The 72,089-nt window shown below is 45.0% G+C and overlaps 1 protein-coding gene across 1 annotated transcript; it reads right to left on the bottom strand.

Moving 5' to 3' along the window:
- Positions 1 to 12,837: 12,837 nt before the first annotated feature.
- NCOA6 (nuclear receptor coactivator 6) lies at positions 12,838 to 67,883 on the bottom strand. Its single transcript, XM_082271432.1, has 13 exons — positions 67,660 to 67,883; positions 63,890 to 64,045; positions 58,416 to 58,538; positions 58,195 to 58,332; positions 53,751 to 54,551; positions 52,171 to 52,317; positions 43,566 to 44,625; positions 38,993 to 39,102; positions 29,739 to 32,438; positions 22,162 to 22,230; positions 22,030 to 22,057; positions 18,296 to 18,432; positions 12,838 to 13,505 (listed from the first exon to the last, which is right to left on the bottom strand). The coding sequence occupies exons 1-13, from the start codon at positions 67,865 to 67,867 to the stop codon at positions 13,459 to 13,461; spliced, it is 5,724 nt and encodes a 1,907-aa protein (XP_082127558.1). The 5' UTR covers positions 67,868 to 67,883; the 3' UTR covers positions 12,838 to 13,458.
- Between the last annotated feature and the right edge of the window lie 4,206 nt (positions 67,884 to 72,089).

Raw genomic sequence — 72,089 nt, 5'->3', positions numbered from 1 at the left:
TCTATCTCTCAGCACCTGGCTTTCAACAGCAAGGCCGTCAAAGCCAGTGACTGTAAAGCAGGATGGAAGATTGGCCCTTGAGACAGCAGATTCTCCCTAAGAAGCAGTCTCACAGGATGTCAGTGACCAGCCGCACCAGGTCGTGGTACCAAGACCGGCAAGGCCAGTCTGGGGCCACTAGAATGACTGGAATCCCCTCTGCCTTGATTCTGGGCTAGAGTTGTGACAGAAGCTTGAGAGGAGGGAAGGCATAGATCAAATGATACTAGCCCCACAGGGCCACCAGGGCATCTGTGGCATCTGCCAGAGGATCCTGTGACCTTGCCACAAACTTTGTTACCTTTCTGTTGGGCCGGAACGCCAACAGATCCATCTCGGGAGTGCCCTACCGGAGACATGATGAAACACGTCTGGATGAAAGAACCACTCCCCTTGGTCCAACACCTGAGATAGTCCACCTGCCAGTTTTTCACTCCTGGAATGTGTAGGGTGGAGAGGACCACAACAAATTCTGCCCACCAGAGAATGCCAGGCTACTTCCAGGTCTGCCAAAACACTCTTTGTTCCGCCCTGGTGATTGACATATGCCACCGCCATGGCATTGTCCGACTGAATCCGCACCAGAAGCCCTCAGAGTCTATCCATCCAGTGATCCAGGCACGGACCGACCGGTGTTCCAAAACATTAATTGGCAGTCTGGACTCTTCCAGTGTCCAAAAACTCTGAGTGAGCTCAGACCCAGGACACCTCCACAGCCGGACAGACTGGCATCTGTGGTGACCACTGTCCAAAACAAGGGGAGAAAGGATTTGCCCTGCCGAAGAGCCAGAGGAGGACCCGCAAGAGAAGGTCATCTAGATAGCCCAGTACTGCAATCCCCCGCTGAAGTAACGTCAGAACCAGAGCCAACACTTTTCTGAAGACCTGAGGAGCGGAAGCGAGACCAAAGGGTAACACCACGAACTGAAAACGCGCTTTTCCTTCCACAAACCAGAGGAAGCGCTGGTGTCGGGCACATATTGGAATGTGCAGGTAAGCATCCTTGATGTCAAAGAGGCAAGAAAACCCCCCCTGATGTAGGGATATCACCACCGTGAAATTGGACTTCATTCTGAACTTCTGTACCCGCACATAACAGTTCAGGGCCTTGAGGTCCAGAATTGGACGTACCTTGCCCTCTTTCTTTGGGACCGTGAACAGGTTTGACTAAAAACCCTGAAACTGTTCCGAGAGCGGAAACGGGAAAATCACACCCTGAAGCAGCAGGTCTTGTACCACCCCAAAGAGAGCTTGCAATCGGTCCGGGGACAGACGCACATTGAAAGAGAAGAACCTTTCCGGAGGTTAAGAACTAAATTCTATCTTGTACCCAGACAGTATCACTTCGTGGACCCATTTGTCGTTTACTGGTTTCCAGGCCCGTGGACCTCTTTGGTAAAGATGTCCCCCCCATCCAAGGCATGGGTGAGGGTGCACCTTCATGCTGAAGGAGCCTTGACTGCGGGTCTAGAGAATTCCGCTCTAGGCTTGCCGAACCAGGGCCACTTGAGACCTCCTGAGGAGGACTTGAAAGGTTTCGAGCCCTTGTCAGTGGACCCTGAGGGACGAAAAACTTCTTGTGAGCCGAGAAAGAGGGGCCACATCTGGGACAAGGTTCTTTACCCTTTCCAGACTGTGAGACTCTTGATGAGGTCATCCAGGGTAGCTCCAAACAGGCGATCTCCCTGAAAAGGTAAATAATCAGTCAGAGCTTTTTTTTAGAAGTCTGGTCCGCAGACCAGCTCTTGAGCCATAAGCAACACTGCCAAAACAGCCTACAAATCAGTGGAGCCGCATCCAAAGAGGCATCACAGATAAACTGCACCCCCTGGACCAACTGGTCTGCCAATTCAGCAAAGGCATGGGGAAGCTGCTCACCCTCTAGGTCACGACGCAAAAGTGTAGCCCACTCGGTCAGTTTGCAACACCAGGGCAATTGTGAAGACTGGCTTATGCGCCGAACCAGCAACACTAAACATATTGTGGGCCACAGCCTCTGTTTTTTTGTCAGCAGGATCTTTAAAAGTCGGCGATTCCTTAACCGTAATCATGGTTGCCCTGTTCAACCTGGAAACCGGGGGGGTCCACCACGGGTGGAACAGTCCACTTCTTGAGGAGGGACTCCTCAAAGGCGTTTAGGAACCACAAAGGAACGTTTTGGACGCTTCCACTCTTTTGCAACAAATCTGTCAAAATAGAAGGGAGGAAATACTTTTGCCATGCGAGACGGCTTTTAAATGCCAAAGAGGACAGCCACCTCCACCACAGCTTCAGCTGCATCCTCCATTTTTACGCACAGATACAATAAGTGCGTCCACCAGCGCCTTCTCGTGCACAGCCACAGGTGTGGAGGAATCATCCTCACCATCTGATAATTACGGGAGCGTGGCCGCAGACTCCGCAGGGTGGGCCACGTCCGCAGTGGCTGAGTAAGATTCAGGATCTGCTAAGACCGAAGAGGCAGGGGATGCTTTTTGCTAGCCCACCATCCATCTCCACCCAGGACACAAAAGGCTCCAGGACCGCCATCAGTACATCAACGGATGGCTTGGACTCTTGAGGGACCTGCAGCCTCTGAGAGGGGGTCAGGTGGGGAAACATGCTCCAGGGACTCCATCAGTAAAAAAGGGGACCCCCAAAAAAAGTGTTTAGCACTGCAAAGGGACACCCCCACGGTTCTGGTAGTACCACTAGGTCGCTAGCAAACCGAGAACCCCACAACCTGCAGCAGAGAGAGGGAGGGACCCCGCTAGACTCACAACCCCACCAGAGTAGCACCGTCTGCACTAGGATGCACTTGCTCCATGTGCAGCATCCAAGGGAAAGAGGAAAAACCCAGGAGTCAGCACTAGGGGAAATTGAGGAGCTCCCACAGCCGAAATCGCCGGCAAGAAGCTCCCCTGTCATGGCCGCCGCTCTAGCGCTTTATTAGTATGATGGACCAATAAAAAATGGCTGCCGAACAACACAGGCTACAACAAAATTGCCGCCACATGTGGCTCCCAGACTGTAACTACAAGGAAAGGGGGGACCTGGCACAGGATCCCCAAGGCAAGCAGCACCCCCCCAGCCGATATTCCAGGAGCCGACCGCACATTCCCCCTGCCCCCACCACCAGTACAGTACACCAGCCCCAGACACTATGCCAAATGACCACGCTACCCCAGATGTGGGGGGGGGGGGGGTCAGATGGGACCATAACATACAGGGTTGTCCGATGGGAACCCACAGGTTCAACTGTTCCAGGGAGGGGCCCGTATCCACCCCAAAACACTCCAGGGGAGAGGGGGGGACAGCTGCTCACCACACCAGGAACCAGGCGGGCACCGCTCCAGACAGAACCTCCTCACCATCTAAATGGAGGGGATATCGTCCAGGAGGAACGCTGCCACTCAGGCCAAGACACGGTCGTATGCGACCTCGTGAGGCGTTTTTTACTCGCAAGCCGTCCAGTGGGGCTGACCTATTGCGAGGCTGTGGTCTGCGTGCGCTCACTGGCCAGACTGGGGTGACCACTGGATCTAGATTATCCAGCCTGTTGCCCAGTCCGACAGTTGATTGTAGATCTCGCAGGAAAAATGCTATATAGAAAAAAAAAAAGCCATTTAAAAAGGAATAAATGACCAGAGATCCAGGCAGGGAACTAGGTCCTTACTCCTGACTAGGCAGAAAAAGAAAACTGAAGACCTATAGCAGAGAGGGGGAGGATACCACATAGGACTGCCCATAGGCATAGCCAAGTTCTTTTTTTCTGCCTAGTGCCCTACTCCTGTAGAGGGCAATATAACCCAATGGTTCAGAATACTGGAGAGCTGTGTCCATCAATAATCAAAAGAGAAAAACAGCTATTAGAATCACACCATACACCTAAAGCTTAAATGGTCTTTGGTATACACTTACATGCTGTAAAAGAAGAAGCAATGTACATACCTTTCTGAAAGCCCCTTGTACAGTATTGAAATGCCTCGGCTTGGTCGCTCCTCTGCCACTGCAAGTATTGGGTGGGTAAAATACCGGTTACCCCTGCCATACACAATGGTTTCTCCCAATGGCTCACATGTCTAATAGTAATATATGAGCCAGCAGGAAGAACGGCAGTTCGGAAGCAGCAGCGATTTAACAAAGGTCAACAAAAACCAAGTATTTTGGCATCTTCTTTTACGGTAATTTAATTGTGTACAAGTGACTCTGTGCTGATGGCAAAAAGCAAAATATATGGTTGAAATACTGAATGGTCTTAACTGCTAAAAGATTTGCGACTGTCCAGTTAACCTAATGATCCATTCAGCCCAGATGGCATAGCCAGGTCAGTAACTGTGTTGCGTTTGACATAAATAGATAAATATATTTACATGATTTTCCCCTGACTTGCTTTAAAAATAATCTGTTTAGACTTAGAAACAGACTTCAAGTTTGTTTGAGGGGTACTTCTCAAAAATATGCCTTGGTAACAATTACACGGGCTGTGCTCAAACAAAGGGATTTTTGATCCAACTGTCAACTGAAATGCAACAATGGTATCTGCCTATTGTTCTGTAACTACGGTAAACAAGTTTGTACTTGGGGAAAACAATAGCTTGGCTTTTTTTGACATATATAACCTATGGCATGTATGACACCATAGTGCCATCCTGAGGTCGAATTGGAGAATGTTTCTCTAATTTAAACAAGTATTGTGAAAAGGGACCACACCCATGTGGGAATGGTAAATTTTCCTAAAAAAAAAAGTTGTTAGGCATAAATGGACAAGGAGGACTCTATAATGACTTAACACCAAGGAAGGTCTGTACCAGCTATACCTGAAAATGCTTTCGTCTGATCTCCAGCAACTGCCAATAGATTAAGCCTGGATCCTCGTTGTCGACGGAGATCGTGAACACACTGTAACCTGTGTTAATACCATCCTCAATATGAGCTCCCCCATTCTTTTTATAAACGGAGCTGAAGAATGTATGTAATCAATTTGCCTTCTCTTTGTCCTCAGTCCCAGTCCAAAGTCTCCAGATTATTTTGTAAAGGGCCTACATGCTCAGACCTGACCTTTTTACTATTAATATATTTTAAGAATTTTTTGGGGGTTTGTCCTACTATCTTTTGGAAACTGTCGTTCATTTTAAATTTTTGCGTCCTTGATTTTCTTTTTAAATATTCTGTTAAATTCTTTATAACAATTAAACAATGATAGTGTTCCTTCATTTAAAATTTTTTTAAAAGCGCTTTTCTTATTATTTATAGCTTTTTTAACTCTGGCCGTGAGGCACATAGGTTTTATTTTTATCCTTTTAAACTTATTGCCCATGGGAATATACTTTGCAGTGAGTTTGCATACAGTCTTTTGGAAGAATTCCCATTTCTGTTCTGTGTTTATCGATGCCAATATTCCCTCCCAGTCTAAGTCTTGGAGAGCAGCCCCCCATCCTTGGAAAATTTGCGCTCTTAAAAGTTAAGTGTTTTTATATTTCCTGCCTGCGTTTGTTGCTTACAGCGAACATTAAATTAAATCAAATTATGGTCACTGCTACCCAGATGTTCTTGTACATGAAAATTATTAATAAGCTTTGCATTTCTAGTCGGGGCCTCAATAAACTGTACCATAAAATTGTCTTGTAAGAGGTTTTTTAATTTTTGTCCTTTAACTGTTCCAGCAGTGCCATTACACCTAGCAATGTCTGGGTAGTTAAAATCCCCCATTATTATCACTGTCCCAGCCCTTTCTATCTGTGCAAGGAACCAAGTCTCCACCTCCTCATTAATACTGGGAGGTCTATAACCAACCCCAATTATAATCTTTGTATTATGCACACCCATGTATATTTCCACCCATACTGCTTCAGACTCAGCACACTCTCCATCCACTAGGTCCTCTTTCACCCTCACTTTGAGATCACTTCTCACATCGAGACAGACACCACCACCGCCACCCTTCCATTTTACCTGATCCTTCCGAAAGGGAGCATGGCCAGGAATAAATATAGCCCAGTCATGTGAAGAATGAAGCCAAGATTCAGCAACACCAATTAAATCATAGTTTTCCTCGTGCCTCAGAGCTTCCAACTCACCTATTTTGCTTGGCAGACTTCTGGCATTGGTGAACAAACACTTTAATTCATTGACACATTTTGCATATTTATTTATTTTGGTACAAATAGAACTATTTCCAATGGTTATTTATCCTCTGCCACAACTCTCCCCCCATTCCACCCACCAAGAGGGGCTGACCCCTGTCTGACCTGTCTGCCCATTATAATCGAATTCACCCTCTGACCTCAATCCTAGTTTAAATAGTCCTCCAGCCTTCCCATAAACCTCTTTCCCAGCACAACAGACCCCTTTCCATTTTGGTGCAAACCATCTTTAGCATATAGGTTGCACCCCAATAAAAAGTGAGCACAGTGCTCTAAAAACCCAAATCCCTCCTTCTTACACCAGGTCTTTAGCCATGCATTCAGTTCTTGAATATCCCAGTCTTTCCTGTGTTGCGCATGGCACAGCCAATATTTCAGAGAATATCACCTTGGAGGTCATTCCCTTCAACTTGCAGCTTAGTTCATTAAATTGGTTCTGAAAGAGCCTCCATATGATCTGTCATTGGTTCCAAAGTGGACCAAGACAGCTAGGTCATGCCCAACCCCTCACAGTAATTTATCAACCTGGTCCACCAAATGCCGAACCCTGGCACCAGGGAGACAGAAAACCATTCGGTTGAGGTGATCTCGGCGACAAATTATTATTATTATTATCAGTCCTTCTGATTTTAGAATCCCCAATTACCACCAACTGTCAAGGCCTACCTGCACTCCCCTCACCACCCCTAATAGACAGGTTACTCTCCCGGCTGTTAGGCATATCAGTGACATCCTTATGGTACACTGATACTCACCTGGAAGCACTTATATAGTCACACTTGAGTGTCTACCAATATAGTCCAATATCTGCAGACCTGTTCATATGTTTTGTTGACAAAATAGGACTGTGTACACCCACTGCTGACCAGACATATGTGAGAATTTTTTGTCTATTGTTTTATATTATCAGATAAAAATATTTTGTTGGTGACCACTGTGTTTTATATGTTGTCTGTCATTACTTTTATTAGTTTACACAAGCTATGCCCAGAATTAGAAATCTTCTGAAGAAGCTATATTCATATAGCGAAACATGTTGAGAAATACTGGAATATTTGCTTGAACAACATGTAAAGAAATTCCTTTATATATGTTTTTTTAACAATTGTATAAATAAATTTTTTTTTTTTTTATAGTGTTTTGTGTCCATAGCACCTTAACCACTTTACCACTAGAGCATTTTGCTGTCTTACGTCTGGGCCACTTTTTGCGATTCGGCGCTGTGCAACTTTAACTGACAATTGCGCGGTCGTGCGACACCGTACCCAAACGAAATTGACGTCCTTTTTTTCCCACAAACAGAGCTTTCTTTTGGCGGTATTTGATTACCTGTGCGATTTTTACTTTTTGCGCTATAAACAAAAAAAGAGCGTTTATTTTGAAAAAATAACAATATTTTTCACATTTTTTTATATAAAATTCCCCCCAAAAAAGATGTAAAAACCAATTTTTTTTTTAAATTTTTGGCCAATTTGTTTTCTGCTACCCATGTTTGGTAAAAAAAAATCGCAATAAGCGTATTTTGATTGGTTTGCGCAAAAGTTATTGCGTTTACTAACAAAGGGAAAGATTTATGTCATTTTTGGTGTTTTTTTTTTTTTAACGAGTAATGGCGGCGATCTGCGATTTTTTTTGCGGGACTGCGACATTGTGGCGGACAGATCGGACCCTTGACTGACATTTTTGACACTTTTGGGGGTACCAGTGACATTACTGCAGTAATCAGTGCTATAAATATGCACTGTTACTGCAAAAATGACACTGGCAGGGAAGGGGTTAATTTTATTGGAGAGGGAGGGGTTAATGTATGCCTGGTGCTTACTGACTTGTGGGGGGGGGGGGGAGGTGACTGTGTGAGACAGGGACAGATCGGATGTCCAGCTATGCTGAACACTCCGATCTGTCACTCCCTGTCACTGAGGAGATCCGCCCGCTTGTGTTTACACAGGCGGGCGGATCTCCACACTAGATCACTGACGATCGGGGCAGAGCAGCGGCGATCGCCGCTGCTCCTCCCCTGGCCCGACTCCCGCTGTGAATGAAAACAGCGGGAGCGCGCCTCCGGCGGCGCACGAGCGCCGCCTACAGGGGAGGAGTCTGGCGACGTAGGTCTACGTCGTCAGACGGGAACGAGCCACTTTGCTGCGGTACTATTCCAGTACTTAGCGGTAAAGTGGTTAAAAAACCCTATAATTTTGTATTTCTGTTTTTTGATTAATCTTCTCAGGGTGCGGTGCGTTGTAACTATTTGTACACTCATTTATATATATATTCTTTAATCTATATATATATATATTCTTTAATCTCCAATGTGAGCTTCCAGAAGGGCAACCCGCTCACATCTGTCGTAGCGGTATCCATCCTGGTGCAGTCTCTCCGTTATTGTATACATGCGGCACACTGTGCACTGCACAAAACCTTCAATCTTGCTAGCACACATTTCCCGGTTACAACAATAATACAACTGATAGAGAAATTTCAGATGTTACTTACTGGACTGAAGACTTTGGTTATAATCTCCTGTTTTAAACTCTGGTTTTTAACTCACCACTTGGTCAGAGATCCAGTAAACAAGAAGGTGGCAAGCTCAAGGAAGAGCAAGCTCAGAAAGGAATCCTACAGAAAGTTATATAGGACCTGAAGCACCTGTGACCAATTAACAACTCCCCTTAATTAGTAGTCTGAAGGAAGGAAAGAAAGAAAAAAAAAAAAAGTGTTTTTCTGTGTTTAAAAACAAAATAAAAAGGCTGTGAATGGCTGCGCCAGAAAATATCTGTTACATTCTACTGACACCCAATTTTTGTGGAAGCCCCCAGTGGGACCCACTGCCAATTAGGCAGCCACTGACGGAAGTTCCTTTCTTCATTAATAAATACAATAGAACAATTTGCTTTCGATTTTCTATTTGATTCAAATGCAACAAACACCTGCAGATGAAGAATATGAATATATATATATATATATATATATATATATATATATATATATATATATATATATATATATATATATATATAGACACACGCACACACACACACACACACACACACACACACACAAGAAAACATGTTGAAAAAAGTTGAGTTGTTTCAGTAGGAAAAAAAAAACATTTAATTTTAAAACATCAACATATTTGTTACAAACATTGTTTCAACTGGTCCAATTCTACAACAAATTAACCATTGTTAAAATTATTTACAACATTTCAGTCTCCTAGCTGATGCTTTAATAAACTCTGCTATATAAATACAGTACTTTGACAAGACAAAATAAGGGGTGTTTGCATTATTTAATAATAAATCTATTACAAAAACCAAAGAGGGTACAGGAGACACAACCATTAAAGTTCTGCTATTCTCTGGTCTCGTTTAAGGAAATCACCGGAAGTCTTTATACTGCTGAATATATTCTACAATATGTACATGTTCTGTTGAAGTGTTCCCATTACCCCATGCAGTACAAGACCGCCATTTTGTGATTTAGACTACTTGGTTTCCACTAAAACAGCCAAGGATGGATTCTCATATAGGTTCAGTCTACAAATGGCGACCTGCATTGTCTTTTGGCAATGAGAACACATAAGCAGATGATTTACAACAAATGCAGCTACTATAACTAATATATGCAACAATGAATACATATGAGCCAGGATCCTGCAGGCCATCCAGTTTGACTCTAACCTTTCCTGAATGACTGCCCTTCAGCTAAGGTGTGCAGTGTATCCAGTTACCCAATATGTTAAAAAAAATGAGTCCATTCTGTCCCAGAATGCTTTGTACCGCTAACCTATGCGTCCTGATATTGAGGCTCTCTGCATCCCTATGTGCCTGGCCAATCTGAGCTATAGTTCAAGAGAGAAAACAGTGTAACCTCAACACCTAATGTACGCTTTCACAACACAATTACTGTAAGTGCGTGAAGAAAGAAGGTTTCGTCAGATGGTCTGCATTGCACCACAGCAACCAACCACACCTCGCCTTGCAGCAAAGATCTGATCGGTAAATGTGTTGGTAAGGTATATAATTACTTCCCTGTTTCTTGTTTTTTTTTTCCACTTCACTCTCCTATCATTAGCAGTGCTGACAAGCATGTAGTGAGCTTTTGGCCGAAATGTCATATATATATATATATACATACATATATATATATCTATACACACACACACACACACACACAACTCTGCAAAAGTACATTAGGCATTCAATAGATTTCCCACAGAAGATGATGATAGTATACAATTGGGTGCATGCTGCCTTAACAAGGGTGGGCTGTGCCTCAGTGAAACGCTGATGTAATAAAGCATCTACATGGTCTTCATCCTCCTCTGATGGAAGTCCTTTGAGTGCCTAATATACCTTTCGCTGTAATATTCCCTTTAGCTATAGTACCAAAGCCGAGACGAAGTGCTGATACTGCTTCTTGAGTTAACCATATATAAAATGAACATTTTGGCCAAAAGCTAACCTACTATACATTTTTAGATTAATAGTTAGGAAGACATCTGGTAGTTTTTGATAGTGCTGAAGCCCATGGCTATGTGCCTTGAAGTTTACCTGATTGACAAAAAGGGGTGCATGTGAGGTTAATACTGCTCTATAAATGTGAAGCAGATGGCTCAGTCCTGTCACACAATGGTTTTCTTTGTGCTTCCAGCCTTCGTAAAATTTAAGTCACCTTAGGTTGGCCCTATAAGCCCTGATGGTTGTCAAAAAGATGCACAAGGCTAGCAGAATGGGGAATGGCCACCTTATCAGGACATGCCTGAGCATTGTACAACCTAATAATTATATTCCCTCTTGATATCTAGTCTGCTTTAAAGGAGTTGTAAAGGCAGAAGGTTTTTATCGTAATGCATTCTATGCATCCCCCCCAACCTCCATAGTTTATGCTGTCCCCTTAGGTTGGCCCTATAAGCCCTGATCCTTGTCGAAAAGATGCACAAGGCTACCAGAATGGGGAATGGCCACCCTATCAGGACATGCCTGAGCATTGTACAACCCAATTATATTCCCTCTTCATATCTAGTCTGCTTTAAAGAAGTTGTAAAGGCAGAAGGTTTTTATCGTAATGCATTCTATGCATCCCCCAAAACCTCCATAGTTTATGCTGGGTTCCTCCCACAGCACTGCTCTCTGCCCAGGCTGTGCACAGTGCAGAGCTTACTGCTATTTTTACAAGGTAACATCTGGGTTTCTAAATGCATTTGGTACACACATACTGGTTTTATATTTTTGTGGCTATAGAGGAATACATTAAACCAAAATGTTTGTGCCTTGAGTTCACCTTTCAAACCTGAACACTGTTGAGGTAATGCAGACCATGTGAAGAAATCCTTCCCCCAGACATCTTAATTAATAAGGCCAACAAGCTCAGACCGATGACCACTGAACAAAGACAAGTGATGTCGTAACCAAATACCTTGTTGTGTTCTCCCAGTGGATGGTGAAAAACTAAAGATGGAACCTGTCTGGTTACTATTGTGGCCTGTTTGCTAAAATGATACAAACTGAAAAAAACAAATTAGTCTTCTAAACAGATCTTTCTATTAATGCCAAAGGGGTATAACTGGCTGGTGATGATTTACAGTTGTTTGAAAGAAGACATCCCAAAGCAGCCAATTTTAAACATCTAAGAGGAAATGAGACATGGAATCTAACAGCTTCATTCTGAGACTTTCTACTGGCCAGCCTCAGAACTAAAATAAAAACTATTTTTCCTTCTTGCAATCTGGCCATATGATACCTCTAACAAAACAAATAATTTTTTTCCCATCGATTTAACAGTTTAAGAAAACTGTTACATTCCCGACATGTGCCAGGAATGTAACTGTCACATTGGTTGTTCTCTCAACCAAACCATCAAATGGCTGTCATAACTGACCACATGTACAGCATCATGGCAGTTGAAGATCAAACCGAGGCCAAGATGGCAGCTTCCTTAGCTAAAAACATTAGGAGGGTTTAGTTCCACTTTAAACTCAAATATATGAGGATATTAAAGCGGAGTTCCAGCCTAACCGCACACTCACCTGTCCCACGGGCCAGCGATGCGCCGTCTTCTCCCTCTCTGCTCTGCGGCGCCAGCATCACTGATGTGGGCGCACCCGGCTTTGACAGTTTGCGGCTTCACAGCTGGGTACGCACTCCGCATGCGCGAGTTGCGCTATGCGTCATGATTGGCCGGCAATCTTCTGGGACCTCTGACATGTCCCAGAAGATTGCAGGGAGGGAGGGAGAGAGGAGAACTTCCGCTCAGAGCGCCGCGCCACTCCGAGCGGAAGTGGGAGCGGGTACCTGTCAAAACTAGGTACCCGCTCCCCCCCCCAAAAAAAAATGACATGCCAAATGCGGCATGTCAGGGGGTTAGGACTATTTAAAGCGGAAGTTCCACTTTTGGGTGGAACTCCGCTTTAAATTCCACAATAGGTTTAAAATTTGTGTTTGTGCTCTAACAGGGGTATTCTAAAAATGCATCTGAAGGTGGCTTCTATTCAATAAACAGTGCAAGGAGTAATGTGCCAAAACCCACAGTAACCAATCAGAGTTCAGCTTACTGAAGTTTTTGAAAATGTATTCTGACTGGTTGCTCTGGGCACAGCACTTTGTGTTGGTTACTGCATTGCTCCTTGCACGGCTATAGTCAATGAACCCAAATTGTTCAAACAGACTAACTGCTCAAACATTGGCTTTCTTTTTTAAATCTCTTTACAAGCAATTAGAACTGAAAATGATTTAGTAGGGCAACGAAGGGAGCAATTATGACTGCATAACTATAGCAACCACATTTTATTAGATTACGTCAGATCCAGATTCTACTGACCTATTGCTCTGAGTTAATGACCTTTGCTTCAAGGTGCCGAAGTTGTAACTACCTCATTTCCTGTCTACATATGTTAAAGTAAGCCATTAGCTTAACTAGTAAAAAAAACTGTGACCATTTTTTTTAAATATACGCTACTGTGATTTTAAATAATAAAAAAAAAAAGCAAAGACAATTTTATATTCCCTAGCATTCTTATTAAGTATTTTCCCAGTATTAAATGGGCTGCAAAGGACAAGACTTTAAGTAAAATGGGGGCGGGTAGGTAGTTTAAAATCTCAGTTCATTAAAATAAGAAAGAAAAACTAAGTTTCCCCAAAAGACATAGGAAAACGACAGACAATAAAAACTATGAGAACTGTACAAACATATTCACCTCCAGTTGATAAAAAAATAGAGATATATCACAGCTCACGAACATATACAGATCTGTCAGCAGATGTGCCAATAAAAAAAGAAAAAAAAAAAAAAAAGTCTACTTGGACTTCCTCCGTTTGGATTGGTTGGGGTTGGCTCCAGATTCTGCAAGGAAAAAACAGTGGTTGGTTAACCTCTTCACTGCCAACAGGGAACAGAGCACTGGCACTGGCTGCCCCTCCGGCAGTCAAGGGGTTGACGTTGTAATCATTAGTAGCTTTGTAGCTCACATTGGGGACACTTTGACTGTTGGGGATCTTTTCTGAGGGTGCAGAGACTGTTTTAACATCCCAATGACAATTTATTGTATCCTTGCGCAAATAAACCAGACAGTATGCACTCAATAGGGTCTGCTCTACAAAGGGTAGGTACAGCACAATAATGCACCACGGTCACATTAGCTATCTGCAAGCCATTAGCAACATGAGCAAAGCAAAGCAATTTAATATAATTATTAATTCTATGAAACACACACGAAAGCATTACGCATACTGAAGTAGATAGCACATGAGCTGTGACCCATAGCAACCAAACCAATCACATTTCATTAGTCAATGTGTTGAATGGAGCTTTCTCTATACTATACCCCTACCAACACATAGGGCTTGTAGGAGGGGGGGGGGGGGTGGATGGGACAGAAGTGTGTTGGGGGCATCCCCTTCTATATATGCATGAACAAAATAGGAATGTGCCTTTTTAGTATATATGCCATGTACAATATATAAAAGGTCAAAAGTTTGTGGATACCCAACAATAAAACCTACCATACGGCCAAAAGTATGTGAATAACCCTTTAAATCAGTGGTCCTCAACCCTGGCCTACAGGGCCCACTAACAGGCCAGATTTGCAAGATAACTGAAATACATCCCAGGTGATATCATTTGCTGCTCAGTGATTGCAGTACTCTATAGTCTGCACCTCCCCAAGGTTAATACCTAAAATTTGGCCTGTTAGTGGGCCCTGTAGGCCAGGGTTGAGGACCACTGCTTTAAATGATCAAGTTTGGGGGTGTCTAGCAAAGGGTAATGCTTCAGCATGCCAAGATATATCACGGCCTGTTCTCACAACCTTGCCCAAGGCATTGCCAATGCAAGAAAAGGCAAAAAGTTTTGTTTCCTATGAGGCTGGTTCACACCACCATGCACCAAAAAGTAAAGATAGTGTGATGAGGGGGGATTGGTCACTGGCACCACTGCAACGCACTGCACACCAGAAGCTGTGAATAGGCCTGCCTTTCTCAACCAGGGTTCTGTGGAACCCAAAGGTTCCTCCAGAGGTTTCTGTGGGTTCCTTGAAAAGTGAACAATTTCTGTCTTTCAGATCGGTAACTAATAATCTTTTTATCTATCTGTAAGAGGGGAATTCTTCCCGCTGACCATAAATGTAAGGAGCATGCTTCCCAGTAACCATCATGCTAATGTACCATAGGCTGTAGATATAGTAATTAAAAGCAGGGGTTCCATGACACCAGGAAGTAATTTTTAGGTGTTCCTACATGGTATTCGGTTTGGGGAAGCCTGGAATAGGCCCTACAAACATGCGTTTCTAACCTTGTGTCAACAGTTTGGGAAAGGCGCTTTCTGGTTTTGGCAGAACTTTGCCCTTGTGTACAAAGCCAGTTTTATAAAAACATGCTTTGATGAGTTTGGCTTGGAAGAACTTTAATGGTCTGCACAGTCTTGAAAATAAACATCTTTTGGATAATTTGGAACACCAATTTGAACAAGGTCCTCCCATCCGACATTGATATCTGATCACAATACTCTTTATGCCAAATGGCCATAAATTTCCACATACAAACTCTTGTGGAAATCTTCCCACAAGAATAGAGGTTGTTTGTGATAGTCACATAGGGCAGTGGTCCTCAACTCCGGTCCTCAGGGCCCACTAACAGGCCAGATTTTAAGTATTACCTTGGGGAGATGCAGACTAGAGTACTGCAATCACTGAGCAGCAAATGATATCACCTGGGATGTATTTCAGTTATCTTGCAAACCTGGCCTGTTAGTGGGCCCTGTAGGCCAGGGTTGAGGACCACTGACATAGGGGATTGAGGTGGGGGGGGTACAGAGCAGATATAAATGCATGCTAATGATTTTGAATTAGGATGACCACAAAGGGGAGGAGGCAAATCCAAACAAATGCCCATGATTTTGGAATAAGATGTCCAACAAGCTCATATAAGGTCTGATGGTCAGGTCAACAAACTTTTGCAGAATAGTTTATACAGTATATGTTTTTGAGCACAGGACAGAGGCCAGAATAAAATTACAGGATAAGTTAACTTTTTAGAAAATAATAAATGTACATTTTTTTTGCAGGTTTTTGCAATCAGCAGGTCACTGTGCCATGCAGGTCTCCTGCAGATCTGTCAGTGTGCCTGTACATCCCGTACGGGCAAGCAGATACAATCTGACAGGAAGAATCAAATTAGTCATTGAGAACAACAAGCTGACAGCTGCAGAGGATGTTGGGGCTTGTAGTTTATTCACACACAGAGCTGAGTGAATGAATGACGTGGCCTTGTGGCGGTGCTGATTTCAAGAAGTGACAACTAGTCCCCGTACTGCTGTCACAGGGAGGGGGGAAATTGGGCAGCGGCTGCAGCATTGAGACCATGTTATATGCTCAACCCTAAAAATGGGTGAAATATGTAACATATTCCCAAAAGGTGAACTTATCCTTTAAAAGCACTATCCACTGAATTTTATTATTTTTTTTTTTTTTAACTCCCCCGAAACCTCCTCCTGGCAGCAGCATTTTGGCAAAAAAAAAAAACGCCTGATGCTTGTAAAAGTATTTACCGCGTTTGCCCATGTCAAGCATCTGTGAGTTAATTAATTTAATTGGCCAGATTAAAAAATGTATTCTGTCTATTGAAATAAATGAACGTTCACGTGCTTACAGTGCATAGAAGCTTCAAGCGTTTTTTCTGCCAAAAAGCTGATGCTCCAGGATGCATTGGCAGTGGGTTTTTTTCCCTGCCACTAAACTCTACTGCCTGAAAATGCTGCTAAAAGTCTAAGTGTGCATGGACACATAAGATAACATGCAGGGGAGTTTAGAGGCAGGGAAAAAAGAATGCCTGACAGCCTCCGGAAGAAGCTTCAAAATGGCCCAGTGTGCATGAGACCTTAATGTTTTACTGAATCATAAAAACTTCAATAAAGCCAACGTGCAGCCAAAAATCACAAACAGAAAAATCAGCTCAAGGAACATAGCTTACAGTCAGTAGGATGTGTTCCTTGTGCTGATTTCTTTTCGGTTAGTGAAAATCTTCCTCTGTCTTGTCAACGCTCACCCACCTGCTCACGGAATCTTCTGGCAAGGTGGGGGTTAATACAACTAACAGGCTTTCACAGGTTCTCATCCAGAAAGCCTAACTATGCCTGCCCAGCCATTCCATTCATAGAAGCAGTACTAAAGTTTCTTTGAATGAAAACAGGATCTATGAATGAAGGGGGTGGAGCTAGCAATCAACCCATCCTCCATTCATAGATTGTGTTTCATTCACAGAAGCTGTAGTGTGGCTTCTATGAATGAAACAGCTGGGCAGAAATCACAGTCATATTCAGGCTGTATAATGACAGCCCTGTTAGTTGTATTACCCCCCGTTGCACCAGAAGAATGCCGAGGAGGGGAGGCAGGACGAAGGAAGATTTTTACTAACAGAAGAGGAATTGGTACAAGGGACACATCCTACTAACTGTAAATGATGTCCCTTGTATCGATTTGTCTGTTTGTGATTTTGGCTGTACCTATGCATCAAAGCAAAATGAAGATCATAGTTTTGGACCACTTCATAAAAATACTGACCCAGTGGTGGTGGCTTGGGAAGCTGACACCAACACCATCAGCGTCATTGAAGACTTTGCTGCTAGTGTCTAGAATGCAGAGCTGGTGTGGGTCAAGTGACCCATCATATGTGCTTAAAGTCACATGATCCAGAAGTGCTGACAGAAGAGTGCTTACAATTAAGGAACCCCCACTCTGCATTCCTAATTTCTCAGCATTTTTCCAAAGCAGAAATAAACTCTAGGTGCCCGTCTGCTTTATATACCAATATGTTTAAGACATCACAGCAAGTCCAGTTGTTTACTGCAGGTAACAAACATGACGTTCTATGCCAGTGCAACCCCACAAGATCCCATTAAAAAAAACATTCAGGCTGTGTCCTCATCAGTCAGATTTGGTCCCATGCTGGCTCTCCAATACCCTATTAAAACCAAGCATTGCATCAGTGCCATCATTTTCAACACACAACTTTTAAAGTGGATTAGTCACCAGTGTACATATGCAGTCAAAGCCAGAGGAGGCGCATACAGGGTCTTCTTCTGCTTCATACTAGCCCACAAAGTAGAAAAGTTTCAACATGGGCAATCAATGGGAAGGTAAAGGGGCGAAGTATTGGTGGCCTAGACATGAGTGGGGGGCTGAGCCAGGCACTCCATCCACTGTCGGATCGTTTAAGTAGAGGAACTAGACCCCAATCAGGAAGCTGAGCTGCTCCAAAGGCATCCTGGTAAGGTCATGGTGGTGGTGATGTCACGGGAAGCTATTGGGTCGGCCAGATATGGCAATGTGAAAATCAGCCAAAAAGGGAAGTCCCCAGCGAGCGCCTGTCAGAGACACATATTAGCCAGGTGGCAAATTAACACTGGCCTCAAATATTCTCTTTAAACAGACCCTCAGAATTTATATTTGTGGAAACGTGACACTTGTAAGCCACAGATTGTGACGAGACCACTTAAAAGTTCTCCTCTCTCACAGTCTCTGGTAGATCTCCAGCAGATTCTCCACAACCATCCATCATCCTAAACATGTTGACCTTGCAACAACCCGCTAAAATACATCTTGTATATCTACTGCATATCAGTTGGCTGGTTTCCTTCACCTTTCGCGGAAATGGATGTAGAGCTGGGACGGGCCGCACGCTTTCGTTGTCCAGTCTCCAAGATGTCTTGTGGGATGGGAAATTCCTCCACTCTGGAATTTCTACGACTTGGGGGCCTGGACCTTTCTTCTGGCTCACTAAATGGAATGAAATAATATCAGTGAGAAAAGAACACCTCTGTACAACAGGTCTGGTTTACGGTTTTCTTAATGTGTGTTTTATATCAGCGTTTCTCAACCTTTTTTCAGTCAAGACACCTTTTAAAACTCTGTACAATCTTGAAGTACCCCAAAATGTAAGAAGTGAACCTACACATTGCAGAAGCATCTACACATGTAGGCTAACCAACATTGGAGGTAATTTATACTTGCAAAGCAAATACACCTTTACCGCTGATACCGACTAGTGTTCCAAGGTTTCTCTTCTGTCTCAGTTTCATTCCCTCACTCAGCTAACATGACACCAGTGCAAATGGAGAGGGGCAAAAAAGGTTCTTGTGCTAGAGCTCCTCCTTATCAATCGATGACATCATCGGATACTGGCAGCTAGCCCACGCAGTGCCTAAGGTTGTATTGCTGCACAATAAAGACCTGTGGCCTTTTGTAGCAAAAAAGCAGACTTTATTCACCTATTGGCTTGTTGATCATTTTTGGGCAATTTTTTGGCATTTTGCCATGGCGCCCTGGTTGAAAAAGGCTGTTTGAGATGTACTTTGTTGCACTTTTGCAGAAAGCTCAGATCCCAAAAAAACAATGCAGGCCTTGCATGCACATGCAAGGAACCCTGATTTTGTAGCTCTGCTCCATCTAAAAGCAGCAAATCTAATCTTAAACAAAAAAAAAAAAAAAAAAAAAAAAAAGCACGATCAGTCCACAGGCGGTGTTTTTAAATGGGGGGCTACTAAAAGCTGGCTTCCCTAAAGAAAAGCAAAAGAAAATGCAGAAATGAAGGTAAACGTCTGTTTATGTTTGCTCTGATAATTATTTACCTGCGATGTCAAAGACAAACTGCAACATGCAGCATTACTTTAGAGTTGAACTCTGGGAGCCCTGCGGCATTGGTAGTTTTAATTTCTCCCTATAGTTCAGCTTTAAAGAAATGCTGCATGTTAGCTTTAAATTCATTTTTTACTGAGCTCATCTCCTCCCTCTGGGTTGTGGACAGTCCCTCAAAATCCTCACTTACAATGCAGGACTGCTAATCTTGCATTGTACATGATAGCATCAGAGTGCAACCACCTGTCGGAAAGCTGAATAGAAATAGCAGAGAGGGGGGGAAAGCCTGCTAGTGTGAAGATTAAAGTGGTTCTAAATGCATTAAGGTAAAAAAAAAAAAAAAACTTCCAATAACAGCTCACCCAAGTATCCCCCTTAAACACTTACCTGAGTCCTGTATCAATCCAGCGCTGTACCCCCTCTGCAGTTCTTCTCTCTCCTCTTACTGTATTCACAGGACACACAGGCAGCAACGGGAGCCATTAGTTCCTGCTGCTGTCAATCAAATCATGAGAAGAGGAAGTGGGGGGGCATGGCCGAGCCAAGATGTGTCTATGCTATGTGGGCACTCACAGTACAGGAGAAGGGGACAGTGCTGGGGGAATCCAGAAAAGGAGATAAGCCCCTGCTCTGTGCAATACCATTGCATTTACTTCTGCAATGTGGGAGGAGCCCTGTTGCATAGGTCTATTTAATTGTTCCCCGAAGTTGAGTTTTAATAAACTGAATGCTTAAAGTATTACTAAACCCCGGAACCTGCATTTACTATAGTTAGACTCCCACAGTGCACAGAACATGGAAATGCAATTATTTTAGTAAATATAAACTGCTAAATACCTTTTCTCATCAGCAGTATATAGCAGTCTTTGTGTCTAGTTAAAACTTGTTGGAGGAGTTTTCATTCTCCTCTGAATGTCTTATGAGAATGGAGGACCCCTGACCCTCTGTCTGGACAATGCTGATTGGCCCTGTGCTGATCACATGCACTCTCCCAAGAAAAAAAAAATGTCTCTAGCAATACACACCAAAATGAGCATGTGCCTCTTGTCCCCTAGCTCTGTAAATATCAGGAGATATATTGGAGACAGTGGAAGAAGGAGGATCAGGGAAGTCAGGATGAAAAAGCCTTTTTACACAAAGCAGAGGATGAACCCCTTAAGTTTCACAGTGAGTATAACAAGCATGCTTTACTGCATATACAGACTGATTTTACAGTTGTGGGTATAGTAGCACTTTAAAGTACCACTAAAGGCTCCTTGTACTTGGTACTTGTCCTGTAAATAAGTACCAAATACAGTTACGATATGCACAAAAACAAAAAAAAACTCTCTTTACCTTTCCCAGGTAAATTTCTCCCTGTGTGTCTTACACACTCCCCCTCCTAGACATTGAAACTCACAGTAGGAGGATTCCAGCAACATAGGCAGTGCTGTCAATCCAGAAAGCAGCGGGCAGGACTAGCTGCAGCTACAGGCTTGTGAATCAAATGTGACAATGCAGATTACACTGCCCTTTGCAACACCTCATCCCACTGTATTGCAGTCAGGCACAGCCTATATGAGAGTGGCAACTCTGCTCTGAATTCAGGAGCAGTGCAGCATTGTTGCCACACCATCATAGGATGCTGAATTAGGTGGATTTCACTGGCAGGTTCAACATATATTTATGGACTGCAGGGGATCAAAGAGAAAACTAACTTAATATGAAGTGCTGCAGCTCCCTTTTGTATGCAAAGTCACAGGTCTACATTAAAGGAGTTGTAAAGTCAGAAGGATTTTTTAACTTAATGCATTCTATGCATTAATATAAAAAGCCTTCTATGTGCAGCAGCACCCCCTAATACTTACCTAAGCCCCATCTCTCTCCAGCGATGTCCACAAGTCCCTCGGCTGTTTGGGACTCACCCTCCTGATTGGCTGAGACACAGCCACGAAGCCATTGGCTCCACCGGCTGTCAAAGTCAATTAGCCAATCAGGAGAGAGAGGGGGCACGGGGCCGACCGGCAGCTCTAGGTCTGAATGGACACACGGAGCTGAAGCTCGGCTCGGTTGCCCCCATAGCAAGCTGCTTGCTGTGGGGGCACTCGACAGGAGAAGGGGGGCCAGAATAGCCCAAGAGCAACCCGAGAAGAGGAGGATCCGGGCTGTTCTGTGCAAAACCAACTGCACAGAGCAAGTAAGTAAACATATTATTTAAAAAAAAAAAAATGGACTTTACAATCACTTTAAATTGACCCTGTTGCCAAGTGAGGAAATCCAACAGTCCTCTGTACAAGAAGGTTGTTTAAACATAATCCTCCCGTGGACAGTATCACTACAGGACACAGTAGCATTGCTGTGTCAAAATTCGCTTTCTGGGTGGCCCTGTCAACACCCGGACTTCTTTCAAAAAATGTTCAATTGAAAAACAAACAGCCGAACAGCAGCTGCTTTCAATGAGATGAAACTGTTGCTCGGGTATTCTGCAATAGCTGGCAGTGCAGATTAGTCGATCTGAGCTGTAAAGCGCGTGTAGAGGAATCTAAGATTTGTTTTTCATTCAGCCAGCAAAAAATCTATCAGTGTATGGCCAGTTTAACAGCTATCTAGACAGTGATCATGTACCCCTCCCATTAGGGGTCCTGTGGGATGGTAAGTACCCTACTATATTACTATCCATTACTATCCATTGTTATAGGATTCTTTTTTGGAAACCCCCATTTAAATTCAACAAAGCACACAAAAAAATAACAAACTCACCACTCCATATTCTCTGGCATATCAGCATCTGAAAAGAAAAAAAAAAGATCATGAGATGACGCATATAATATTGCAGGAAGAAAAAATTTATTTCTGCTTCAGGAAAAAAAAAATATCCCCCTACAATTTTACCTTTTTTCTCTGACATATTCTGATTGTCACTGCTGGTCCCTTCCTCCGGCCCGTGATTCTGAGGAAAAACTAATCAAGAAAAGAGGGGTAAGGGGAACGTGGAAAACAACTGTTCGTAGAACATTGGCTGATAGATTTTATGGTAAGTGCAAAAAATCCTTTTTCTTTAAGTGCACTATGGGACATGGGAATTCAGAAACAGTTGGGTTATGCTTCACCTTCAGGGGGATTAGACACTGGCAAATAGAAAATGTCTAAGCCAGCCTAAGTATAACCCCTCTTCTACACAGGGCCATAAAACAGAGGGGTGGGAGCGGTGTCCCTTAATGGACTTGAAGAAAAAGATTTCACTCTTCGTACAAAAATCTTATTTTCTCCATCATACATTAAGGGACACAGGAATTCAGAAACAGTCAGGGTGTCCAAAAGCAGTCCAACTGAGAGCTGAGCGACAGCCATTGCCGGAACTAAGACAGAATCAGGAACCACTGCTACAGAGGACAAACAAAACTAAATCAGAAGTGGTGAAGTCCCCTACAGCAGGGGTCCTCAACCCTCGGGCTGCGGACCAATCCTGGTCCATGGCCTGTTGGTTGCCACTACTCCCTTCTCTTTCTGTGGTGACCTTACAGACTGAGAGGAAGGGGGAGAAGAAGAAGAAGAGGGTTTGGACAAGCACTCCCACTGTTTGGCTTCCGTAGCAACCCTTGTGACTGTCTGCCTCAAAAAGCAGATTTAGCAGAACGGTGTTTGCAAATGTGATTGCTGTAAAAAAAAAAAAAAAAAAAGCCTGGAACCGCAGGCTGATCCTCCAGATGCAAGGGGATATGCACTGCTTCACTAAGGTTTGAAACAAGCCACTGTATATCTAGAGACTATGGTGACCTAAAAAACAGTCTCCCCCAATGTAGACTGTTGGGACTCTGAATCAGAGACAATGGCAGGGACTGCAGGCCCAGAATTATTTATGAGCTCAAGAGGGTCAAGGACAGGCTCTGCAGAGGATTGTGTTGGAGCATGCTTAAAGCTTGTGTTGGCAGAATGCTCTAGTACCCCGTGTACAAACAGTTAATACCAATGGGCAGAGAAAAGGCCAGGGCCCAGTCTAACAGAGCTAAATTATACTCTGCAGACAGAAACCTTATAACAATAGGGGTTTCCGATTACTAGTGTCAGTCCCATTTGGTGATTATGAGACCATGACCACAGGACTGTCCTCGGTTTGTCTTCAGGAAGATATGTCATGCCACGTCATGGTATGTAACTAGGCCCAATGTTAGACAAAGCCTCAAGTACTCACAAATCCAGACAGCTGGTGCTGATGAGGGCTTCACGTGGCCTGAGGTGACCAACTCAGATTAAGTATCAGTGAAATCAAACATGAGACTGGAGATCCAAGTAGTGTTTCTGGAGCAAAAACAGTGTGGCATAGTGCCTCCTCTAGGATCAATAGCTGAAAGGCCAGCACTTTACAAAGTAATGTCAGCACTTAATTCCTTAGCCTTATCACATAATGTGGTAAAACCAGCAATGGACGGAATTTGAAAATGTACCTAGTGACGCAAACAAAGAGGTAGCTCCTGGTGTTTCAGCCCGACCAGCCTTACTCACCAAGTGAGTTGTCAGACATGTCATCAGAGGCAGTGCCATGGCTCTACAACCATAAAGCACTCCACTGCTACCACAGATCACATTGCAGTGTTCAGAGGCCTACTCAGAGTGAGTCTTTGGAGAAAGTGTCATACCTGAGGCTGTGCCATGGCTCTGGAGCCAGAAAGTGATCTGTGGCTGACTTAACCATTGCAGCCAGGTCTGAAAAAATGTCACAATGCAGAAAGAAGTGCCTGATGGTTGCATTCCAGGTTATCCCTGCAATCATCCAGTCCAGCAAGGTGTGGGTATTGCCTTCAAAGCTATTGCTGAGGAAACGCAGAGCATAATATTTTCATATGAAGACCAGCCCAAGCGGCTACTTGAGGTCATTTTGATTGCAGAACAAAATGGTTAGGAAAGGAGGTCAGACTTTTCTCAGCAGAGAAAAAACATCCACCCTTCTGGAAACGAACAGAAAAACATGCTAGGTAGAGAAGGGGGTTATACTGGGGCTGGCTTACAAACTTCTGTGTCCAACCATCCTGAATGATGCAGCATAACCTGACTGTATTCAATGGACAATGGAGAAATACATTTTTTTTAACAATGAAATGTAAAAATCTGACCTTACGATTGCTTTAAGAACTTTAATCTACAGATAAAGCTTTATTAAGGCTTACCTGAAGGTACAGTAAAGATCTCCTAAACTTGCGCCATTTAGGAGATATTTACAATAGCAGGAGCCGATCACATCACTGTGCTTGCACAGCGCGCTCTGCATTCAGGACACACAGTGTGCCATCAATGCACAGAGCGCTGTGCTGCGATCATGACTTCTGCGTGCATGCGCGGGAGTGACATCATGGCGGCCTGCCTATTCAAGCCAGTTTTCTCTATCGTTCATTGACAGACACAGCTCCATATTCTTCTTAACCATTGGGACGTCCCAAAGCAGTATTTGCATGAGGGTCAGGAAAACAACGCAAAGTAAGAATTAATTCCCCAAAGGCTAAACTTAGCCAACCAGGTAACACGGAGCTCACTTAGAAACAACATACACCCTCAAAGAGAAAACATTGCTATTTTAAACAGCAGCCTGCAAAACCTTCCGAGCAAAAGAAGCATCCGAGGATGACAACACATATACTTTGTAGAATGTAGCGAACATGTGCACAGATGACCAAGTTGCCGCCTTGCAAACTTGTATTACTGACGCCTGATGGCGAAAAGCCCAAGAGGCACTCGGCGTCCTAGCCGAATGCGCCTTCACAGGGAAAGGTGGAGCCTGACCCTTAAGTGAATATGCGTCTACCACCGTCTGCCTGATCCATCAGGATATGGCTGCAGCAGACACAGCCAATCCCTTTCGAGGTCCTTCCGTGAGGACAAAAGGAGAGTCTGATTTCCTGAAAGACTCAGTAACCGCCAGGCAAACCCTAATTGCCCGAACCACAGCCAAATAATGCAAGGCAATTTCCTTGGGATGCTTGGGCTTGGGACAGAGTGAAGGCAGCACAATGTCTTCATTCAATGGAAATCAGAAACCACCTTAGGAAGAAACGACTGATTAGGTCGAAGTACCACTTAAGCTCTGTCGACCACGAGAGAAGGAGAACGGCAGGACAGCGCCGCCAATTCAGCCACTCTGAGGGCAGAGGCAATAGCCACCAAAAAGGCTACCTTCTGCGACATTGTAAGCAGAGGAATCTCCATAAGGGAGATTTTTGAAAAACTGACAGTACCGTTAAAATCCCACGGAGGTAACAGGGACCGTATCGGAGGAGCCACATGATGAACTCCCTGGATAAAAGTGCAAATCAAAAAATGCGTAGCTAAAGGGCGTTGAAAAAACACCGCTAAAGCCGACACCTGACCTTTAACAGTACCCAAGGCCAACCGCTGCTCAACCCCTCTTTGGAGGAAAGCCAATATCCTAGCCACTGAAAAGGGGTGTGGATGCACCTTAATCGATTCACACCATGAGATGTACGATTTTCACGTACGATGATAAATCTTCTTGGAGGTAGATTTTCTAGCATTCAACAGTGTAGGAATCACGGAGTCAGAAAGACTCTTACCCTTCAATACCTGGCTTTCAACAGCCACGCTGTTAAAGCCAGTGACTGTAAAGCAGGATGGAAGATCGGTCCTTGAGACAACAGATCTTCCCTAAGAGGAAGCCTCCAAGGAGCATCGGCGACTAACCTTACCAGATCTGCATACCAAGACTGGCGAGGCCAGTCTGGGGCCACCAGAATGACTGGAATCCCTTCCACTTCTATTCAGCGCAGAAGCCTCAGCAGAAGTGTCAGCGGAGAAAACGTATAGATCAGTCAATACTGAACCCAAGGAGTCACCAGTGCATCTGTGGCATCAGCCAGAGGATCCCAAGACCTGGCTACAAACCTCTGTACCTTCTCGTTGAGCCAAGAAACTAAAAGGTCTACATCGGGTATCCCCCACCGGACACACAACAGGTGAAATACCTCTGGGTGCAGGGACCATTCCCCCTGATCGAACACCTAACAACTCAAGTAATCCGCCTGCTAGTTCTCCACTCCGGGTATATGCACGACAGAGAGGGCTGGAACAAAAGTTTCTGCCCATATTAAGATCTGGGCCTACTCTTGGGCCACCAGGACACTCTTGGTGCCCCCTTGATGATTGACTTTAACCACGGCCGTGGCATTGTCTGATTGGATCCGAACTGGACAACCCCGCAGACGATTTGTCCAGTGACTCAAGCAAAGCTTTATCGCTCTGAGCTCCAGAATATTGATCGGAAGTCTGGACTCTTTCAGAGACAGCTTTCCAAGTACTCTCTTCCCCCCACCCCCAGCCGGACAGGCTGGCATCCGTGGGTACCACGGTCCAATACAATGGAAGGAAGGGCCAAGGAACGGAGCCACCAATGAAGAGCACTTCTTGCGTTTTGTCTCAACTGAATCAGATTGTCCAAAGATTTTGGATCCTTGTTCCACTTGACAAGAATACCCCTTTTCAGAGGTCTCGTGTGGAACTGAGCAAACAGAACCACCCCGAAGGTAGACACCATCAGGCCTAGAGCTCGCATGCAAGACTGCAATGAGGACAGAGTGCTGGATAACAGCAACCGAATCGCCCTCTGCAACTTTTGCAGCTTTACCGGGGGAAACACCCCCTGCAGAGGCCAGAGTCAGTCCCTGATAAACCATTTAGGAGGCTGGGATCAGAGCAGATTTTCTAAAATTGATGGTCCAACCAAACTTGCAGAGTCCATACAGTGATTGACACCACCAGAACTGAGTGGGAGTCTGCTCCTAGAAGGAGATCGTCCAGGTACCCTAGTACCGCAATGCCCTGCTGTCACAGTAATGCCAATACCGGAAACAACACGTTGGTGAAGACCCTGGGGGCAGAGGCGAGACCAAAGGGTAAGGCCACAAATTGATAATGTTCCTCTCCTACAGCAAAGCGAAGAAAACGCTGGTGTCCAGCGTAAATAGGGATCTGCAGATATGCTTCCTTGATATCGATAGAGGCCAAAAAGTCCCCTATGTGTAGGAATGCCACTACCATGCAAATGGACTCCATTTGAAACCTCTGTACCCGCACAAAGCGATTCAGAGCCTTGAGGTCCAGAATTGGACGCACTTTCCCTTCTTTCCTGGTTTGAATAAAATCCTTGAAAGTGTTCCCAAGAGGGAACTGGCACAATCACCCTTTGCAGCAGCAGATCTTATATCGCCTCTCGTAGATCTCTTAAGCGATATGAAGATAGGAGTAGATTGGACGGGAAGAATCTGTCCGACAGTCGGGACCTGAAATCGATCTTGTAACCCGATCGGAGCAGCTCGTGGGCCCATTTGTCCTGAATCAAGGAGGTCCCTGACACCCGGAAAGAAAGGGGCCTGTTCTCGACTTACCTGACCACGTCTTCTTTGAACCCCCAGATGACCTAAATGGCTTAGGTCCTTTCTCCTACGTGCCCGAAGGGGCCATCTGTGTGCTGAAAAATAAGGGCCCTGTCTATTACGCGGTGACTTGCCCTTAGCGGATAGAGGAAGAAGAGTACTCAAAGGACACCTGTGAGTCCTTTGATCAGTTCATCCAACAAAGACCCAAATAGGCAGTGCCTTTATTGCCCCCATAAAGGGGAGATCTGATCGATCCTTTTTAGAAGCCTGGTCCCCAGACCAGCTTTTTAGCCACACCATGCGTGGTTACCATTATTGCGTTTAGAACAACTCCACTGACTCGCGACAATTTTGTCACAGTAGGCAGGAAAAGGGAGTAACAAGACCCCTATTAGACCTAAGGGTCGCCCACCATAAATGACATAAAAGGACATAGCCCCCTATAAAGGGGACCCGTCGTGACGCAAACACGCAGGCAGAGTAACCCCACACAACAATGCCCCCACGGCACCCCCCCCCCCCCCCCGGTTCCGGGGTGGAGGGCAGACGCACATCTGCTGCTCTATCACCCCTGTCAGCAACTCAAACAGCCTCGTCTGCAGCTCAGTCAGCAGCTTGGAAAGCCAGCCTTGGCTTAAATTTGGGGTCCGATCCAGTCGCGAGTCAACTCTGTCAGCTTGATCAGCAGCTCGGACCGCCTGACCAGTCGCCCAGACAGCTTGGTCAGTCACTCAGACAGCCAGCTCTGTCAGCCACAAGTAGGCAGCAAGCCGCGGCCTCAATTTTTGGCCCGATCCGGCTGCGTGAGGTATCTGCCGGTCAGCTTGGTCAGGCACCTCATCTCGGCCAGCTCCCCGGACAGCAGCGAGAAGGCTGCAGACTAAATTTTCGGCCCGACCCAGACACGTGAGGTGCAGACCTGCGGATGAAGAAACATCTGCTCCCATCAAGACCATTACCACCACAGGGAGCCCAAAGGACAACCCTGCCCCAGTCACTAACCCCCAGGGGACCGGGAACTTGCTCAAAGACCCCCGTGTGCGATCCGGGGCAGCCCGGTCAGGCTGTTAGAGGGGCTGAGGGAAATGGAAAGGAACCCAGGGGTCCATCCATCCCAAGGTGGGGCCCACGTCCACCCAAAGACCGCAAGAGCTATGGGCGGACACTACTCACCATACCAACGACAATCGTGTGGGCGCCACTCCGACTTGGGGTGGGGGTGCTGACGGCCAAGGGGCACGCTGCGACTCAGGCCAAACCAGGTCGTATGCGTCCCGGGGAAGTGTTTCACTCACGGGCCGGTCCCCGTCAATTGGGGCTCTGTCTTGTCAAGACCTAGCATGGGGCTATAACCTGCACACGGTCGCTGGCCTGGGCTGGGAGACCTTAAGGATCTAGGATATCCAGTCCGAAACCCAGTCCGGCTGTTGATTGCAGTTCTCTCAGGAACATAGCTAGCTACAAAATTAAAATTTTAAAGGTTTCCTTTAAAATAAAAAAACAAGCTAAGACCAAAGTCTCAGCTGGGTACTAGGTCCTACTTCTAAACTAGGCAGAGAGAAACTAAATCCTATAGCAGAGTGAGTGGGTGTATGCCTTCAGGGACTGCCACATAGGCGTGGTAAAGTTTTTCCTGCCTAGTGTCCTACTCCTTTAGGGGGCAGCATAACCCAATGGTTAAGAAGAAGATGGAGCTGTGTCTGTCAATGAACGATAGAGAAATTATATTTTTGATGCAGGGGATGCCAAAAATCGGACATTTGTCTTAGTGCAGACTTCTGAAAAAATCAGAAAGCCAATCACACCAACAGAAAATTGGATTTTCAAGACGTGTTCCGAACACCATCTGTGTACAGAACGCCTGTAGGTAGCCATATAGCATTTGACAGAAAATGACAGAGCTGCAAATTGAAAAGGAAAGGTAATTTTAAATAACAATCAATTACAATAGGACTTGTGTCGCAATTGTATATGCTACATTATTATTTTTTCAATTTGCTATTTTTGACAGTGGAGTTACCCTTTAACTTTACATACTATATCGAAATGTAAATTTTGTTACTTTAAATTATAAAACAGATCACATACCGGTTTCTAAAATTTGTTCTGGAACCGTGTCATCAAAAGTAGTGCTAATTTGCTCTGTTAATGTGCTCTCGTTACTTTTTTCAGCCAATAGCATCATTGGTGGATTTGGAGACGGAAATGGTAGAAGGTCAATGGGATTGCTGGATGCATGGACCATTGGATCCATGGACAGTGTAGAAGTGCTGCTACTCTCTGTATTGGTCTGACTGGTTAGGGATGGTGACCTTCCTGGTCCACCCACACTAGAGCAGCCGGCTTCAGAGCTTTCCATATGGTCTTGATTGGCAACTTTGCCTTGACCCATAGAAGGCGTTGTTAGGAACTTGCTGCCAGGGGGGTCCATATTACTTCCAACTGTTGGTGACAAAGTGGGCTTCATACTAACAGGTGAAGATAAGTCAGAAGCAGAGCCAAGTTGAGTGCTGAGGTCATCTGAACCGTACTGCATTTTGGCTGGGGGTTGTGGAAGTGGGGAAAGAGACTGAGATGGTGCCCGTTGGGCAGTCATTTGTACCGGGCTTGTGAGGGCTGGTCGGGTTGTAGGTAAACTATTGGTGCTACTGGAAGGAACGGTAGATGTTGATGGTCCAGGGTACTGAATATTTTGGGGAATATGCAAAGGTCCAACAACCGCAACAGACTGAGGCATTAGGTTAGTGTTGGGAGATGGCATGTTATTTTGCTGTGATCCTTTCATTACTTGGATAATAGAAGAGGAATTGAAAAAGACTGGAGTGATAAATTGTGGGCGTGTACTAGACTGTACAGGAGGCTGTCCTTCAGACACTATTACTTTGTTTCCAACACTGGCCATAGTGACTACAGTTGGTACCATATTGGGCTGCAACTGAGAAGCCATCGAGGCTGACACGCTGGATGAAGGGGTTATAGGATTTGATGTTACAAAAACAGTTATTTGATTTGGGGTCATGGAACTGGAGGAAGCAGCTGGACCACCAGGCCTTTTTAAACTGTTACCTGGTAGGCTCATTGGCATATTAGTGTTATTCTCCACCGTATCAATCTTTGGCTGGACATTGGATGCCTCTGCATAAGGATGAGTATTAGGCACACAAGCTGTATCCTTTAGAGTGTCCCCTGGCAAAGAAGTAACATCCATTGTTTTTGAATCTTCTGTTGGTGGCAACATATTCGATGTTTCAGGAAGTGGACCCGGTGGCTTGATATTAACATTGGGAGCACCAGAGTGGTCCAGTAGTTGGCTCAGGGATGTTGGGGCATCTCTCATGGCTGGTGAAATGGCAGACAGATCTTCGGGACGTGGAAGTTTTGGTGCTTCTAGGAACAGTGCTTCATTCTTAGCTAGCTCTTCTGGGGACACCATCTTCATTTCTTGGTGAACATCGGTTTTATGTTCTGCTACGGAGTGCTCTTTGCGGATCATATGCATGGTTTGGTTCTCATTTTCTTGAATCAAGCTTGAACGTTCTTTGATCTCCTCAGAGGTAGCAGCTGCACTTTGTGCTGGGTATTGTCCTATTAAGGGTGCTGTTTGCGGTGGTGGTAAAGATGGTTGGCCTGCCAACATGTTTCTCTGCATCTCCATATTATGTAATATTCCAGGTGTCTGCTGTCCTCCAAGTACCATCTTAGGAGTCTTAGAATTCTGCCTACCGGGACTTGGTGTTGTTTTGCGACTTGATGCGGGACTTGAGCGCCTACTATTGCTTGGACTTGCGCGTTTGCTGGCGCCACCAGGTGGCTTTCCAGCTCCATTATCCATCTTATTTATATGTGAGGCAAAATTAGACTGGTTGTTCACAGTCAACCCTGGAGGAGCTTGTCCAATGGCTTTTAGAGTAGTTGGATTCAGCCCCTGCTGATCAAAACCTCGATTGAGGGTGGGCCGAGGAGGTAATGGAATATTTATCTGAGGAGGAAAAAGACCAGCAATGGAGGCATTAAGTCTTTCTGGAGAAAGGCTAATTTCTGAAGGCTCAGTACTAGGCGGGCGATTATTGGGCGTCTGAGGGTAGTAAGGTCTCGGACTTGCTCTGTTGGGCGTCTTTGGCCTTGAAGATTGAGATGGAGTCTGAACATTTTGGTAATGGTGCCCATGGGATCCACCCATAGTATTGGAGTGCTGCTGTTGAGGGCTTGTGCCTTGTGCAAGTGAAAGAGAGGAGGCAGTACCTGGTTTGGACCCAGCCATCATAATCGGATTTTGAGGCATAAGCATATGTGGGGCCATATTGTTTTGAGATCCAGGAGCTGGGGGAAGCTCAGGAATGTCACCAAGTGAAGCAGCTGAGGATCCATCTCCAAGAGGTGACCCTGTTGGATTTTGCCCACTATCTGGAAAGCCCATCTTTCTACCATTGCCTCCTAATGATGCACTGGATATCATTGCCATTCTCTGCTTGTCAGGTGAAGGTGGTATGGAACTTTGCAAATTCAACATAGCTGGCATGCTGCCTCCTTGCTGCATGGGCATTCTCTGAGCATCTGTGTTCATAGCAGCCCGGGGGTTAAAGATGTTCTGTTGCAAAGGAAGCCGCACAGTTTTCTGTTCCTGCTGCTGCTGCTGCTGCTGTTGTTGTTGCATCATCAGCATCATCATCATCTGCTGGGGAGGGGTAGGCTGCTGATTCTGCCCGCTTTGACCTTGTTGCTGCCCAAGCTGCATTAACTGAGGAATCTGTTGAAGTTGTCTCTGCTCAAGTCCTTGTGTTGGATAGCCTGAAATTAGATTTTAAACAAATTATTTTTTAGCAAGCACATGCATAAAACCTAGGAACAAAAAAAAAAAAAAAAAAGAAAGACCACACCAACAGTGAATTTAATATTACAGCGTAACAATAATCTGAACTCCCTCAGACAGTAAAAACATTTTACTCACCAATCAGTGCCCATGAAGGGCAGGGCAGTGGATTCATATTAACCCCCAGCCCTCAAGCACATTAACCTTAATTTCCTATTATATTTGATATTGGCCCTGCGCTGTTACATAGAGAAGGTCACATGCTTTTCCATACCTTAATACTAGGTATTTTATTTATTCCAGGCAGCCAAATGATGTGGCAGCCATAGGCAGACTAAGATACTTTTTGGACAGAAAAGGGAACCGGAAGAATATTTTCAAATACTGTATGTCAATCTCTTATTAACAAGCATTTATGAAGAGCTCAGGGTCCAACAGGGTCACTTATCAGGGTCCACTTAAAGATTAAAAAGATTTTTTACCTTAATGTATTCTTGGCATTAACGTAAAAAAAAAAAAATGGATTTTTGTCTTACCGTAAAATCCTTTTCTCTGAAGTTCATTGACGGACGCAGTCTTCTGATCTTTATATCAGTAGGGTTATGCTGCCCTCTACAGGAGTAGGACACTAGGCAGAAAAAAGTTCTGGCTACGCCTATGGGCAGTCCCAGGGGGTATACCCTCTCTCTCCTTGCTATAGGATGTCAATTTTGTATAAAAGCAGTGTCAGAGAAAATAATAATACCAACCCAACTCAAAATAGGGGCAGGTACTGTGTCTGTCAATGAACTTCAATTTTCTCTATCGTTCATTGATGGACGCAGTCTTCTGATCTTCATATCAGTAGGGACATCCCAAAGCAGTGCCATAAAATGAGGGGTTGGAACAGCAGCCTGCAAAACTTTGCAATCAAAAGAAGCATCTGCAGATGCCAGCACATTCACCTTATAAAATTTTGTGAAGGTATGAACAGACGACCAGGTAGCCGCCTTGCAAACCTGAAGCACAGATGCCTGATGGCTAAAGCCCAGGAAGCACTAAGTGCCAGAGTAGAATGCGCCTTAACAGGGAAAGGAGGAACCTGACCCTTAATTGAATAAGCCTGCACCACTGTCTGTCTGATCCATCTGGAAATAGTCGCAGCAGACGTAGGCAGCCCTTTCTTTGGGCCATCCGTGAGTACAAAGAGCGAATACGACTTCCGAAAAGACTCAGTAGTCGCCAAGTACACCCTGATTGCCCGAACCACATCCAAAGTATGCAGTGCAAATTCCTTAGGATGTTTTGGCTTAGGATACAAAGAGGGTAACACAATGTACTCATGTAGGTGAAAATTGGAAACCACCTTCTGAAGGAAGGACGGATCCAGATGAAGTACCACTTTATCCCTGTGAACCACCATATAGGGATAATGACAGGACAACGCCGCCAATTATGACACCCTGCGCGCAGAAGTAATAGCCACCAAGAAGGCCACCTTCTGGGATAAGGTAAGGAGGGGAATCTCCCGAATACTTTCAAAAGGAGGTTTCTGGAGTACCGACAGCATTAAATTAAGGTCCCAAGGTGGCAACGGAGGTCGCACCGGAGGTACCAAGTGTCGCACCCCCTGGATGAAGTTCCGCACCAGGGAATGGGTGGCTAATGGCCTTTGGAAGAAGATTGACATGGCCAAGACCTGATCCTTGATAGTACTAAAGGCCAACTTTTGATCAACTCCCCGTTGAAGGAAAGCCAAGATCCGAGCCACCGAGTAAGAGCGAGGAGGAGCCCCAAGAGACTCACACCAATATACGACTTCCACGTACGAAGATAGATCTTCCTAGAAGTCGCTTTCCTTGCTTTAAGCAGAATAGAAATTACTAAAGCAGACAAACCCCTGTCCTTCAGCACCTGGCTTTCAACAGCCAAGCCGTCAAAGCCAGCGACCGTAAAGCAGGATAGAAGATTGGACCCTGAGACAGTAAATCCTCCCTGAGAGGAGGTCTCCAAGGAGCGTCTGCGACTAGTCTGACCAGCACGGCGCACCAAGCTCGGCGAGGCCAGTTTGGAGCCACAAAAGTGACCAGAATCCCTTCCGCCTCGATCCTGTGAAGAAGTCTTGGCAGCAACTTGAGAGGAGGAAAGGCATACACCAGTTGATACTGACCCCACAGGGCCACCACCAGCGTGTCTGCTGTGTCTGCCAGAGGGTCCCGGGAGCGGGCCACAAACCTCTGCACTTTCCTGTTGATCGGAGACGCCAACAGATCTACATCTGGAGTGCCCCAATGAAGGCACAACTGCTGGAATACCTCCAGACGGAGAGACCATTCCCCTGCATCCTAGGCCTGTCGACTGAGGTGATTCGCCTGACAATTTTCCACTCCTGGAATGTGAACAGCGGAGAGAGCTGAAACAAAGTGTTCCGCCCATCAAAGGATGCCTGCCACTTCAAAGGCTGCAAGGACACTTTTGGTGCCCCCTTGGTGATTGACATAAGCCACAGCCGTGGCATTGTCCAATTGAATCCGCACTGGAAAACCCTGCAGGTGCTCGGTCCAGTGGACTAGGCAAAGCCTGATCGCTCTCTGCTCCAGAACATTGATCAGTAACCTGGGTTCTTCCAGGGACCAGACAACCTGCCGAGAACCCCTCCCCACTCGGATAGATTGGCATCCATGGTGACAATTGTCCAATATACAGGGAGGAAGGATTTCCCTTGCTTGAGCATCGGGGACCGAAGTCACCATATCAGGGACTCCCCGGTCTGATCTGATTGTCCAGGGAACTTGGATTCTTGTTCCATTTGAGAAGGATTTCCTTCTGGAGGATCCTCGTGTGGAATTGAGCGAATGGGGCCGCCTCGAAGGACGACACCATCAGTCCCAGAACTCTCATACAGGTCCGAAGGGACGACCACTTGCTGGACAGCAACAGCTGAATCACAGTCTGTAGTTTTTGGAGTTTTTCCGGAGGAAGAAACACCCTGGCTGAGGACGAGTCCAAAGTCAGGCCAAGATAGTCAAATCTCATGGAAGGAACCAAGGACGACTTCTGAAGGTTCAGAATCCACCCGAACTCCTCCAGTTCTCATGGTGATTGCCAAAATTTGTTTCTAGCACAGTGGGAGACTCCATACGCAGAAGCAGATCATCCAGGTAACCCAGGACCGATATCCCCCGCTGTCACAACAGCACCAGGACCAGAGCCAACACCTTTGTGAAGACCCGAGGAACAGAGGCAAGACCAAAGGGTAAAGCCATAAACTGATAGTGATCCTCTCCCACGGCAAAACTGAAAAACCGTTGGGTGTCCTGCACATATCGGGATGTAAAGGTAGGCTTCTTTGATGTCTATGGAGGCCAGTAAATCCCCTTGCTGTAGGGAAGCCACCACTGTGTGAACTGATTCTATCTTGAATTTTTGAATTTGCACGAAGCAATTCAGTGCCTTCAGGTCCAGGAATGTACACACGTTGCCTTCCTTCCGGGGGACCATAAACCAGTTTGAATAAAAGCCCTGAAAACGTTCCGCACACGGAACTGGAACTATTAGGCCCTGTTGTACCAGGTCCTGTACTGCCCCCAAAGAGAGCCTGTAAGAGATCTGGGGACAGTCGCACATTGGAAGAGAAAAACCTTACTGGCGGGACGGATTGAAACTCGATCTTGTAACCGGACCGTATGACCTCTTGAACCCATTTGTCTTGTATCCGGGATAGCCACAGGTCAGGGAACCGGCAAAGACGCCCCCCTACCCCAGATACGGGGGAAGGCACACCTTCAGGCCAAAGTGGCCTTGTCCTCAGGTCCGGAGAAACGAAATTTTTGTATGCCAGACCAGGGTTGCTTGGAACCACCCGAGGGAGTCTTGAAGGGCTTTGCCTTATCGATTGACCCTGAGGGATGAAAAACTTCTTGTGTGCTAAAAAGGTAGGACCCCGTCTGCGACAAGGGTCCTTACCCTTGTTAGCCTGTGGGAGAAAGGTACTCTTACCCCCTGTGAGACCTTTGATAATGTCATCCAGGGAAGCCCCAAAACAGGCAATCTCCTTGAAAAGGTAGATCAGTCAAGGCCTTCTTTGAAGTCTGATCCGCAGATCAGCATTTTAGCCAAAGCATACGCTGGAGGAACACTGCCGAAACCGACAGTCGGCCCAATATGGGAGCAGTATCCAGCGCGGCATCACAAACAAATTGCAGCCCCTTCACCAGCTCCTCAAAGGCAGGAGGAAGATGTTTCCCCTACAGCTCACAGCATAGTAATTTAGCCCATTCATTCAATGTTTGCGAGACCAGGGCAACCGTAAACAACGGTCTGAGTGCAGACCTCGCCAGGGAGTACATATTGCGGGCCACAGACTCCGCATTTCTATCCACCAGATTCTTAAAGAACGGGGAATCCTCCACTGGGATCATGGTAGCTTTATTCAGTCTTGAGACCGGAGGGTCCACCGTAGGGGGCACAGTCCACTCCTTTATAAAGGGACTCCTCAAAGGGATAGCTTAGGCAACCCAGGGGAATGTTTTGGGCGCTCCCGTTCCTTTTTGAGCATGTTGTCAAAAAACACGGGAAAAAGGAAAAACCTTTGCCGCTCTGGATGGTTTGTGAGTGCCAAACGTAACCTGCGCCTCAGTCGCAGTTGTAGCTGCGTCCTCCCCATTTAGGGTCTCGCACAGATACAATCAGTACGCCCACCAGCGCCTTTTCTTGCGCGGTTGCGGAGGTAGAAATGTCCTCCTCACTGTCAGAGGAGACAGGGCGCGAGGTAGTAGACCCGGCAGGAAGACACGAGTCTGTGGTGGCTGAGTCAGACTCAGAATCTGAGACATCAGATGAGGCAGGGGTAGGCAGAGGGCGTTTTTAGCACCTTGCCCTTTAAAGGCCACCTCTACCTGGGACATAAACGATTCCAGGACCGCGGAAAGTGCATCTATTGACACCTGGGATCCAGGGGGCCCTGCAGCCTCCGTGAGGGGGTCAGGTGGGGACACATGTTCTGCAGGGTCCGTGTAGCAACCAGGGGAACCTGTCAGCAAAAAGTTGAAAAAAAAATGTATTTATTTTTTAAATGTACCACCATGCTACAGCACCCCCAAGAGGTCAGGCAGAGCACACTTGAGACCCCCAGCAGAGAGAGACCCCCCCCCCCAAACTCACTCACCACCCTACACCAAAGATGCACCAGGAGGCCCAGAGCGTGTGCACGGCATGTGTCAGCAGCGATCTCGATCCAGAAAGAAAGATCTGAAGATCAGCACAAGGGTATAGGGAGGGGCTCCACCCAGAAAAACACCTCCAGAAACTCCCATTCAGTGATTCCTATACGAAAACCACCGCAAAATGGCACCAGGTGTACCAAGATGGCCGCTGATTCATGCAGAGCACATGGGCTACAAGAAAATGGTGGCCTACAAAGCTACTGAGGACCATTGTGGGGACCCCGCAGGCTCCTGGATGGGATAGATTGGAAGGTGAGCCCTGGAGTCACAGGTAGAAGCCCCCCCAGGTGATCATTCGCCCGTCACCGGCGGCGCACCCCCCCCACTGCGGCCTGAAGCTCGTACCCAGCCCCCGGGAGTAGTTACAAATGTCCCAATAGCCCCAGAAGTTACGAGGGGAGGGCAGGTAGGCAGGGGTGCATGATGGGACAGAGGGGAACCCAGGGTTGTGAGGGTCCAACCGTCCTAGGGAGGGACTCGCGGCCACTCCAAAACCCACCAGGGGAAGATGGGGGGAACATTTACTCGCCATACCAGGAACAGGCGGGCGCCATCTCCTGACAGAACCCCTCTCTGCCGAAGTGGGGGGGGCTATCAGCCAAATAGGAACGCTGCGACTCAGGCCTAGACCCGGTTGTATGCGACCTGGTGAGACGTTTAACTCGCAGGGCCAGTCCCCGTCCGGTGGGACTATGTCGCGGCCGACCCAGCGTGGAGCTAAGGCTAGCTGGGGTGACCACCGGATCTATATATCCAGCCCATCGCCCAGATCCAGCATAGCTGCTTGTAGATCTCACAGGTTAAAAAAAAAAAAAAAAAAATCGGGAGAAAAAGCTAACTAGAAAAAAACTATCTAGAAAAAAAACTTTGCCAGGACGAGAGATCCCAGCAAGGAACTAGGTCCTTATTCTTGACTAGGCAGATTAAAACTGACATCCTATAGCAGGGAGAGAGAGGGTATACCCCCTGGGACTGCTAATAGGCGTAGCCAGAACTTTCTGCCTAGTGTCCTACTCCTGTAGGGGGCAGCATAACCCTACTGATATGAAGTTCAGAAGACTGCGTCCGTCAACGAACTTCAGAGAAAAGGATTTTAGGGTAAGACAAAAATCCAATTTTTTTACTTCTTTTTTTGTTAATAGTAGCTCCCTCCTAACTACCCAAATACTCACCTAAGCCTGATCCTAATCCAGCATTGTGCACATCTGTAGCAGCTCGTCTACTAAACGATATTATTCCAATTATGTTTAGTATTAATGATATTTAAAAAAAATCAAAATGAGTAAAAGGCGAACATTTACAATTGTAGTATTGTTGTTGGTTCTCACCTGGTGGTCGGTTTTGGAATTCTGAGAGTTTCTGACCAGCATCTAAGGCTCCTAATTGATCTCCAACCATTCCAGATTGATCAGAGTCTTCCATACGAGATTCAGCAGCACTATAAAGAAATAACAAGTTGGTTACAGATTTAGGCATATTACCTGAACAAACACACTGTAGTACCCTTTCAAGGCTTAAAATTGGTTAACGAAAATGTATACTATTTTATTATTGTGTGGGTATTATCTTTTAAGTAAAATGTTTATGTATATGTCTGGTAAATATAAACTATTAATGCAAATAGTTCAGGTTTAGTAAATTGCAGTCAGACTAGTTTGTAAAAGCTGGTTTACTACTATGCTGTGAATAGACCTGTGTAATTTTAAGATCTGAATGACTGAGCAAAGAGTACACCCCTCTCTTTCTTTTGCTGAGAAAAAACAATCTGAGATTTTTTTTTTTTTTTTTTTTAAACCGGCAGGAGCAATCAACATACTCAGGAATATAGTAGCATTAATTCAAGTAGTGAATTTTTATTTGAATAATAATGAGAAAAAAGGATATAAAATCCAGTTAGACTTGTAAGCTTAACAAAATCACTAGAAATACTATAGTATCACTTCAATGCTCAGTCATTGCAATTAATGTGAAAGACTGCATCTATATTAGTGTAGAAGGAACCTTAAAGAGGAAGTAAACCCTCCTCTGCAACTTGTACCTATAGGTAAGCCTATGATAAGGCTTACCTATAGGTACTGTAAATATCTTCTAAACATGTACCGTTTAGGAGATATTTAGCTTGCATGCAGCCAGTGACATCACTGGCGCATGCGCTCGGAAGGAACGGCCGCTCAGAGCCAAGTGCCATGAAAGTCGGCTGCCGCGTGCATGAGCGGGAGTGACGTCACCTCGGCTCCAGCCAATCAGATGGCTGACGCAAAGCAGGAAGAAGAGTGACCGAACATGTCGCCGTGAGGGAGGTGAGCAAGCTTCGTTCGAAGGTATTTCATAATGAGCTAGTATGTGATGCATACTAGCTCATTATGTGTTTGTCTTTCAGGTGTTTGTTTGTTTGTTTTTTTAAATTCTGAGGTTTTCAACCTCTTTAAAGGCCAACAAACTCTATAGACTTTGAGCCACTGCACAAGGTAATAGCAGCCAGTAGGTTCACATAAACAAAAACCTGTACGAATGAGGCTATAACATCTAGCTTCTTTAGAAAAATAGACTTCCCTGGCTGTCCTGATGATCCAATTAATTGGTACTGGACCTGGAGCATGCATGCAAATAAGAGATTTTGACTTTCCTAATTATCATATTAGTTCAAGGTCAGTAAATCTGAAAAGACTGAAGTCAAAATCAGATAGGTTGGTAGATTTTTTCAAGAGAAGGTCAGCAATGGCAGCCTACATATTTCTCAGTTTCAGGTATATCTGCTACCAATTCCCTGCTGTGGATGAATGCTGAAAGATTCAGTCATCTAAACAAGGAATGTCATAACCTTAGCAAAGCAAAACAGGAGGATGATATCTCTTTAACCAAAGTCCGAAAAACTTTGTTCAGATGGGCGCTGACACCCATCCTATACAGGCTCTCTTTGTTTTTGCGCCTACATCCACCCAGGGTGAATGCAGACACCGTGGTTGCACGGGGACAGCTGCATGTCAATATCTGTGTGAACGCAGGACTGGTGTCAGCACCCATCTGAACTAACCCAAAGAGGAAAGTTTGCAGTTTTCCTGGTAGCAATCTGTCCTACGAGGACAGTTGAAATCTGAAAATGTATGTTTGCTTGGCTGCTATGGAGCAATACACACCACTCTTAGGCTGGCCATAGATAGAGCGATTTTCTTTCCTGCAACTATGGGCAAGAAAGAAAATCTCTTGATTCTCTGACTGACTGTGTTGATGGGGGGGGAAATCCCTTCCGCAGAGCCTTTTCGGGGTGGGGGAAGCTGTCCCCACCAGGAGAGGACAGTGATTATTGCTAGCGGCTATAACAGCCACTATCAATAATCCTATGTAAAATTCAACAGACTAGATGTACCCAAGTTGATCGATCGATCGAACTTGGGTATTCAGCCTGCTAATAATAGATGGTTCAAAATCTCGTCCGGTTCCTGCTGAACTATGGCCTCTACTATTAACAATATCAATCTTATGCAAAACAGGTTAGCTTTCTTTTTTGCAAGCTCAGCATACTTAACCACTTAGGCCCCGTTCACACTGGGGCGACGCTACTTCGCCGGGCGACCTCATAGGTCGCGGCGCGCTGCTCGCCCCGCGACCTCGGAGCAGCCGGGACGGACTTTATAACATTGAAGTCTATGCAGGTCGCTCCGGGTCGCCCCAAAGAAGCTCCGGACCCTTTTTCTAAGTCAGAGCGACTTGTGTCGCTCCTATTAGAACGGGTCCATAGCTTCTGTATGGCAGGAGACCTACGGCGACCTGTCAGGTGACCAGGTCGCCCCAGTGTGAACGGGGGCTCAAGGACCAGGCCTATTTCTGACACTTGTTTACAAGTTAAAATCTGTATTTTTTGCTAGAAAATTACTTAGAACCCCCAAACTTATATATATATATATATATTTAGCAGACTCTGGAGAATAAAATGGCGGACGGTACAATATTTGTTTGTCACGCGGTATTTGCGCAGCGGTCTGTCAAACACAATTATTTGGGACAAAATACATCCACTGTATTTAAAAAAAACTAAACAGTAAAGTTAGCCCAATTGTCTTCTATAATGTGAAATATGTTACGCAGAGTAAAATAGATACCAAACATGTCATGCTTCAAAATTGCGCACGCTCATGGAATGGCGATTAACATTGGTACTTAAAAATCTCCAAAAAAATTCTATAGGTTACCAGTTTAGAGTTACAGAGGCGTTCTGGGGCTAAAATTATTGCTCTAGCGATCGTGGCGATACCGCACGTGTCGTTTGAACTCTGTTTACATATGTGGGCACGACTTGCGCATGCGTTCGCTTATGCGCACAAGCTCGGAGGGACGAGGCACTTTAACATTTTTTTTCTTATTTATTTTACCTTTTATTCTTACATTTTCCCTTTAAAAACAAATCACTTTTATTCCTATTACAAGGAATGTAAACCATCCCTTGTAATATAAATAAGAAGGACAGGTTCTCTTTAATGTGAGATCTGGGATCAAAAAGACCTCAGATCTCACATCTACACTAAAAAGCAAAAAAAAAAAAAAGGGTCCTTTAAGGCCGTTGGGACCTCCAAGGCCATAGAGTCAAGTAGGGGCCATTTTGCCCTCACTCGACTTCCTGCCTAGGAGGGGAAAGGACCGGATCGTTTTTCCCCGCTACCGATAGCTCACCTCTCCCGCTTTTATGTCAAAGAGGACTCCAGTAAAAAAAATTTTTAAGGTCAAAGTAACGATGTAAAACTGTGGAGGGCGGTCCGGAAGTGGTTAAAGAGGAACTGCAGTCTGCTCACATAATTTGTAATAAAAACATATTTGCCATTCTGAAGCTTCCCTCCAACCACTTTGCATATTATTTTAAATATACTGTGATTCTGTACTTGCCAAATACACTGCGGAAATCTCCCTCTACTAAGTCTGGCTGCAGCCATTTTAAATGTGGGGAGCTGAAGCTGCTGACTGTTCACTTCCTGGATTTACAGACACAGAGGAGCACACACACATACATACATACATACATACATACATACACATATATCACATACATACACACACACTGAACAAAATTATAAACGCAACACTTTTGTTTTTGCCCCCACTTTTCATGAGCTGAACTCAAAGATCTAAAACTTTTTCTATGTACACAAAAGGACTATTTCTCTCAAACATTGTTCACAAATCTGGCTTATTCTGTGTTAGTGAGCACTTCTCCTTTGCCGAGATAATCCATGTGCCCTTTATTGTGGCCAGCCTAAGGCACACCCGTGCAATAATCATGCTGTCTAATCAGCATCTTGATATGCCACACCTGTGAGTTGGATGGATCTCGGCAAAGGAGAAGTGCTCACTAACACAGATTTAGACAGATTTGTGAACAATATTTGAGAGAAATAGGCCTTTTGTGTACATAGAAAAAGTCTTAGATCTTTGAGTTCAGCTCATGAAAAATGGGGACAAAAACAAAAGTGTTGCATTTAAAAATGTTGTTCAATAATATATATATACACACACACACACACACACCACTGCTTGCCTGCACATTTCTACTCTCTTGATGAAAACTCATGGATCTCTGCAGTCTCCTGTTATCTCCGCCCTTATCCAGCCCCTTCCAGCTTTCCTTGGCTTTCCTATGACTAATCCCTCCCTCCCGTGCTGGCAAACTCTTACCAGAATGAGAAAGAGAGGGCTGTGCATGATGTCATTAGCCTAGGCAAATTACCAGACAAGAAAGAGGAAGTGGGCTGTAGAAGGTATTTACTGTCAGAAAAAAAAATGTTTTACTATCCAAAGTTAAAACAACAAGAGCAGAGGATTTAGTAGAGGGAAAGATGAAAAAATGACTGACGAGCCGCATTAATACATCAACCACAACATATTGTTTTGCTGGTACCAATAATCACTTACTTCATATGTTCCTCCCCCTGTTGGTTCTTTTTCTTCCTTGGTGGCTTCTTCTTCTTTGGCTTGGCAGCAGCCGTGTTCTGTTTGCTGTTTACACCAAAGTGACCAGCAGATATATCACTCTGAAGAAGATTTACCAGAAGAGGGCTGGTTAATGTGACATCTTTGTTGACAGGGAAGGCAGAATTTTGTCCACAGGACAGTTGATTTCCATTGCCACCTTGACCAAATGGAGAACTAAAGGAGAGGCTGTGTCCGGGAAAGTGTTGTCCAGGTCCGTTATTCCCAGGCATGTTCTGCAAGTGTTGAGGATGCTGTGGGGCCATATTGCCTGTTTGCTGCATGGGTAAATCAGACAACATAGTACCTAAGTCACCAGTACCTTGAGCAGAGTTTTCTGCATGGGGCTGCTGAAGATGCTGTCCTGGTCCAGCTTGTCGGAGGACCTGAGTCTGTATGTTGACACCCTGTGAAGGATTACCACCCACTGTTCCCTGCTGGGAAATAGCCTGCCCTGAGAACTGAATCATGTTGTTGCCTAGACCAGAGGCTGGTCCCCTTATAATCTGACTAGGTCCTGCCATGACACTCCCTTGGTTTTGATTGTTAAATCCTTGTTTATTTCCCTGCATTATTTGCTCCATTACAGCCTGATTCTGGGCAGTCATCATCTGACTGTGAGAAGGAATCATTTGCTTCGGGGGTGTCATCCTCTGGGGTGCCTGACCCAAATTTTGAGCTCCTGCCAGCATTTGTCCCTGCGACATAAGCTGTGTTCTTGAAAGTACCAGTTGACCTTGGGTGTTCAGAGGAGTCTGTCCTTGAAGGTTAACCATTTGTCCCTGGGAGGAAATGATTTGTTGATGCATGCTAAGCATCTGGGACTGTGGTCCTTGCTGGGCCTGACCGTGCAGTCCACCAATACTAACTTGACTCAAACCACTGCCACTGGTTTGCTGGTTATTCATGTTGTTATGAAGTCCAATCAGATTGGTCTGCATCATGTTGGCACCACTATGAGACCCTTGCAGCTGGCCGTGGGATGATCCATTTGCCTGGCCACCTAAAAGTTAGGCAAATCATTAGTGTTACACTTTATGCATAATAAACACAACTACAGAATGCAGTATGTGTCCTACAATATTATATAAAAAAAAGTGTTCCTTAGCTAAACCATTAATTATTTTTTTCTGGTCGCTCCTCAAAAGAAAAGCTTTATAGACTAGTTTATGATTCAGCACTTCCGGGTAGGGTGCACGTGCCCCTTCTGTGATCAGTGGGTGGCGGCCAATGGATGTCCAACGGAACCTGCTGATCGTCGAGGAGAGACACAGGACAGAGCTCTGCGTATGTAAACAAAGCTGAGCTCCGTCCTGTCAGCAGGTATGTGGTGGATTTTGTTTCCCTGCAAAACACTGGATAAAATCCAACATCCCTTAGGCTGGGTTCCCACTGAATTCAGATGCAGCTAACAGCAGGGGTCCGATGCGTCCCTGTTCTCCGTTTCAGGGTACGAATCAGACCCGAATTTCTGCCTGAATTTGGACCTGAAACTGAGCCAAAGATGCACAGGACCCTTGTGCAATCCGCCCTGCAGCCGCCCAAGAGATGTGTGAACCTGCTCCATTGAGCTCCTGTCATGCGAATTGGATGTTCAGAAAACTGCATCTGATTCGCATAAGTGTGAACCCAGCCTTAGTAAAAACACCATATAAAACACTTGTTAACCCTTTAAATGCTATATATGTTTAATCCCTTCCCTGGCAGTGTCATTAGTACATTGACAGTGCATATTTTTAGCACTGATCACTGTATTAGTGTCACTAGTTCCCACAAAGTGTCAGTTCGTGTCAGATTGTCCCCCGCAGTCCCATTACAAGTTGCTGTTTACCACAATGATTAGTATAAGAATAAAAATAAAAAAACTCTAGTATAAATCCCATAGTTTGTGGATGCTATAATTTTTGCGTAAACCAATCAATATATGCTTATTGGGGTTTTTTTTTTTTACCAAAAATATGTAGCAAAATACATATTGGCCTACATTTATGAAGTTTGATTTTTAAAAAAATTTACAAATAGAGGTTGCCCCCAAAAATACGATAAGGTGTGGCGTAGGTGGTTAGCGGAGCCTGCAACCGCTTCAGTTGTGTCTTAATTAAAGTTAACTCGTGTGACCTGGGTGGCTCTCACCAGGAGGGCCAATAATTGCTGTCTCCTTATCATGCTTGAGCATGGCTCCTCAGACGGCATTGTCTATTTAATGCAATTAGCACCCTTTTAATACATATAGTTTGCTGCTCTGATGTTATTTTTTTACTCAACGTATTGCATGCCCAATTGGGCTGTACCACTAGAACATACACCTTTTTACTCTATGTCTGTGTATTGTTTTCTTTTCGTTCAATGTTTAGTACCTCAAACAGATTTTCAAAAAAAAATAAAAAATCTTCGTAGAACTGGCTGGAGAAATATGAAATTACAAGAAATGTATGTCAGTATTTATTTCGTAAAGCTGAAATTGTAAAATTAGAGTAGGACATTACTGTTGTCTATACTAGAACTGCACGATTCAGGATAAAATGAGAATCACGATTTTGCTTGGAATAAAGATCACGATTCTCTCATGATTCTGGCACGCGCAATACCCGATGTGACGTCAAGGCGTCATCGCGCTCGCTGTAAGTGACTGCATGGTATTTTAAGAACAGAAGAGTTAGGCTTCTCCCCTATGAATTAATAGAAAAAAAAGTAAGCGCTGAAAAGATAATAATGTAGCAGCTTGCACACAGAAAGGTGAATATACAACCTCCAATTGACCATATAATAAACAAATTTGGTGCAGAGCTTTGCTTTTATCCAGTATAGGCTAGAGCTGCACGATTAATCGTTAACCACTAAAGGACTAAGCCTATTTCTGACACGTTCACAAGTTGAAATCAGTATTTTTTGCTGGAAAATTACTTAGAATCCCCAAAACATTATATATTTTATTTTTAGCAGAGATCCTAGAGAATAAAAACTGAATTTTTGTCTTACCATAAAAATCCTTTTCTCTGATGTTCATTGACGGACACAGCTTCAGAATCTTATTGACCATTGGGTTATGCTGCCCCCTACAGGAGTAGGACACTACGTAGGAAAAAAACTTTACCACGCCTATGGTACTATCCCACTTCCTGCCATAGGCATTCAGTTTAGTTGCAAGCAGTGTCAGAAGACCCACTGTGACCCTAGAGAGACTGGGGGGAAGGAGGGGAACCTGGGGGTCCCACCGTCCCAGGAAGGGGCCCAAAACCCACAAGAGGAGGAGGGGAGGGGAGACACTACTTACCATACAGTGGAACCGGGTGGGCACCACTCCAGGCAGACCATCAAAATGGGGGTGCTCAGGGCCAGAGGCACGCTGCAACTCAGTCTGTGACCAGGTTGCGTGCGTCCTCGTGAGACGTTTAACTCGCCAGGAAGCCCCCCCCATCCAGTGGGGCTATGTCCCGGCCGACCTAGCACGGAGCGGAGATCGAGTCCCGCTCGCTGGCTGGACTGGGGAGACCATAAGGATCTAGACTATCCAGTCCATCGCCCAGTCCAGCAGTTGATTGTAGTTCTTACAGGAACAGAAAATAATAAAAGAGGAAAAAAATCAGTTTAAAAAGGAAAAAATGCTAGGACCAGAGATTCCAGCAAGGAACTAGGTCCTTACTCCTGCTTAGGCTGAAAAAAACTGAGTGTCTATGGCAGGAAGTGGGAGTATACCCCCTGGGACTGCCTAGTGTCCTACTCATGTAGGGGGAAGCATAACCCAACGGTCAAGAAGATTCTGGAGCTGTGTCCATCAATGAACGAAAGAGAAAATGGAGATTGTTGCAATACTATATGTCACGCCATATTTGCGCAGCGGTCTGACAAACGGTATTTTTTGGGGAAAAAATTGGATTTTTGAATTACCGTAAAATCTTTTTCATTTCTCTTGATGTACATTGACTGACACAGCTCTTGATCTTCATACCCATTGGGTTATACTGCCCCCTACAGGAGTAGGACACGAGGTAGAAAATAATTCTGGCTACACCCATGGGCAGTCCCAGGGGGTGTACTCCCTCTCCCTGCTATAGCCACTCAGTTTTGTTACAAGCAGTATAAAAGATTAATAAAAGCAGTATTAAAAGCAGTATTACAACTCCACAGAGGGGTGGGTGCTGTGTCTGTCGATCAGAGAAATGGTTTTTACGGTAAGTCAAAAATCCCATTTTTTCTTTCACTCATTGACAGACACAGCTTATAACCTTCATAACCATTGGGACATCCCAAAGCAGTGTTAAAACTGAGGGGTGGGAACAGCAAAAATTTTTTTCCCAAAGCTAAACAGTAGCCAACCAGGCAACAGGAGCTCAACCAAAACAAAAGGAGCCCACCTGAAAAAAAAAATACACCCTCAAAGAGGATTAAGTCTTCTAAACAGCAGCCTGCAAAACCTTGCAGCCAAAAGCATCATCCAAAGATGCCAACACATCCACTTTATACTTTGTGAAAGTGTGCACCGATGACCAGGTAGCCGCCTTGCAAACCTGCGTCGCTGACGCCAAAAGGCCCAGGAGGCACTAAGTTCCCAAGAAGAGTGTGCCTTGACAGGGAAAGGAGGAACCTGACCCCTTATGGAATAGTCCTAAATAACCGTCTATCTGATACAACTAGAAATGGTCGCAGAGGAAGCGGACAACCCTTTCTGAGGCCCATACGTGAGCACAAATAGTGAGTCTGACTAAAAGACTCCGTAGCTGACAGGAGCTCAACCAAACCACCTGGAGCCAACCTGAAAAAAACAATACACCCTCAACAAAGTAGAAATCACAGACTCCGATAAACCCCTATCCTTCAACACCTGGTGTTCAACAGCCAAGCCGTTAAAGCCAGCGACTGTAAAGCCGGATAGATCGGTCCTAGGGACAGCAGATCCTCCCCGAGAAGAAGCTTCCAAGGAATGTCGGCGACCAGACTCACCAGATCGATGTACCAAGCCCAACGAGGCCAGTACGGAACCACTAAGATGACTGGAATCCCTTCTGCCTCAATCCTGCGGAGAAGTCTTGGCAGAAGCTTAAGAGGAGGGAAGGCGTAAATCAGACGATACTGACCCCACGGGGCCACCAGCGTGTCTGTGGCATCCGCCAGAGGATCCCTTGACCGAGCCACAAACCTCTGCACCTCTCTGTTGAGCCGAGACACCGACAGATCCACCTCAGGGGTGCCCCAATAGACACAGTTTATGAAACGCCTCCGGATAAAGGGATCACTCCCCTTGGCCCAACGCCTGCCGACTGAGATAAATCTGCCTGCCAATTTTCCACCCCGGGAAAGTCTACAGCGGAGAGAGCTGGCACTAACTGTTCTGCCCACCTCCAAACCTGCCAGGACACTTCTTGTCCCCTCTTGGTGATTGACATAAGCCACGGCCATGGCATTGTCCGAATGAATGCGCACTGGACAACTCTGAAGACAATCCTTCCAATGGTCCAGACACAGTCTGATCGCTCAAAGACATTATTTGGTAGTCTAGACCAGTGGTCCTCAACCCTGGTCCTCAGGGCCCACTAACAGGCCAGGTTTGCAAGATAACTGAAATACATCCCAGGTGATATAATTTGCTGCTAAGTGATTGCAGTACTCTAGTCTGCATCTGCCCAAGGTAGTACTTAAAATCTGGCCTGTTAGTGGGCCCTGAGGACCGGAGTTGAGGACCACTGGTCTAGACTCTTCCAGCATCCAGATCCCGAGGAGAATGCTTGCCGTGGAGGCCCCCCCAGCCGACATCCGTGGTGACCACTGTCCAATACAAGGGGAGGAAGGATTTGCCCAGCCGAAGCATCAGAGAACGAAGCCATCCTATCAGGGACTCCTTCGTTCCGTGACTCAGCTGGATCAGATTGTTAGGAGACTGCGGAGTCTTGTCCCATTTGGTCAGAATCTCCCTTTGCAGAATCTCCCTCGTATGGAACTGTGCAAACGGAACCGCCTCGAAGGTAGACACCATCAGGTCCAGCACCTGCATGCAAGTCCGGAGGGATGACCATCTGCTGGACAGCAGGAGATGAATTGCAGCCTGTAATTTCTGGAGTTTTTCCAGAGGAAGGAGCACTCTGGCTAAGGCCAAGTCCAGAGTCAGGCCCAGATTAGTCCAGCTTCGTGGACAGAACCAGAGCAGACTTCTGAAAATTCAGAATCCAGCGGAACTCCCGCAGAGTTAGCATTGTAATCTCCAGGTTTTCCACCAGAGCAGAAGGAGACTCCGCTTGCAGAAGGAGATCGTCCAAGTAGCCCAGTACCGCGATCCCCCATTGGCGTAACAAGGCTAACACTTTTCTGAAGACCCTAAGAGCAGATGTGAGACCAAAGTGTAACGCCACAAACTGATAATACTCCTCCCCCACAGCAAAACAGAGAAAACGCTGGTGACTGGCACATATTGGAATGTGAAGGTAGGCATCTTTGATGTTGATAGAGGTGAGGAAATCCCCCTGACACAGGGATGCCACCACCATTCAAATGGCCTCCATTCTGAACTTCTGCATCCGCGCAAAGCAGTTTAGCGCCTTGAGGTCCAGGATTGGACGCACTTTGCCTTCCTTCCTGAGAACTGTGAACAGGTTTGAGCAAAACCCCGGAAAACGTTCTGGAGTCTGAACCGTCACCCCTTGAAGCAACAGGACTTGTACCTCCCCAAACAGGCCCTGCAACTGGTCCGGGAGAGGCTCAAGTTGGAAGGAAAGAACCTTGACAGGGGACAAGAGCGAAACTCAATCTTGTAGCCAGACTGAATGACTTAGTTGACCCACTTGCCTTGCACCAGGGCTCTCGGCTTGTCAGACCAGGTTCATTTGGATCTCCAGAGGAGGCCCTGAAAGGCTTTGAGCCCTCGTCATTTGACCCTGAGGGACGAGAACATTTCTTATGAGCCAAGAAGGAGCCACATCAAAAGAGGCATCACAAATACACTGCAGCCCCTGGAACAGCTGGTCCGCCAGCTCGGAATAGGCAGGGGGAGCTGTTCTCCCTCCAGGTCATGGCATAAGAGCTTTGTTCACTCGGTCAGTGTTTGCGACACCAGGTCAATGGTGAATACCGGCCTCCTTGCCGAACCAGCCAGAATGTACATATTGCGGGCCACGGCCTCCGCCTTCCTGTCAGCCTGATCCTTAAAGGCCAAAGACTCTTCAACCGGAATCATCATTGCCTTTTTGCCAGCCCGTCGCCTGAAAGCCACCTTCACCCGGGACACAAAGGACTCCAGGACCGCCGTCAGTGCATTGATGGATGGTCGGGACTCGGAGGGCCCTGCAGCCTTAGAGAGGGGATCAGGTGGGTAGATGTGCTCCAAGACTCCATGAGTCACCAGGGGACCCCACAAAAAAGTGTAAAACACTGCAAAGGGACAACCCCCACTGCACTGGCAGCACCATCAGCAGCAAGGCACGAAGCGATCCTCAGCAGAGAGGGAGAGGACCCCACTAGACTCCCCGCCCAGCAGAAATAAGCACCTGTAGTCACCAGGATAATCTGCACTACATGCACGGCAATCAGGAAGTGAAAGGATCCAGGAGTCAGCACCAGGGAATGAGGAGGGGCCCCCCAGTACCGAAATCACCGCTGGTCATGGACGCCACTTTTTTTAATGGCAAACCACAGCAAAATTGCCGCTGGACTACACAAACATGGCCGCCATGTATAGAAAACCCAGTGGCACCCCCCCCCCCCCCCATCGCCAGCTAGCGGCCTGTCCCCACCCCAGGAGACCACCCAAACATCCCCAGCATATGTGGATGGGGGATAGAATGGGGGACACTGGAAAGGGGCGGGGCTCTGACGGGAAGGATGGGAACCGGGGGGTCCAGCTGTCCCAAGGAGGGGCCCATGTCCACCCCACAATCCTCCAGGAGGGGAGGGGGAAAAGCTACTAACCATACCAGGAACCAGGCAAGCACCGCTCCAGACAGAACCCCTCTCTATTGAAATGGGGGGGGGGGGGCTGTTGGCCAGGAGGAATGCTGCGACTCGGGCGGAGACCCGATCATATATGACCTTGCGAGACATTTAACTCGCAGGCCAGCCCCCCGTCCAGTGGGGCTTTGTCGCGGCCGATCTAGCGTGGAGCTGAGGTCTGCGCGCGCTTGCTGGCCAGACTGGGGTGACCACTGGATCTAGATTATCTAGCGTCGCCCAGTCCGGCAGTTGATTGTAGATCTCACGGGAAATATCCAGGAGAAAAATTATCAAAAAAATTTGCCAGGACCAAAGATCCCAGCAAGGAACTAGATCCTTACTCCTGACTAGGCAGAAAAAAAAAATGAGTGCCTACAGCAGAGAGAAGGAGTATATCCCCTGGGACTGCCCATGGGTGCAGCCACACTTTTTTCTGCCTAGTGTCCAACTCCTGTAGGGGGCAATATAACCCAATGGTTGAGAATATCAGGAGCTGAGTACATCAATGAACGAAAGAGAAAAAAAAAAGAAAAAGCAAATAAAGGATTAATCCAGAAATATAACTTGTTTTGATACGAAGACAATCATCAGTTTCATGAAACTTGCTGTGGTGGATAGCAATGGGTCTTACCTGCTCCTTGACCAGCAGCGGTAGCTTGCTGCTGAGCTGTGCCACCATTAGTTGGTGACCCTGCATTGCTGGGTGGGGTCTGTCCCTGCAGAAAATTGGCATTTGCTTGCCCTGCCGAAAATCCAGGTGGCAACCGCTTCGACATTCCTGGAGGAGTAAAAGGAAGAGCTTTTTGTATAAATGAAATTTGTATTTTGCCATTTACACAACTAGTTTGTATAGGAAACCTCTAGTGGGGAGAAATATGGTCTTTGCTTAAAGCGGTTCTTAATGCTACAAATAAAAAAAAAATGAAAAGGCAGCTGCAACAAATACTGTAGCTGCTGACTTTTAATAATAGTACACTTTCCCGTCCAGTGCCACCCTCACCCGAGCTGGCTCTTCAAGTCCAGGCGCCAGCATGTTTACTGTGGGAAGCCAGCTGTGACTTGCTTGCAGCTTCACAGCCGGCTTCCCACTGCACTTTGTGAATGGTCCAGCAGCCTTCTGGGGCCTGTGCCATGTCCCAGAAGGCTGCGGGTAAATGAGGGGGCAAAAGCTTTCTTGAAAGCATGCCGTACATATCTCATGAGGCTTCAGGCAGCTGGGGTATATCATTAAAGTCTAGGTGAAAATAAGTGAGAAAGTGAGGTAATCTTGGGGAAAAAAGGTAGTTACAAAAAAAGGGAAAAAAATGTGAAAGAAGGGTAGTAGAAGCATTTTACGGAAAGTGTTTAAGGAGGGTGAGCTTAAAAAGGTTCTCCAACCTATTTGAAAAAAAAAAATAAAGTTAGCAGCTATAAATACTGTAACTAATGACTTTTATTAAAAAGACACTTACCTGTTCAGGGACCCAGCACCATCCTCACCTGGGCCGGTTTCCCCAGTATTCAGGTCCCTGGTGCTATAATGTTTATTGTGGGAAGCCAACTGTGTGTACGCAGCTTCAGTCGGCTTCCCACTGAGCAACGCTGTGTTTTATGAGTGGTCCAGCAGCCTTCTGGGACCTTCGACTTGTCCCAGAAGGCTGCAGGCAGGAGGGGGTGGGAGAATGTCCGGTGGAATGGCCACCGGGTACCTGTTTAAAACCAAGTACCCGCTCCCCCAAAAAAGTTCCAAAAGAAGTTCCCCCTTTAAACAGCAAGATTTACCATAATTGTGACAAATTTGAGAAAATTTAACAAATACAGAATGAACATAAATGACAACATTCTTGAGATGGAACTTGTGACATCACTGCCCCTCCTCATCCAATCAAAGAACACAAATGGTGGCTGTTCCAAGCAAGCAAACCCCTGTGGTCAGTGTGCAGTGGACCAAGCTGGCCCACTGTAAGTATGCAAAGGATATTATATCTGGAGTTCAGCTTTTAAATGTTCCTAATACGTGTTGGCTTATGTGTGTTCGTTTGGATAAAATTATTTTGCTAATGAGCATTCGTTGAACCTTACCATACATCCATCAGTCTATAGCCAGCCTAAGCCTTTTAGTGTTATTACTTATATTTAGCCACTTAATACTTAAAGACACAATTACCACTGCTATATTTACAGTCATCAGGTCAACACCTTCTTTATATTGGACAGCTTTGTATGACATACCTGCATGAATACCCTGTGGACCCTGATTTTGCTGCATCATAAAGTTTCCTGCTGTGCTCCCCTGTGGTATCACACTACTGCGCACTGGAGAGCTGACCGTCTGTTGTTGGAAACCCTGAGGCAATGAACTGCCTTGTCCTGGTCGTGGTCCCATGGCCTGTGGTTGGTTTTGGTTCACTGTGGGGGACGATGCAGGTGAGCTCTGCTGGAAGGAAGAAGGAGATGAGGCTGGAGATTTAGAGAGATGGGATTGCTGCAATGGAGTCATTGCCCTCGGAGGTCCCCCCTGCATTGGTTTCATTGGAGGTGTGCTGAACTGGTTTGAGTTGGCCATAGAAGGGAAATTAGAGTGAACTTGGGATGCCTGCTGGCTGCCAAATGGGTAAGGAGGGGGAGGGTGGGACGGTGTCTGCACTGCTGATAGAGACGGTCTCTGTGTAAACTGCTGCTGTTGCTGTATTGGTCCTCCAGCACCCAATGCAGATTTCTTCCACTGTTGATTGGGAGGAACAGCCCCCATATTTGCCTGAGCTGGGGGAGGCTGCAAGGCTCCAGACGCAAGCTGATTCCAGCCTGGAGGGACAGGGACCTGTGCAGGAGTTGCAAAAGGAGGACGAATGCCTTGAGAAATCTGTTGATGCTGCGGCAGGCGAGCCTGTTGCTGAAACTGCTGAAAGTTAGCTGGATTAGCTGGTCGGTTTCCTACAACTGCCTGCATTTGGTGGAGCTGGGGAGCCAGGGAACCAGACGGATGGCTCTGCTGCTGAACTGTCAAACCAGACACAAGGGGATCCATGGCATCTAAGGGGAGAAACACTTCATGAGGCATTGACACTTTTACCTTTTTTCTATCTGTAAAACATCCAAGCCTACAAGCTGCAAACCTAGGTATTTTCTACTAAATGTTTATAGTAACATGTCAGGGTAGAAAAATCAGTAATAGCAGTCCCCAACTTTTTTAATGCTGACAAGTTCTTTTGAAAGCTGAGCTCTGGGCACAACATTTATATGCATTTCTCAACAGCAGCAAAGGATAAACAAATTGACTTTCTGTGCATCAGATCCATTGGCAAACCCAGATATTACTCTGTAAAAGTAGCAGTGATATCACTGGGCTGTATATAGCTTGTGAGCTGTAGGTGGGACCCAGAAGGCCCACCCTTACAGGCTACCTGCAGACAACACTACAGGAGGGGAGATACAGGACCAGCCACCATGCCCACAAAGAGAGAGCAGCAGCAGTGACCAGTCTGCAAAGAGTTATTTCTTGCTGGATTACTTTGCAGATCTGGGAGAAACACAAAGGACACCAAGTTTCAAGTGATAGTATGCATGGTTCCTGTATTTGGTCAGTGCTTTATAAGCTGAATACAAGTTTTTTTTGGTGCCTCAGGCCAAGAAAAAGTGGGACTTTTTAGGGCAAAAAAGTAGGGATAATCTTGAGTTTTTAAAAAAAAAACTAAAACCGTTTTAAATTGATAACATTCTTTAAACAATACACATATTGTGTGTGCAGGGCTAAAGACCCTTTGGTGTGAAGAGGTGATTTTAGATTGAAAATTTGTGACAGAAAGTGATATTGTGACTTTTGAATATATTTCTCTTTGTTCCGTGCTTGGACACAAGACTCGGATGGGACAGAGAAAACATCCGTAATATCCAACGCATTTCGGCTTAATGTGCTTTATCAAGGATATCACCATATCTGGAATTACAATAAGTGATAAATTCAATACACCTATTCGACCCAGGGGGATATTTCCATTGGGGCGGTGTTTTCAAAAATACACTTACATAAAATATATTTTGCCTTATCCATGAAGGAAGACCTTTTCCTCTGGTCCTTAATTCACAACAAGAACTGTATAGAAGGGCTGCTTCTAGGAGTGATATAGTTCATAATTAGTGTTTGGTCAAAAGCTGACACGTGCTATGCAATTGTTGTGATTGTATCACTCACTGGGAATACTGCAGAGTAAATTTCTGCAGCTTGCTATTGCTCTGGTCAGAATTAGTATCAGAGAATGTCATATACAAAAAATGGGTAACAAGTTTACCAGAGTAAAAAATATATACAAGTATATAGTACATCGAGGAGTTATCCTCGATGTACTATATACTTTATGCACCAAATGTTACAATATATTGTACTATAATATGTTGTCAATATTATGCCAATCCAGGTATGGAGACCCCTTTTGCCTTTTCCTCTTATATGTCCCCCTATGTTCGCACCCGGAACACAAAGCCCCAGTACATAACAGTCTGGGGCTACAGGAGCATAGGAGGGTTTCACATCCATCCCCCCCTCGATTCCCTCAGGGAATCCAGCTCCTTTTTTGTGTCGGCGGCGCTTTGTAGGAAGTGCACGGCCGAGCGGTCTTCCCCCTTGGATGCGTGCGCAGCCACAGGCTAGGGATACGGCCACGTGATGACCGCAGCACGTAGTATCCTGCTGCGAAGTACTGCGCATGCGCGGATCTCTATAAAACGCCAGGGAACGAAGCAGAGTGCCAGTTCCCTCACTGAGAGGGAGAGACGAGCACCCTGTGAAAGCGCTGCCTGACTGGACCTAACACCTTGAAGCCGGCTCAAAAGTGAGTTTTATTACAAATACATGCCTGCAAACTCCTCCACACTTAAAGGAGAAGTCTTCACAAAAGTTGTTTGGCACCTTTTTGGTAAAATAAATATATATTTTACTGCAATACTCTGCAGTATTCCCAGTGAGTAATACAATCACAACAACTGCAAAGCGCATGTCAGCTTTTGACCAAACGCTAACTATGAACTATATCACGCCTAGAAGCAGCCCTTCTATACAGTTCTTGTTGCAATTTTAGGACTTAAGGTTTTCCTACACGGATAAGGCAAAATATATTTTATGTAAGTTTATTTTTGAAAACAACGCCCCAATAGAAATATCCCCCTGGGTCGAATAGGTGTATTGAATTTATCCCTTATTGTATTTCCAGATATGGTTATATCCTTGATAAAGGCACTTTAAGCTGAAACGCGTTGGATATTACTTTTCTCTGTCCAATCCGAGTCTTGTGTCCAAGCACGGAAAACAGAGAAATATATTCAAAAGTCACCATATCACTTTCTGTCACAAATTTTCAATCTAAAATCACCTCTTCACACCCAAGGGCCTTTAGCCCTGCACACACAATATGTGTATTGTTTAAAGAATGTTATCAAATAAATATTATCCCTACGTTTTTTTGCCTAAAAAGTCCCACTTTTCCTTGGCCTGAGGCACCAAAAACCTTGTATTCAGTTTATAATGGATGTTGGCAAAATATGTATGATCTAGGCCGCTTAGAGAATCAAAAACCTGTGCTTTATAAGCTTTGATTCTAGTTTTACCAGAATAACTATAAAAAATACACTACAAGATGAAAACAAGAAAACCTTCATAATTAGCCAAAATGAAACAATTCACTACATTACCAATTTTTTGAGAATTTGTATTGAGAATGACACAAATATTAATTTTCACACAGTGATCAGATGACATGCAATTACAGTATCTCACAAAAATGAGTACACCCCCTCACATTTTTGCAAATATTTTATTATATCTTTTCATGTGACAAAAAAAAAAAAAAAAACTTTATCACTTTTATTCTTATTAGAAGGAGCGTAAACATCCCTTGTAATAGAAATAAGCATGACAGGACCTCTTTCAAGTGAGATCTGGGGGTCAGAAAGACCTCAGATCTCACATCTACACTAAAAAAGAGAGAAAAAAAAAAGTATTTTTTCCATCATGAAAAAAATGGGCTCTTTAAATTCGTTGCTAGGAAGCGAGGTATGACATCACTCCCATCCTCCAAGGCCATAGAGTCGAGTGAGGACCATCTTGCCCTCAATTGACTTCCTGCCTGAGGGGACAGCGGACCGGATCGTTTTCCCCACTACCGACGGATCCGGTAAGCGGGGAAAACGACCGGGAAGTGAATCCACCGCTGGGACCACCCTCCTAATAAAGCGGACCACCCGCCGTTTAAAAAAATACTGTGGTTATGGCAGCTATCTGCTGCCATAACCCCGGTATTTAACGTCAAAGTACCGATGTGAATACATGGTGGGCGTTCCGTAAGTGGTTAATAAAAACTATTTAACCCAAAGACAAGACATGCTGGTAGGTTAATTGGATCCGGTTTAAAAAATTGGCCCTACTGTGTATGTATGCGAGTTAGGGACCTTCGATTGTGAGCTCCTTGAGGGCAGGGACTGATGTGAATGTGCAATGTATATGTAAAGCGCTGCGTAAATTGACATTGCCATATAAGTACCTGAAATAAAATAAAAATAAATTTAACCAAAAATAATTAAAAATTTGTGTCATTCTCAAAACTTTTGGCAATGGCTGTACTACAACAAGTTACCAAATGACAGGTACACTTTAAGCTGACTAGAAAGTGTTTCTTTACAACACCTTGCTGTGAAGAGGGTCTTGGAGTCCTTGGTTGGAGTTCAGCAGCACTGCCACCTACAGCCATCATAGAAGATGAACCATGGGGACCTTGGGACATCATGGTGCCTGCTGCAGCGGGGTTATTCATCCTGATAAGGCCTGGAGAGTAACAGAATAGTCAAATTTTTTTTTTTTTTTATAGCAGTAAAGAAAATAAAAAAGCTTTGATTGCTGTAACATACCTGCTCTGCCCTGAACTGCAAAACCTGGGTCAATTCTTATTGCGTTACTTGCTGCCATCGGTCCATTAATTCTAACCTCTTGTGCAGGGTTTTGAGCTATTGCAAGATTTATCGCCCCTTCTCCTAAAAAAAAAAAAACAGGCAGAAAACAAATTAAAATCTATGATAGGTTATGGCAGGAAAAAACATGTAGAAAATGTAAAAATGTATATAAACCCAAAACAATTCAAACTGAACAAATGCGCTTGGGACCTCTTACCATATATAGGTGCCGATTGTCCATGAAATGTTCCAAAACACAAGCTAGGCTGTACATTAACAACGTACTGTGGGTTAATGTCCAACAACCAACTAGTTGATCATCCAAACAGATTTTTATTAAAATCCACAAATAAAAGATACTACGATACCACATGCAAAATTAAAATAGGAGCCACACATTTGTCTATATCACAGGCAGAAGCTTTACTATTCATTGCGGCAATCTTGGAAGAAACCGTTCATACTAGCTATAGGAATGTCCGGTACTGTGTCAGTAATCCTGCTGAGAAGGATGTTTTGCTTGGACCAGGATCGCTCGCGGCGGAAACGGTGCACTGGAAGTGATGTCAGCAGACAGCCGGACACCGCTGGGAGAAAACCGCTTTTCATCAGAGCTGTGAGGCCTGGACAACAAGCATCCTTGTAACCATGACAATGCATCTAACACCCCAAATGCTTTCTCAAGTCCAACCCAAACAATTAACTTCTCTTATTAACTCACATTTGGCCTGTTATATATACCATTAAAAAGTTTTGTTACATCAATACAAAAAAAACCTGGGGTTCCTGCCAAAATCTTGTGAGCTTGTAACTTCCTGTAGTGAGCTAACACAGAGCCTCTTCTGCTGCACTGGAATATCTAGGAGTCTTCCCATCCCTGCCTAGGGTATCCTCTGAACTACAGAATACCTCCTTCGTACCCTAAGGAGGTGAGGAGATGGGAAGACAATAGTAGGACAATGCCTCTTTTCCATACATACAGTGTGTATGCAGTGCTGTATCTTGGCCTAGGCCAACAAGGCCCAGGGCGGCACTTTGCAGGGGGGCAGCAAAAAAGCTGCACCCCGCACACACAAAAAAAAAAAAAAAAAGCCTCCTCCCTGCTCCCGCACGAAAAGGGTCCCCGCTGGCTTGCGCTACACTTTTAGTATAGTGCCAGTCTTATGGGGTGAATTGGGCCAGAGGGCAGGGTCCAGGAGGCAAATAAAATGAAAATACGTGTAACTGAATAATAAATGAATGGTGCCGCCACACACGTGCCAAGGTGCCTCCACACAAAACCCTACAATGGCCGTTTTCAAAGACATCCTCTTGTCTTTGAAAACGCCCATTGTAGGTGGGTGAAACGCGTCGACACACTTCCTGGCAAGCTATCGTCACGCGACGTCACTTCCTCTAAACCACCGTGGCACGCACGTCGGCAGCGTACCCGGAAGCGGAACGATTTAGGCTGTGACCATTGATGTGATTAACGCTGACACGTAAACGAATGTTTGTGAGTAATTTTTATATACTTTAAATAATAAATATCATACAGGCTTCACTATTTGGCTCCTTCCCTCCTTCCTTTTGAGATTTTTTGTACTGGGAGATACCATAGAGGAGGCTGAAGGTGCGCTGGAGATCCCATCCATTGATCCATCCATACTGGTTGTCCGGATCCTTGCTAATTTAAGGCTTGAATTTTTCCTATATTTGGTGAGTTCATCCCCAAAAGGGTTTTGTGTGGAGGCACCTTGGCACGTGTGTGCAGCACTACAAGCACTTTTTTCAGCACGAATATTCATAAGTGAAAAACTTCCTTTGGACTGCACCTTATTTAGCACCATTTGCACAATTATTTGCACAATAATGCAATTTTGGCACTTTAAATTTGGACTTTTAAAAATGTAAGCCCATTTATTGTAATTTTAACAATTTTACATCTGGTATATATATTTTTTATGATTGATTTTAGAGGTTGTCACTGATACATTGCACCTATATTATTTTATGCCTAGTAGCGCTGTTTCTATGAATCTTAACAGGAGGCAAATAAGTCTGGCACCCACATAAAGCACTCACACTGCTATCTGCCAGTATGATAATACCAGCGGGTGAGGACATTCGGACAGACCGCAAGCCGCCAACCACACTTAATACAACTGGCCTGACGGCCCCCCAATGCTAATAAGTGTGGCACTGTAGCCTAATGCTCCGCCTACCCTCCTCCGCCTCCAGGTATGGCAGGCATCATGTCAATAATATAATTTCATTTCTTTAAACTTGAGCAAGTATATTGAATTGCATCATATACAATTAAGACTTTTAATTGTATATGATGGCAATAATATTTTGGATCTGCTCACCTCACATGTGCTATCACAATATGTCACTGGGTTAGTAAGATTACTCCTATCTTATAAGATATTTGGACTTGCGTTTGCTGCCATTGATTATTTCACTTATTTGTATGATGACAATGGACGTCCTATTTATTATACAAATAAGTTAAATATTCCTATAATTACAATCAATCAGTGGCAGCAAACAAAAGTCCAAATATCTTAGACTGCACTAATGGGCACTGATAGGTTGCACTGGTGGCCACTGATGGGGCAATACTGATGAGGCTACACTGATATGCTGCACTGATGAGGCTACGCTGATAGGCACTGATACACTGTGGTTGTGGTCTGTGGTTTACAGATGACAGAACGGGGGTCAGAAACAGGAAGGGGTGGGTCATATTTAAATTAGGGGGTGCACAAAACCTAAATACACAGTGTCATTAGCTTGTGTCCTCAACTTTGTTTTTTTATTTAAAATACTTTTTTTCTGGTGAACACACACGGTAGCTCGCAAGGTTCTCTTTTTGAATTTTAGGCCAGACGACTCCATTTCACTTTGGAACCATAAACAGGATGGAAAAGAAGCGACCCCTCCTCTTCTGGCACAGGTGTGATAACTCTACAAAATAACAGCGAGAGGGGGCGCACCAGCCTAGCGCTTTACAACTATAACAGTTTATTAAGTGAATAAAAGATAAGTATTATACTCACAAATGCACAGGAACACGGACAGGAGTATCAAAGAATACAAGTGAGACTGCCAGCAGATCGACACCGTTTAGCTTGTAACACATGAAGACCCTTCAGCGAAAAATATGGCTTGCGCATTTTGAGGGGCAACCCCTCTTCTTCACAGCCCTGAAGAAGAGGTGTTGCCCCTTGAAACATGCAAGCCATACTGGACGCTGGAGGGTTTTCCCTGGTTACAAACTGAGCGGTGTAGATCTGGCGGCAGTCTCTCTTGTATTCATTGATACGCCTGCCTATGTCATGCGTTAGTGGGTATAATACTTCTCTTTATTCATTTAATTTTTATAGTGGTAATGCGCTCGGCTGGTGTTTTGTATGAAGGGATACCCACAGTCCTATGAGGGCGGCAAGGCACGTCAGCGCTATACCCATAAGTTAGTGAAGTGGACAACTTATCAGGCTCTAAGCAACACATTCTAGCGCAGGAGGCTCTTCTTGAAATCCACAGATGTGATAACCCCCAACTATTTGTGTGGCTCCGAAGATACCGTTGAGCGCCTAAAATTGTAAAAGGGGAAAGCAGTGAAACTCCAGCTTGTAACCTCTGGACACTATGCTGCAGACCCAGTAAGTAGTGACTTTCATGAGTCAGGATGGCCATGAAGGCCGATAGACATCCCTTCATCCACGTAAGTGGGAGCGTCCCTTCATTGTGAAGAGGAATTTCCTAAGGTCCAAAGGACTTGGGAAACCACATTTTCTAACAGGACAAGAATGTAGGCTTCTACTTTGAGCCCAATGATTACAGTTTGTGAAAGGAACTTTTGGATTCCGAAGGTGCATCGGTTTTTGACCTGTTAGCTTATTTAGGGGTAGCACCATGATTTTCGCCAGTCACCTTCTCAATGAAGGCATACAAGGATCAGGACATTAAGGGCTATGTGAGATGATTACAGCCACACACACCTACACAGGTTGAACCGGATGGACTATTGTTTTTATTCAACCTCACCTACTATGTAACTATGTAAGGATGGTCTAAACAGATCCTCAAAAGACAGTCTTTCAATTTGCTTCTTGCAGAGAAGTTCTGATGATCAGCACTTGAGCCATAGGAGCCTTCCCATGTGTGCCAAACCGGGTATTGGATTTCTGCCAGACATATCCTTTGGTGTTGCGGTCAAATAATTACATTTTAGTCTCATCTGATCAGAACACCTTTTTCCATGTGGCCTCAGAATCTTCAAGGTGCGTTTAAGGTGGTCAGAAGAGATTAAAATATAATTATTTGGCCTTAACTCCAAACAAAATGTCTGATGGAAATCCAATACAGCTCACCATCCAAATAACACCATTCCTACAGTAAAGCATGGAGGTGGTATTATCCTGTTATGGGTGTGTTTCTCTGCCTCAGGGACTCAAGCGCTTGTCAGGACAGAAGGAAAAAATGGATAAGGGGAAAATACCATCAAATTGTTGAGGAAAATCTGCTGCCCTCTTTCAGAAAGTTGTCAATGGGAAGAGGGTTTGCCTTCCAACATGACAACAACCCAAAGTACACAGCAAAAATGACCACACAGTGGTTGAAGGAGAAAAATATGAATGTCCTTGCATGGCTTAATCAGAGCCCAGACTTAAACCCCAATGAAAATCTCTCGAATGACTTGAAGACTGCAATCCACAAACGATCACCATCAAATTTAACTGAATTTGCACAGTTCTACAAAGAAGAGTGGGCAAATATTGCAAAGTCTAGATGTGCTAAGTTAGTAGAGACATATCCCAATAGACTAAATGCTGTAATTAAGCCCCGGTTCACACTTATGCGATGCGGGAAAGCTGCAAATTCGCAGCCTGTTCCCACATCGCAAACGCACCCCTGGCAGTTCACACTACCATATGCGATACGCTGGGGGTGTCAATGTAATCTTAACGACACCCCCAGTTTGATCGCATATCGCAGTGCGATCTTGCAGTTCGCACAGGATCGGATCGCACAAGTGTGAACCACTGTGCGATCCGATCCTGATGCGGCTGCAAAAAAGGGTCCTGTGCGTCTTTGCTGCGGGTGCGGTGCGAATTTAGCCATACAAAGTGTATGGCTAAACTCGCACCGCACAGCCGATCGCATGTAATGAAGGAGCAGTGCGCTCCAACATTACATGCGATCGCCGCAGCCGCATCAGTGTGAACCGGCTCTAAGAGGCAGGATTGTGTTGTGAGGCAGAGCTGTGTAAACCTCAGAACTGTATGGACAGAAATGCAAATCATTTGGTAGGTGAAACAGCTCCAATATATGTACTTTATCTGTGTATTTGGCTGTTTGCCTGGTGGTTAGCTATAAATGCAATGAAAATGTGATTTAAAAAAAAAAAAAACATTGCTGTATGGGACCATTCATAATATTCCAACCTTCTATCTGGACAGACAGAATTCCCAGATCCCGTAGCTGCTGGTTGTTGCCCTGAGCAAGAAGACGCAAGCGCTCTGCAGCTTCCCTGGGGATGTTGAATGTGACCCGAACACTGTTCCATGGTTCCACCTTTTCTAACTTCAGCTGGCCACACTCTAAGAGGCAAGATAAAAAATTAGGAAATTAGGAAGTACACAAATCAAGAAAATTGGGTTTTGTAGGTTAACAATGTGAAGAAGCTTCTTGCAATAACCAGATTCTAACTGCCATTTTTATTTAGAGCAATGAAGAAAAAATACATCAGCAGGCCACAAAAACAAGAGACAGAAGTAACCTTCAGTAGCTATACAAATTCAACAGAACAAATGGGCACAGCTACGTAATTCATTTTTACTTTATTTGCAGTTAACCTAAGACGTGTTTTTTATTTAACCACTTCAGGACCACCCATAGCAGTTTTACTGCTATAGGTCAGCTCTCCTGTGCAAAATCATGCATATATATGGGATAATTCACAGCAGAAGCCAATCTGCGGGTGCCGATCATCGGTAAAACACACGGAACGGAGATTTGTAAACTAGGCAGTTCTCTGTTCTGACAGGGGGAATTAGAATCAATAGTAAAAGCACCTCCCACAGTATACAAAAACACTGGCTAGGCACACACTTAACCCTTTGATCACCCTTGATGTTTAACCCCTTCCCAGTCAGTGTTATTAGTACGGTGACCACTGTATTAGTTTCACTGAATCCGGCAAAGTGTCAAAAATGTCCGATTTGCTGCAATATTACGGTCCTGCTATAAGTCACTATTCACTGCTATTGCCAGTATAAAATAAATAAAAAATGATATATATATATATATATATATATATATATATATACACACATGCACACACCATAGTTTGTAGATGCTATAACGTTTCCATAAACCAATCAATATATACGCTTTTTGGGATTTTTTTTTAAACCAAAAACCATGTAGCAGAATACATATTGGCCTAAAATTATGAATAAATTAGACTTCTTCCATTTTTTTTTTTTATTAGATATGTTTTACAGCAGAAAGTAAAATATGTTTTTGCTTTTTTTTTTTTCATAATTGCGTTTTTTTTTTTTTTTTTGTTTACAGAACAAAAAATAAAAATGCAGTGGTAATCAAATACCACCAAAAAAGCTCTATTTGTGGGGGGGGAAATGGCAAACTTTATTTGGGTGCAGCGTAGCATGACTGGGCAATTGTCAGTTAAAGTAACAGTGCCATATCGCAAAAAGTTGCCTGGTCATGAAGAGGGTAAATCTTCTCCAGGGGTCAAGTGGTAAAGTATAACTAAAGGCAAAACTTTTTTTTTTTTAGTTTTTGATAGCATGGAGAGGGATTAGATCCCCTGTCAGGTTTGTTATGCTGTATGTGTCCCCATTAGGGAGATTCACCTAATTATTAGTTCAGTTTACCTTCATCACCAAAAGTGAAAATCACACATTTTGGGTTGTTCTCAGAACAGAAAAAGAGATGAAATCTTCCAATGGGGGCACTAGTTCTGGTGACAATCAGAATATCCTTCATTTTGGAGGGCTTTTCTCTCACTTTCTGTTTTGACTTTGGGACAGGAAGTGAAAGGAAATCTCTCCAGAGAAAGCAAAAAATAAATAAAAAAATTACAGGGATTATAAAAAGTTTTGCCTTTACCTTTAAAAAAGCTGTAAGGCAAAGATTAAAGGATCAGTCCACCCTAAAATATTACAAATTTTATTTAGTTGTATTCATTTGTTGGGAGAGTTTTGTATCTTTCTGGTCTCTATTCGTGAGATTTCATTGTTTTACAAATTTATTTTGATTAGTTTTCTCATATAAAAAATGTCACATGAGTTGCTGGAATAAGGAAAAGTGGGTGGGAAAAAACAACCCCCCCCCCCCAGTGAACAGGGACAGTCAGGAATTATGGGAGATCTTGCTGTTGTAGTATCCCAAACATATAAGAAGCCAGGGTTTAAAGCGGAGTTCCACCCTAAAAATTATCTTTGCACCGTCCGCTTGCTTTAAAAAAACCTAAAAAAGAATTGGATAATTAAAATGTTTTTTTTGTTTCACTTACCATGTTTTTAATGAAAATATACTTACCTTCCTTCCTCTTTCTCCCTTTGCAGACACGGCCCACGATGTCACTTCCTCCTTGCATTGACTCCTGGGAGATGAGCGTCATCGATCCCAGGAGTCAATGCGCCTGCACCGGTGTCACTCGTCACTTCCGGTACAGGCGCGTCATTCCCTGCTGAACAGCTTCTGGGCATGCGCAAAGGCTGTTCAGGGATGACACGTCTGCCCCGGAAGTGACAAGCAGGGCATTCTGGGATTCCAATGTCACCGAAAAGGACAGGAAGAGGGACGCTCCGGCTTCAGCTGTCCACACATGAGATGGCAGCGCTGGACACGACATTTTCAAGGTAAGTATTTCTTCTTACAGGTAAGTGAAACAGGGGACAATTCAGAGGCTATCGTTGCTTAACTTCCTCGCATCCGCGCTACAGCCTATATACGGCTGCAGCGCGGACTCGAATTTTCGGGAGGCCGTTTTTAAACGGCCTCCCAGAAGCAGGCTCCCCGTGCGCTCCCGCGAGCGCGCATCGGGGAGAATCTGTGTCGGCCGTGTCCCTTGGACACAGCCGATCACAGATCGTGGTGAATGGCCAATCACAGCGGCCATTCACCACGTGATCGGACCATCCAATGAGAGATGATCTCATATGTAAACATATGAGATCATCTCTCATCGCCGGAGCTCCTTCCTCACACGGAGCCTGCAGTGTGAGGAAGGAGGGGGAGCCGTCAGCCGCTGGGGACACAGAGACATGTAATCAGGGCACTGATCACCAGTGCCCTCCTTACTAAAAGGTAAAAAAACATACAAATTGCCCCCAACAGTGCCCACAGTTCCCGCCATCAGTGTCCCCCATCAATGCCCACAATCAGTGCCCATAGTGCTGCCAGTCGGTGCCCATCAGTGCCTGCTCATCTAGGCACTGATGAGCACTGACTGGCAGCACTATAGGCACTGAGTGTGGGCACTGATGGTGCTGCTCATCAGTGCTCATCAGTGCCGCCCATCAGTGCTCATCAGTGCCACCCGTCAGTGTCCATCAGTGCCATCCGCCAGTGCCCATCAGTGGCGCCTCTCAGTGCAGCCCGTCAGTGCCCCCTCTCAGTGCCACCTCTCAGTGCCCAGCAGTGCCGCCTATCAGTGCCGCCTATCAGTGCCCATAAGTGCCACCTCATCAGTGCCCATCAGTGCCGCCTCATCAGCGCACATCAGTGAAGGAGAAAAATTTATTTTCAAAATTTACTCGCAGAAAATAAGAAAAACTTTTTTTTTTTTTTCAAAATTTTCTGTCTTTATTCTTTTTTTTTTGTAAAAAATAAAAAACCCAGAGATGATTAAATACCACCAAAAGAAAGCTCTATTTGTGTGAAAAAAATGATAAAAATTTCATATGGGTACAGTGTAGCATGACCGCGCAATTGTCAGTCAAAGTGTGACAGCGCTGAAAGCTGAAAATTGGCCTGGATGGGAAGGGTGTTTAAGTGCACAGTAGGCAAGTGGTTAAATGCACTAGCCCTGACTGTCCCAGGGGTATTTTTAGCGTAAAAACATTTTTTTGCCCAGAACTCCGCTTTAACTTGCCCACCAGGTACTACCTACAACTAAAATAATGCCTTCAGGTGGACTGAACCTTCAAAGAAAATGGCTTACTTGCAACATAAGGAAGCTTACCCATGTTAATCAGATCAGGCACTGCAAATATTATTTTTTCCAGTTTCTGTTGCAAATCTTGGTCTTTTATATCCCCTTTAAAGGCAACAAAGATAGTAGAGTTTATGTCTTCTACTCTGGGTTCATCTTCAATACCAGAGTCTTCATCCCTATCCATATCTAGGTCAGGCTGGGTCAGAGCTCGGACCCGATCCTCTCTTGGGTCCATAGTTGGGTGTCCTGCAGTTGTCGTCTCTATTTGGGGTAAAAAAAAAAAAAAAAATGGATCTTACAATCAAAACATTTATAAACAGTATTAACTGCAGGAATATGTTGATGATTCTGTTACCGATTTGTTCTTCCTCCTACGTTTCTAAACAGCTTGCTCTCTTCAACAGAAAGGCAACTGCAGGCATCTTTAAACCAAGTTTCAGTTGGAGTTCCTGGACGTACCCTATGGAAAAAAAAAAAAAAAAGTAACATAAATTTGCATTTTTACCTTCCCAGGCTCGAATGTGCAACCTACACCAATGTACACTTGCGGGAGCTTGCATTGAATTCAAGTAAAAAACAAGGTACTGTCTATATTCCCATCCCACACGTTCCTGGACGTAGGCTATTCAGTAGTGGGTGCTGTAGCAACTACCAGCTGGAAACTGGGCTTGTCATGAAACAACGCACATATTCTCCAGCACACCGTGGATCTTCAGATATCATCCAAAACAGAAACCACTTAGACCTTTGTGATGTGATCTTTCTGCAATAAAAGGTTTTGGACAATACCGGATGATCCACGGTGTGCTGGCGAATATGTACAGTGGGTACGGAAAGTATTCAGACCCCCTTAAATTTTTCACTCTTTGTTATATTGCAGCCATTTGCTAAAATCATATAAGTTCATTCTTCTTCCTCATGAATGTACACATAGCACCCCATACTGACAGAAAAACACAGAATTGTTGACATTGTTGCAGATTTATTAAAAAAGAAAAACTGAAATATCACATGGTCCTAAGTATTCAGACCCTTTGCTCAGTATTTAGTAGAAGCCCCCTTTTGATCTAATACAGCCAGGAGTCTTTTTGGGAAAGATGCAACAAGTCTTTCACACCTGGATTTGGGGATCCTCTGCCATTCCTCCTTGCAGATCCTCTCCAGTTCTGTCAGGTTGGATGGTAAACGTTGGTGGACAGCCATTTTTAGGTCTCTCCAGAGATGCTCAATTGGGTTTAAGTCAGGGCTCTGGCTGGGCCATTCAAGAACAGTCACGGAGTTGTTGTGAAGCCACTCCTTCGTTATTTTAGCTGTGTGCTTAGGGTCATTGTCTTGTTGGAAGGTAAACCTTCGGCCCAGTCTGAGGTCCAGAGCACTCTGGAGAAGGTTTTTGTCCAGGATATCCCTGTACTTGGCCGCATTCATCTTTCCCTCGATTGCAACCAGTCGTCCTGTCCCTGCAGCTGAAAAACACCCCCACAGCATGATGCTGCCACCACCATGCTTCACTGTTGGGACTGTATTGGACAGGTGATGAGCAGTGCCTGGTTTTCTCCACACATACCGCTTAGAATTAAGGCCAAAAAGTTCTATTTTGGTCTCATCAGACCAGAGAATCTTATTTCTCACCATCTTGGAGTCCTTCAGGTGTTTTTTAGCAAACTCCATGCGGGCTTTCATGTGTCTTAAACTGAGGAGAGGCTTCCGTCGGGCCACTCTGCCATAAAGTCCCGACTGGTGGAGGGCTGCAGTGATGGTTGACTTTCTACAATTTTCTCCCATCTCCTGACTGCATCTCTGGAGCTCAGCCACAGTGATCTTTGGGTTCTTTTTTACCTCTCTCACCAAGGCTCTTCTCCCCCGATAGCTCAGTTTGGCCGGACGGCCAGCTCTAGGAAGGGTTCTGGTCGTCCCAAACGTCTTCCATTTGAGGATTATGGAGGCCACTGTGCTCTTAGGAACCTTAAGTGCAGCAGAAATCTTTTTGTAACCTTGGCCAGATCTGTGCCTTGCCACAATTCTGTCTCTGAGCTCTTCAGGCAGTTCCTTTGACCTCATGATTCTCATTTGCTCTGACATGCATTGTGATCTGGAAGGTCTTATATAGACAGGTGTGTGGCTTTCCTAATCAAGTCCAATCAGTATAATCAAACACAGCTGGACTCAAATGAAGGTGTAGAACCATCTCAAGGATGATCAGAAGAAATGGAAAGCACCTGAGTTAAATATATGAGTGTCACAGCAAAGGGTCTGAATACTTAGGACCATGTGATATTTCAGTTTTTCTTTTTTAATAAATCTGCAATAATGTCAACAATTCTGTGTTTTTCCGTCAGTATGGGGTGCTATGTGTACATTCATGAGGAAGAAGAATGAACTTAAATGATTTTAGCAAATGGCTGCAATATAACAAAGAGTGAAAAATTTAAGGGGGTCTGAATACTTTCCGTACCCACTGTAAGTGGCTTCAAGTCAAAAACCTGATTTAGAAATGTTTAGGGATCGCTGTTTCATTTTTTTTCGCAGAACTTTATTGAAATGTCACTAGTGACATTTTCATAGCGTTCTAATCACTGAAACGATGTTGAGATGCAACCAGCTGCACTGCATGCAGGACTTTTTGTTTAGACAACAGCAACACTTTGGCTTGAACTGACATCATTGTAAACAAAGCATTCTGCCTTGTCTATGCATTGGGGCTGTGCTAGAAATAATTTGCAGCATAGCACGGTGCATCTGGGGGGGGGGGGGGGGGGGATGAGCCCTAAAAGAGGCTCAGAACAAGCTGAATTTAACCATTTGCCTACTGGGCACTTTCACCCCCTTCTTGCCCAGGCAAATTTTCAGCTTTCAGCGCTGTCACATTTTGAATGACAATTGCGCAGTCATGCAACACTGTACTCAAATTAAATTTATAGCTTTTTTTTCCACACAAATAGAGCTTTTTCTTGGTGGTATTTAATCACTGCTGGGTTTTTCATTTTTTTGCTAAAAAGTTTTACTTAGTTTCTGTCAGTAAATTTTGTAAATAAGTAATTTTTCTCTTTCACTGTTGTGCGCTGATGAGGCGGCACTGAGAGGCTGCACCGGTAGGCACTGATGAGGCGGCACTATTATGCCCCACTGATGGGCACTGATGAGCACTAAAAGCCAACACGACTGGCATCACTAATGGGCACTGATTGGAGTCACTGCTGGGGCTGTACTGTGATCAGGGCACTGATCACCTGTACAGGTCTCCCCTGTGAGGAGATGCCGCTGATCAGCTCTCTTTGCCACACACACACTCTGTCAGTGTGATAAACACGGCACTTTCTTGTTTACATGTGACTGACTGCGATTGGACACAGCTGATCACATGGGTAAAGAGTCACGTCATTGGCTCTTTACCAAGATCGGGAGTCACGCCGTGTCCAAGGAACACGCTGTGGCCACAATCGTCTCGCTGCAGGTGCACAAGAGCAACAGTTCTGGGGAGCAGTTGTATGCTGTCAGCCAAGAACAAGAGTAAGTACAAGAAGTCAATTTTTAGAGAAAAAAAAAAAAACCCACCACCAGTTCACCATGTAACCCTAATGTCCTCCTCTTACTCATTCTACAGAACTTACCAACACCTTTGATACTTCTGGCTTAACTGATACTTTGTATAAGAATACACTGTAACAAAATACCTATTTAAAAATAAAGAAATTCCCTAGCACAGCTGCTTCCCTCCTTGCATGTCATAGCACTCTCCTCCTCTGGTAGTAACTCCTTAGTATTTTCCTTTGACTACATCATATACACAGAGTCAAAGCTGACATGTTTCGGCAGTTACAGCCTTATTCATACCATAGGAGGAAGGCTGCAATGGCCGAAACATGTCAGCACTAGGGATGCACCGAAATGAAATTCTTGGCCGAAGCCGAAGCCGAATAATAATGAAATGTTTGGCCGAAGGCCGAATACCGAACGCGGTGTTTCGCATTTTTTCCATTTATTTTGCCAATTTTTTGTCCTCTCTCTTGTCTCTCTCTCTCTTGTCCTCTCATGTCTCTCTCCCTAAATGTTACTGTGGGGAATGGGATTCAGTGCACACTGCAGCCTTGTACCATAGGGTTAATGTTAGTGACACTGTAGGGATTGGGAAGGATGCTGGGAATGGAAATCAGGAAGCATGCAGGCAGCCTTGTAAATTTTAATTGCAGATACAGGGCACTGGGCAGGTCAGGGTTAATGTGGTAACATCAATTACTCAGTGACAGTCAGTCAGTGTCAGTGTGGACTCGATCAGATTATACTGTGACAGACAGTCTCTCATAGTGGTGGTAGTAGGAGGCTGGAGGTGGACTAGTAGGAGCCTGGAAAGGAGCACAGCCGCATACATACATTACTCACTCGTGCACTGCAGCCCGCCCCACACATTCAGTGAGTCTTACTCTCCTCCCTAGTTTTTTCAATGGCACATTCAGGAAGCC

This window comes from Pelophylax lessonae, assembly GCF_965119305.1.
Source record: "Pelophylax lessonae genome assembly, chromosome: 11".
Lineage (NCBI taxonomy): Eukaryota > Metazoa > Chordata > Amphibia > Anura > Ranidae > Pelophylax > Pelophylax lessonae.
Note: the sequence above shows the minus strand (reverse complement) of the source record. Positions and strands in the feature narration are given on the sequence as shown.

Bases quoted from the DNA above. Each gene is read 5' to 3' on its own strand.
- NCOA6 (XM_082271432.1), bottom strand. From the start codon at position 67,867: ATGGACCCAAGAGAGGATCGGGTCCGAGCTCTGACCCAGCCTGACCTA. The intron at 52,318-53,750 runs GTATGTCATACA...TTACTCCTCCAG, and splicing joins TCCACAGGGTATTCATGCAG to GAATGTCGAAGCGGTTGCCA. The intron at 44,626-52,170 runs GTAAGACCCATT...CCTAACTTTTAG, and splicing joins CGCTGCTGGTCAAGGAGCAG to GTGGCCAGGCAAATGGATCA.